Source organism: Antedon mediterranea, chromosome 8, assembly GCF_964355755.1.
Source record: "Antedon mediterranea chromosome 8, ecAntMedi1.1, whole genome shotgun sequence".
NCBI lineage: Eukaryota > Metazoa > Echinodermata > Crinoidea > Comatulida > Antedonidae > Antedon > Antedon mediterranea.
This window is the reverse complement of record NC_092677.1, coordinates 38,295-110,383: the sequence shown is the minus strand read 5'-3', so window position 1 is coordinate 110,383 and position 72,089 is coordinate 38,295. Positions and strand designations below refer to the sequence as shown.

At 33.5% G+C, this 72,089-nt stretch overlaps 3 protein-coding genes across 8 annotated transcripts in view; all 3 read left to right on the top strand.

The window, feature by feature from the left end:
• The window catches only part of LOC140057016 (multiple epidermal growth factor-like domains protein 8), a 37,461-nt gene extending 31,681 nt beyond the window's left edge, over positions 1 to 5,780 (top strand). The window contains exons 34-42 of the mRNA XM_072102549.1: positions 50 to 245; positions 514 to 737; positions 1,535 to 1,941; positions 2,195 to 2,411; positions 2,596 to 2,715; positions 2,880 to 3,104; positions 3,222 to 3,318; positions 3,453 to 4,312; positions 4,477 to 5,780. Of these exons, the coding sequence (XP_071958650.1) occupies positions 50 to 245; positions 514 to 737; positions 1,535 to 1,941; positions 2,195 to 2,411; positions 2,596 to 2,715; positions 2,880 to 3,104; positions 3,222 to 3,318; positions 3,453 to 4,312; positions 4,477 to 4,737 (2,607 nt within the window). The 3' untranslated portion in view covers positions 4,738 to 5,780. The remainder of the gene's footprint in view (positions 1 to 49; positions 246 to 513; positions 738 to 1,534; positions 1,942 to 2,194; positions 2,412 to 2,595; positions 2,716 to 2,879; positions 3,105 to 3,221; positions 3,319 to 3,452; positions 4,313 to 4,476) is intronic.
• A 3,573-nt stretch (positions 5,781 to 9,353) lies between these two features.
• On the top strand, positions 9,354 to 23,311 carry LOC140057262 (protein C-ets-1-like). Of its 2 annotated transcripts, XM_072102846.1 has the most exons (9): positions 9,354 to 9,462; positions 12,481 to 12,576; positions 14,367 to 14,517; positions 17,494 to 17,610; positions 18,168 to 18,368; positions 18,808 to 18,933; positions 20,928 to 21,233; positions 21,461 to 21,655; positions 21,873 to 23,311. In XM_072102846.1, exons 2-9 carry the CDS (start codon positions 12,496 to 12,498, stop codon positions 22,208 to 22,210), a joined length of 1,515 nt encoding a protein of 504 aa, XP_071958947.1. In that variant the 5' UTR covers positions 9,354 to 9,462; positions 12,481 to 12,495; the 3' UTR covers positions 22,211 to 23,311. The 2 variants fall into 2 exon arrangements, with proteins under 2 accessions (XP_071958947.1, XP_071958948.1); XM_072102847.1 differs by lacking the exons at positions 9,354 to 9,462; positions 12,481 to 12,576 and adding an exon at positions 14,172 to 14,255.
• A 9,514-nt stretch (positions 23,312 to 32,825) lies between these two features.
• LOC140057533 (transcriptional regulator Erg-like) lies at positions 32,826 to 66,900 on the top strand. Of its 5 annotated transcripts, none has more exons than XM_072103234.1 (9): positions 32,826 to 32,957; positions 46,898 to 47,276; positions 51,362 to 51,562; positions 51,850 to 52,038; positions 53,009 to 53,077; positions 60,408 to 60,476; positions 60,950 to 61,006; positions 61,975 to 62,022; positions 65,188 to 66,900. In XM_072103234.1, exons 2-9 carry the CDS (start codon positions 46,931 to 46,933, stop codon positions 65,703 to 65,705), a joined length of 1,497 nt encoding a protein of 498 aa, XP_071959335.1. In that variant the 5' UTR covers positions 32,826 to 32,957; positions 46,898 to 46,930; the 3' UTR covers positions 65,706 to 66,900. The 5 variants fall into 5 exon arrangements, with proteins under 5 accessions (XP_071959335.1, XP_071959333.1, XP_071959336.1 ...); XM_072103232.1 differs by lacking the exon at positions 32,826 to 32,957 and adding an exon at positions 33,653 to 33,795; XM_072103235.1 differs by lacking the exon at positions 32,826 to 32,957 and adding an exon at positions 40,197 to 40,297 and having other exon boundaries at positions 51,850 to 51,927.
• Positions 66,901 to 72,089: the final 5,189 nt, after the last annotated feature.

Below are 72,089 nucleotides of genomic sequence, written 5' to 3'. Positions count from 1 at the left end.
TGATGTTTGATGTAAAGTAGTATAAATGTATAATTTTGTTTGTTTGTAGACATGCAAATGGTGCACATATTGCCCTAAGGGGCAGTGCATTAGTATTGATGAGGAATGCGATGATACCATGATGTGTAGAACAGAACATGCTATTCTACGTGATGTTGATTGTCCTGAATCAAAATGTGCTGCCTCAACATGTAGCCAGTGTCATGATCTTAATTGTATATGGACAAACCATGTACTGAGGCTAAGTAAATACTCATTTTTTTTAAGCATTCAGGATGTTTACAGCATGTTTTAATTTAATGATCTAGATTCTAAAAAGTTTCTTTCTTTCTCTACTTCATTAATTCTACTTATCTAAACAGTGTGATCATTTAACTTTTAAGTTTCTTTCTTTCTCTATTTCATTAATTCTACTTATCTAAACAGTGTGATCATTTAACTTTTAAGTTTCTTTCTTTCTCTACTTCATTAATTCTACTTATCTAAACAGTGTGATCATTTAACTTTTATTAGGTGAAAATAGAAATCATATGAATCCGTTGCATTCATATGCATGGAATTGTTATCATGAAAACATTTTCACGAATGCACCAGATGATATTAAAAAGCAACCAAGCCAATATACATCAACGTGCCCTGAACCATGTCTACAAAACGAGTCATGCCGACAGTGTCTACATAAAGCAGGTTCTGATAGTGGTTGGGAGTCTTGCGTTTGGAGCACTAACCTGAATCTGGTAATCTATGTGTTCATAATTTGTTGTACATAATCAAAGCACAGGATCCAATATCTTGGTTAATTCAACATACGTATTCATCTTGTCAACTCTCCCAATACCACACACCCTTATTAGGCTAGCACAGGATCCAATATCTTGGTTAATTCAACATACGTATTCATCTTGTCAACTCTCCCAATACCACACACCCTTATTAGGCTAGCACAGGATCCAATATCTTGGTTATTTCAACATACGTATTCATCTTGTCAACTCTCCCAATACCACACACCCTTATTAGGCTAGCACAGGATCCAATATCTTGGTTATTTCAACATACGTATTCATCTTGTCAACTCTCCCAATACCACACACCCTTATTAGGCTAGCACAGGATCCAATATCTTGGTTATTTCAACATACGTATTCATCTTGTCAACTCTCCCAATACCACACACCCTTATTAGGCTAGCACAGGATCCAATATCTTGGTTATTTCAACATACGTATTCATCTTGTCAACTCTCCCAATACCACACACCCTTATTAGGCTGGCCTAATGAATGTGTTTATAATGGTGAATTTGGAACCTTTTGGACGTTTCAAAAAGTCTAGTTTTGGGTTTCTGGTTTTCACCGAGTCTGATTGGGAGATTTGATTGCATTTGATACTTTACACAATCATATCAAACCATAGAAAAAGCCAGAAAATCAAATATCTGACTTATTTTAACATAACATTCACCTTATAGTACATAAGCAGTGTTAAAATTAAAAGTATACATTTTTAGTTACATGTAAATACTTTTTTTACAGTGCATGTCACCAACATATATCCATCTTCATTGCATTAATGGACTTTGTGGTGATTTTATTGACAATGTTGCATCTTGTCCACCTGAGGCCAGTGATCCTTGTAGTGTTAAGACACGTTGCCGGCATTGTTTACAAGAGTCTGGGTGTGGATGGTGCTCTAAACCAGGTGTCGATGGCGTTGGGGTGTGCTTAAAAGGAGCTGTTTATGGTTCACAGAATGGCAGATGCTTAACTCAACAATCAAATAAGGACACAAGTTCATTAGATGAAGAATGGCATTACTTTAAATGTCCACCAGAAAATGAGTGTCTGAACGGCCATCATGCTTGTTTTTCATGTGAGGATTGTAAGGACACACCTGAACATTATGAGTGTGAATGCCAATCTGGCTACAACTGTACTGGAGAGTAAGTGTGACACAATAGGGAGCTATTGATGTGCGACATTAGAATATGCCATTGTGTGCATGAATGTTTAATGGTTTCTGGGTCCAGACTGATCTTGACACATCGGTTGACCTGACCTAGTTTTTTTTGTCGCAAGCTCTTTAATTGTAGAATCAATTGCTTCAAATGCTTCTAATAAATAGAAATGTATCATCATATGTGTATGTTCATGAGGTAGTGTTTACTAATTTTCAGTTTGTTGTCTTAATTTTAGAATTCATAATGGTTGCGTGCCTCAGTGTGATCCACCGTGCAAGAATGGAGGAGTTTGTACTAAGTGTACATCACCTGGTTGTGAGAAGAATGAATGCAGGTGTGCATTTGGATATCTGGGTGGAGATTGCAACACGAAATGTGCTTGTAATGGACATAGTGATTGTCTAACAGTTAATAAGCTTTCTAAATGTACAGATTGCCAGGACTTTACAATGGTTAGTCAAATGGATTGCTTTTTTTTATTAGATTGGTTTCTTTTTAAAGTTTATAATGTTGGACGTTTTGGAAATTACTAGTTAGTTTGTGATGTGACATTGTATTAGTATATTAGTCTAGTTGTTTTTATTCAATAGATATATAAAGCACATTATTCACTAATACCAATTTGTCTTTCTAAAGGGTCCTCAATGTCAATATTGTATACCTAATTATGTTGGCAACCCAGTAAATGGAGGAGCTTGTAAAAGTTGCAGTTCACATTGTAACGGCAACTCTGATGAATGTATTCATGATAATGAGGTAAGCATAGTATTTAGTTTACATTCAATAAACTCTACAGAAACTGCATGCTTGCAACACCGCCATTGATGGCCACCTTTTCCTGGACCCTATGTGCTTACAGTAGCTTCAACTGTATATATTCACTGTGATAAGTTATAATGCTTTTAAAATGTTGTTATTAGTCGACAGTCTGCATAAATTGTCAAAACAACTCAGAAGGTGAAAAATGTGAGAAATGTAAGGCGGGATATTTCAAGCAAAAAGTGAAAGGTGGAAAGCACAAATGTGTAAAGTGTATTTGTAATGGAAACTGTGATACATGCGATGCAGAATCAGGTGAAGTTGATCGTGAGGCTTGTCGTAATAATACCACAACAGATCCTGAAGAAACTAAACTACATCAGCAGGTTGGTCTAATCGTTTACTCTCAACAAAATATATTCTTACTATATACGAAACATCACTGTGTATTAAGCATGGTACCTTATATGGCAAATTATAATAATAATTTACATTTTTTTAAGTGTGCAAAGTGTATGGTTGGATTTCATGGGTTTCCAAGCCTAGGGCAGCCATGTTATAAACTATTACAGCATGATAAAAAATTCTGTCCTACTGAAGGTAGTAAGTATTTTACTTATTTGTTTATGTATTTTGTTATCGTGTGGCACTATGAAGTAATAAATAATAATGGTTATGATAAAAATATGCTTTTGTTTGACATAAAACATATTGTGATGTTTGTCTTTGTACAGATTATGATATTACAGATTGCAGTCCAGAATCAGCAGAGCTGCCTATAGGAAGGCCTTCTTTTTTTTACATTGATGGTAAATCTGATCAGAATTTGTTCACTGATATCCAAGTGTCACATGGCGAATTTGACATGTTTATAGCCAGCAATGAGTTCCTAATTAAAACACTGACTGAAGACGCGTCAAGACGTGTTATTCACATCAACGACAGTGTCAAGCTACACAACTATGGATTTGAAATTCAAAGACGTCGCTCAACGAAAGTTGTACATTTGAACACCAACGATGCTTCCAAAGTTTACTATAATACATCCTTGGTTGATGTCAAACGGGACATCAGTAACAAAACAGTTTCATATCAAAATGAAGTATTTTATAGGTATTATGAAGTTACAGCAGATGGAATCAACAACTTTGTTTATATAAAATACTCAAAGTTTCTTGTCAGAATTAACAATGTGAGAGATCGACTTGTGATACATTTTCAACCTAGAATTAAACCTCGCTATTTTATAGTATTCTTATCTAAAGGTGATTCTTCATCATATTTGTCTACAAAGGCAGTGCTGAAACTCAGAAAAACAACTAAACCTCATATCGATCTGTTTGTATTCTTTTCTGTATTCTTTTCATCGTTCTTCATTCTATTGTCTTTGTGTGTTGTGGTTTGGAAGATCAAATTATGGCATGATAATCGACGAAGATTTCAAAGACAAACTCTGGAGATGGAAAACAGACGAAGTAGACCTTTTGGTTATGCTTTTGTGATGATCGATCAAAAACGTAATCGTCAGCGTAAATCTAGAAACCATCGGTCGCGTGGCGGAGAAACAAATCAACTTCCACTCCAACCAAATAAGGTTAGTTTTATGCAGAATTTTATTCTTTTGAGCATTCAATCATTACCACAGAATAAACCTTAAAAGATTTGCGACTTGTTTATCCATGCAGTAATTGGCGAGTTGCTCGCTGTTGAATACGTATGACTTCAGATTATGACTCGTAACTCTTTTTTTTTTTTCAGCAACCTCCTTCTTTCATTACCATAGAGCCAACCTTTGATGATCTTGCTACAGTTTGCACTGTAATAATGACTTTACCAGGAGGGGATACTGCTCCCACTAAAGGCTGCCTGGCATCTGCCTTGTTTAGTTTTAGACCACCGCCGCCTAAAATACAGGATAGTCGACAAAAGAATGCAGAGGAAATAAAACCAATGTTGGCTACCTACTATTCTAGAATGAGGCCAACTAGACTAGGTCAGCCAGCACCAGAGTGGTTGTAAAAACTAGACAATGATACTTTAATGTAACAAGAATACTTTATTTATGTGCTGAAAAAGTTGTAAAAATGAATTTTTGTATGGAAGTGAGAGATATTACAGTATGTTCGTATTGTCAAAGTAAGATATTAGTGTGTGGACAGCATTACGAGAAGTGTTTGTGAGACGCAGTGTGTCAAAGTAAGATATTAGTGTGTGGACAGCATTACGAGAAGTGTTGTGAGACGCAGTGTGTCAAGTACAATGCAACTTTTGATTTTGAATTTTGGACAAACAGGTTATTCTCAAAAAAGCAAATAATTATTGAAAATAATTCTGTGTTTCTTATTATGAGAAGAATATCATTATAATATTGTAATGTGTAAATATTTAAAAAGAAAATGAAATGTTTTAAAAAATGAATTTTAAATATAAACATGCAGATGTTCTACCAAGCTTTTATTAAAGAAAATAATATTAAGAGATTTGATTAATTTTAAAGTTTAACGTTGCCCACATTTAAAATATATTTGTAGGTGTCGTTTGTGTATATTGTTTGAAAAAATAAGTTGAATAAGGGAACATCTCTGTTTTTGAAAGAAATAGTAGCAGATTAAATTGATGCTTATTTAATACATTATAGTAGTAGTAACAAATGAATCACACAATTACATACCAATACAGTATTGTGACATTTAGAATTAATTCGTTTAATCTTTTTTAACTCAATTTTAAAATACTTTGTAAGAGTTGAATTATCTTCTTATTTAGTACATTACATGTGTTCCACATATTGGTGATCTTCCAGTGTCCGTACTGTATTTTATATCTATGCCAACCAGCATGCAATCATTGTCAACATCTACCATACGGGGTGCAGACAAAATTAGTAATGTCTCGAACGGCGCCCCGTACTACCAATCATGATAACTATTTATCATTTAGTTATAAATATAGATCATAATGAATTGAGAAAGTATACTTTTTTTTCTGAAAGCTGTTATTTGGTGTTTTATTAAGATAATAATGAAATAAATGGAGAATCTATTAATAATAACTTTGTAATCTTTATTGAAACATATCACATAAAATCTAACTTACTTTGGGACCCCTTTGGAAACAAGCCTTTGTGCTTAAATGGTTATCCCATGCTGCTTTCCATGTTATCCCCTGCTGCTGCTTTCCATGTTATCCCCTGCTGCTGCTTTCCATGTTATCCCCTGCTGCTTTCCATGTTATCCTCTGCATGTTATCCCCTGCTGCTGCTTTCCATGTTATCCCCTGCTGCTGCTTTCCATGTTATCCCCTGCTGCTGCTTTCCATGTTATCCCCTGCTGCTGCTTTCCATGTTATCCCCTGCTGCTGCTTTCCATGTTATCCCCTGCTGCTGCTTTCCATGTTATCCCCTGCTGCTGCTTTCCATGTTATCCCCTGCTGCTGCTTTCCATGTTATCCCCTGCTGCTTTCCATGTTATCCCCTGCTGCTGCTTTCCATGTTATCCCCTGCTGCTTTCCATGTTATCCCCTGCTGCTGCTTTCCATGTTATCCCCTGCTGCTGCTTTCCATGTTATCCCCTGCTGCTTTCCATGTTATCCCCTGCTGCTGCTTTCCATGTTATCCCCTGCTGCTGCTTTCCATGTTATCCCCTGCTGCTGCTTTCCATGTTATCCCCTGCTGCTGCTTTCCATGTTATCCCCTGCTGCTGCTTTCCATGTTATCCCCTGCTGCTGCTTTCCATGTTATCCCCTGCTGCTGCTTTCCATGTTATCCCCTGCTGCTGCTTTCCATGTTATCCCCTGCTGCTGCTTTCCATGTTATCCCCTGCTGCTTTCCATGTTATCCCCTGCTGCTGCTTTCCATGTTATCCCCTGCTGCTGCTTTCCATGTTATCCCCTGCTGCTTTCCATGTTATCCCCTGCTGCTGCTTTCCATGTTATCCCCTGCTGCTTTCCATGTTATCCCCTGCTGCTTTCCATGTTATCCCCTGCTGCTGCTTTCCATGTTATCCCCTGCTGCTTTCCATGTTATCCCCTGCTGCTGCTTTCCATGTTATCCCCTGCTGCTGCTTTCCATGTTATCCCCTGCTGCTTTCCATGTTATTCCCTGCTGCTTTCCATGTTATCCCCTGCTGCTGCTTTCCATGTTATCCCCTGCTGCTTTCCATGTTATCCCCTGCTGCTTTCCATGTTATCCCCTGCTGCTGCTTTCCATGTTATCCTCTGCTGCTTTCCATGTTATCCCCTGCTGCTTTCCATGTTATCCCCTGCTGCTTTCCATGTTATCCCCTGCTGCTTTCCATGTTATCCCCTGCTGCTTTCCATGTTATCCCCTGCTGCTGCTTTCCATGTTATCCCCTGCTGCTGCTTTCCATGTTATCCCCTGCTGCTGCTTTCCATGTTATCCCCTGCTGCTTTCCATGTTATCCCCTGCTGCTGCTTTCCATGTTATCCCCTGCTGCTGCTTTCCATGTTATCCCCTGCTGCTGCTTTCCATGTTATCCCCTGCTGCTGCTTTCCATGTTATCCCCTGCTGCTGCTTTCCATGTTATCCCCTGCTGCTGCTTTCCATGTTATCCCCTGCTGCTGCTTTCCATGTTATCCCCTGCTGCTGCTTTCCATGTTATCCCCTGCTGCTGCTTTCCATGTTATCCCCTGCTGCTTTCCATGTTATCCCCTGCTGCTGCTTTCCATGTTATCCCCTGCTGCTGCTTTCCATGTTATCCCCTGCTGCTGCTTTCCATGTTTTCTCAAGCCTTTGTTTGTATTGTTCTATGTATTTATTTTCCTTCATATTTTATCTGTTTCATAAATTGTGATGTCTGTGGAAAGCAATGAATATTACTTACTTACTAACCCACATCACATGCCGATGATACACGTGACACTGGCTTACGGGGAATTCCCCTATATGATACTGGGGAAATATTGTCGTATGTGGAGAGAAACAACATCGAGTAACAAAATACACAATATTTGCACGTTAAAATTCGGCTTATAGAATTAAATATTCACAAAGAAAGAATTTACTACCGTCATACAAGCTGTTTCATAAGGTGTACCTCAAGAAAGGAGTTCCATTCATGAATAAATGTTTTTAAGTCGAACGCTAAAATCTGGGCAAACAGTTTTCACGGTAAATAAGCATATAACATAATTTATTTGCTATACAATTTATGTTCACGTATACTTCATTATCTTTATGAACAATTCTTGCATGTCAAGACTAGACAAATAATGATAATACGTACGTATGTATACGTACGTACGTATACGTTACTTGTTCCAACCGCGCAAGTTCTAATTTATCAGTTAGAGATAACATCTTCAAGGTAAAATAATCCTAAATGGTTTTTTTAAATCCCCCAAAAAATAAATAAGGTCAAAATAAAAGAAGGAATCTTTTATTGATTTGATGTGAAATATAGATAATCAGATCAATCAGAGGCAATCCGCAAAAAAATGATCTTTTTGGTTGTTGATGACAAAAGAGGGTGCTTTGTTCCCGAATTATGACAATTATTGTTCAAGGGTTACTTTATTACACTTGCCTTTGTCCTTTTTATAATTTCAATTTATGCCTCCGTCCGGTCGACGCGACTGTTTATCCTACTATCCACTATCAAGGTTGAAATTGTTCTAAAAATATCACCGACTGACGTCATCGTATCCACACGTCGTTGAGAATGTATGTCACAGTAATATTTTATAGTCTTCATCGTTTGTGCCAAAACCCATCTCACCAAAAAGAATCCCATGGTTAATTTTTCACATAATGAAGCGGTATTTAAAAACATAATTGGTGTGCAGCACGTCCAACCTGATAAAGAACCGCTTGACTTTCCAGTACGTACGTCAATCTAAATCACTCTGACACTGGAGGAGGCGATAAAAAAAGACAATGAAGCTAGACAAGATTAGATTTCAGGTAGAGAACACATACACATAAACAACATGCAATACAATAATAATTAAATACAAATTTATTTATTTTATTAATTTCGCACACATTTATACAAACATACAAAAATAGCTTGATTGCGCCAAGGAGTGGCAAAAGATCTAAGAAGACTAGATTTTGCGTGAATATAACCAGTGGCGCATCAGGACCAATGCCTAACAAGTTTCACCAATTTTTATTGTGTTTCTTCTGAATTAGGCGTGCCACTCCAACAAAAAGCTAAAACGTTCAGAAATGAATATAGATTTAAAATAACATTATTTGGTTCTGAAATCATTTTTTTTAAATATCTTTTAGTATCGAAAAAAAAAAGGATTTAGTAATTATAAATTTACCCATCAATCAAATTTTATTCCATATTCGTGGACCTACGTATAACTGTAAAATAATAAAGCACTGTCTATATTTGTGGCAATTGACATTTAAATATATATTTTTTTATTAAAACTATAAAGACGAAGTAATGGTAAACAAATCAGAAAAATGTAATATTAATTAAGTATACACATGACGTCTAACTTTATTCCCGATCAGTTTATTGGCTAAAACACCTTGAATAACTTATGAATATGCATAATTTATTTTTATATGTCTGGCGATACCCAATCACCACCACGTATCCTCTTGTTATCGTTTACCTTTAACCTTTGATCTGTCTCGCTTGCTCTCTCCAGTGTTGCATCAATAAATCTTACGAAATCAGGCAGGCATCACATTGATGGAGAAGGAAGGCATTATTTAGTCGGAAACTCAAATCACATTTATTTACCTAAAACACTATTGTCAGGAAGGTATGGCCTTTCATGAATTCTATGTATTTAGTTATATTTGAGGTTGTGTTAGTATATACGTTTGATATATGATAGTTAATGAGTTGGGATGTAAAATTGTTAACTCACGTCTCTCTCGGTTGTGTTCGCATCAGTCAGGTTTTTTAGGCCTAACTAGGCCTAGGACTATATAAACCCATCTCCCTGGCCTAACCAAGTACTAAGTAGCCTACCTAGGAGGATAGCCTATAGTAGTAACTGGAGACCGGAGACATCCATAGCTATCCGCTAAAAATGGACCCCTCCTCCTTACGGAAGCCGACCTGGGTTATGCAATCAGTCAGGATGTATAGATACATTTTCGCAGAGCAGGAGAGGCAACGTCAAAGAATAATAAATAGATTTTTATCAATGAGCTGTTCTTTAAAAGTTAGGATTGTTTGCGAATTCATTTAGCAATAAAGTATTTAACCATGATTCTATTTTTTAAAGTCTGCTTTCCTGAAGGTGATTATCGATTTCTCTGTTTAAAAACTGTTAGAATCATTGATTGGGTCCTACTAAACACCACTCGCAACCACGTCCTACCACTCGCTTCAACGCGCAACCACTCGCAACCGAAATTCTTATTAATTAAAGTACATTTGGCTTATTTATTGTCTTATTAGGGAGGTTTCGCAACCTGACGAATACGATAACGGAACACATTCTGAAACTTTTGAGCTGATCCTCATTTCATATTCGTAAAGCGTTTTCGTGTTGACGAATATCACCAGTCATATTCGTAACTACAAAACGAGTATAGTTTTTGCTCTATTTTGCACATTTTGCATTTGAATTAGGAATGATTCATGATTATAATATAATTATAGATTTATTGAAAGTAATTTACTAAAGTAATTTACTAAAATGCCAGGTCAATTTAGATAAATAGCAGTTTTTAAAGTCCTTACTCGCTTTGATGTTACGCTAGGCCTAGGCAGGCCATGCGAAACAGATTTTTACTGGCTTACGAAAACGAATACGTGTGCGTGACATATCCGTTTTCGTTATCGTATTCGTAAGATTGCGAAACCTCTCTATTATTATCAATAAAAACCTATTTTTTACACAAAATGGTGCTTTTATACACAAAAAATCTTGTTAAACCGTCGTACTATATAACATCGATAGAAACTGCGTCGTTGTGCTTGAATTGTTGAATGCGTCAACAATGGGACTATTGCCACTATTTCCACTTTGAATGTTTATATAAAAATTAATATTGGAAAGTTAAATACCTATTTTAATACTTGTTTGGCCTATCATAATAATATAATTTAATTAATAATAATAATTAATTAAATTGTGCCTTTTTTGTATTTGTATTATTATGGACATGTATCCAAAATAAAGTTGATTTGATTTGAATATATTTCATGAAGACCTTATACTATTTTAATATATAATTTAATCTATTCAGATCCGAGAGAGAAAAAAAATCCTTGTATTTTCGTTGTGTCATTATTACATAATGGTTAAATTACATATTAAACGTTATGAAAAACATTGGAATAACTAAAGGCTGGCACCTTGACAATGACACAAGCCCTCTATATTCTGAGTTGTTATTTCTTGCGTGAGTTGACGCGTTGATTGACGATTGTTTTTCCGTAGTTTTATGACTAATTTGACGTTTACAGTATGTGTATAAAAATAGGTTTTTATTGATAATAAGACAATAAATAAGCCAAATGTACTTTAATTAATATGAATTTCGGTTGCGAGTGGTTGCGCGTTGTAGCGAGTGCTTGCGAGTGGTAGGACGTGGTTGCGAGTGGTACTGTACGATGTGGTTGCGAGTGGTGTTTAGTAGGACCTCATTGATTGACCTACATAGTTTGATTTTCTATCGTCTAATTTAGGCTATATTTGGACAAGACTTAAATAATGTATTTTATCATAATATAATTTATCATTTTTATGTATTTTATTAGAATTTAAGAGGTCCCCTGAATATCAACTGGCATTAATTTGTCCAGTTAAAATGGTTACCCTCAATAAATAAAGTTAAAAATAAAAATAAATTGTACTATTTTAAAATTTTAAAGCCTTTGAATGTTTGATTTTTGCACAAAATCTTACCAAGCACTGATATTAGCAAAGACCTATTTTATTTTTTTTTTAAAAGCCTGAGCTTTTGCCAAATCCCCTTCAACTTAATGTACCTTCATAAATTCCATCCTTTTATGTGTTCATAATTTTCATATCACTTCAAAAATTAAAAATGCAACTCAAAATTGGTATCAATTGAAAGTTTGAATGAAGCATCATTATTCATTGAAAAGATTGGGCAAAAATGTGGTTGAGTGGGACAAGCATTTCATGAACGGTTTTACATTCTGTCCCCCAACTCCAAGTGTCCAGGGTTGTTATTTAGGGAGCTTGCGATTTACAATTACCAATCTAGGTCAATTCAATTGATGTGTCGTCTGGACCTAGAAATCATCAAACCTGTGTCGAGGACACGATCTCCACATGCGCACATGAGAAATCATCAAACCTGTGTCGAGGACACGATCTCCACATGCGCACATGAAACATGGCATAGTTTGGTCCTCCTCACAAACTGAAATATCCCTCTTAACTCCTTGGTTTATGGTTGAAAATATAATTTCCTTGCCAGCAATTAAAAAAAAAATTGTTGGATTACCATAATTATGCACTTTACTTTATGTTTTGCTATAATGTGTAGTATGAACAGTATATCTGTAATCCACTTTTGTAATTAGTACTGTCATGCTGAAAATGTTATCACATTAAAGACAGAAATTAGTAAATACTCAATAAATTATAATTGCTACACTTTACAGGTTTGCTACATATTATTTAAAATGTTATTCATGTTTTCATAATTTGATTTGCTCACATTTTTCTTGGTTGTTTTACCTGTAAGTGTAAACTGAACAGAATAACTGATTAGTGTACCATTAGAATGAGTTATTGTTTTTTTTTTTTATTAAATTGCAATTTAATTTTGATTTTTGTTTTCATTGACAGACACTTATACTTGCTATGACTTTGGTTTATAGTGACAGTGATGATGCCTGTGTTCCCGATTCAAATCAAAATAAGCATGTTGATATGATAGTTAAGGTACAGTACCCTATTCTAATGCAGTTTTCAGATATTCTTATATAGTATATTTTATAGTCCTTTAAAATGTCAACAGTTTTTTAAGCCCAGATTAAATATTAACAGTGAAAAACTACTTGACTACTACAAATTTAATTTGGTTTTTGGTGGAAAGCTGTAATTTAATAAATGGAATAAATGGGTGGGGATTATTAAAATGGTTGATTATCCTTAAGGTGGAGGATGATGATGGGTGGAGTATAATAAAGAATGTTGTTTATTTTGGCTATCATTGTGATATAGGTGTGGTAATTATAAAGCATATTGTAATGAAATAACATTTATTCACAGTTTTTAGTCTCAGCTTTGGATCAAATACCTTTGATGTTACCTATACTACAATGTGTATTCAAAATTCACCCAATTTAAAACAAAGCTAATTTTTTAGCTTTTCAATTAATTTGACCTTTAGTATACAATAGAAGTAAATACTTACCAATGGCAGGCTAGCAAATGGTAGACAACACCTACCAAGAGAGTAATATAATATTTAAGAGAGTATGTCTGTGCATTGAATATTCATTAAGTTTGTGCAAGGTGTTCTATCAGCAAAGTAATCATTAAAGTGTCAAATCAAGTTTCTCTGTCATTAAGTAAGTTAAGCACTTTATTTTAATATTTATTTTAACCATATTTAATGAGGGTGATCCATCCAACAGTTGCTGATCATTTGGGACCCTCCGAACAGATACGATACACAAAATACAACAAAAACAGAAAAATTAAAGAAAAACAAAACCAAAAAATAAAATAAATTACATAAGAATAAAAATCTGAATAAGAAAATTTGGAATATAACTGTTAAAAAAATATATAATATATATAATAATAAATATTTAGATCTAATATTTGACAATTTAAAATCTAGAAATGTATTCTAGTATACATTTAAACTAATAATTTCTAGAAAGTGCTGTAAACAAATTTATCTTAGTAAATTAATTATTTTTGTTTTCTTTAAATTAAATTAAAGTAGGTAAACCTGACCTAAAACATGATTAAAATAAATTTATTCATAAGTTTGATGTTATTTTTTACTTGCGTCCATTGATAAGCAAAATAGTTTAATTTGTCTGTTTAATTGTCAAAAAGTTAATTTCCTGTTTCTTAATTATTGTGGTTAATTCTATGAAACTTCATGCATGGAAAAATGACTCCTGTAGTAACTTAATAATTATTATTATTTGTTGGTTAGCAAAACAAGTAAAATTTTTGTTATTTTTATATCAAATTGTTGATGATGATTACTGGCTACAGTGATCATCTCAATTATTAAATAATATCATAAATAAGTAATATTATTCTGTTTTTCATATTTTAAAAAGTTAAAAGTCAAATCAACTGATTCACGAACATGTGTAAGCTTCTTATTTAGTATGTAAATTGGCTATTAGTTTTTAACCAATAAGATAGTGTGATTTGTGAGTCATTTGGCAAAATAGGACAGGTTTTATTAGTTATTGATTGATGTTGTACTGATAAATGCAAGACTTGTGCTAACTTCTAAACTAGGTGGTTGTTTGGGAACAATTAAGGCAGCAGGCCTGCTTATTCTATTGTTGTCAACATTATTATAATTATATAATTTATTATTACACTAGTAGTTTGGAACCGTCAACATGAGTGAACTAGTTATAAAGGTTTGTTATACTGTAAATTGTGCCAGTTATCGTTATTATTGCTATTTTGGTCAAATATTATCAAGATTTTTTCTTTTATTTTTTGTTAATTATTATTACTTTTTTTTGCAGAAAGAATTTACAGGTAAATGTGGAGAGATGGACGGTTCATGTAAACGCTGGAATCGTTCAATTCCAACAATTAAAATCAAGCAAGAACCAAAAGCACAAGAGGTACCAACCGGCTTTGACTTACCCGATGATTTGAATTCAAGTCCAGTTGGTAAGTTTTTATTTTAAGCAATAGTACAAATGTGTACACACAGTGACAATATGTTACATATTCTTTTTTATGTTTAATCATCTTTTGTATTTTTTCTACAAAGGGATATAATAATATTTAGCAATGGGGGGTTTAATCTGGCAAATCAAAGTGAGTCCAAAATCTGTTTGGCTTCAGTATTATTCTTACTCTTGGTAGTTTTTTTTTGGTGAGCGAAAAAATATTATTTATATTAATGACGATGTCATTTCTATGATAACAACAATAAATTATTTACTGTCTCCCTCAACAAATTCTAAAATTATTACTTGGGAAAATGTTTTTTCATATTTTGATCAATATCCAGCAACATAATAGTTAAAGTTTAAATCATCTTTTTTTTCCTCACTCTTTCCCTTTCTAATGACAATATTATCCGCCCAATTTTTATTATTTTTTTGGGATAGTCAGTTTTTAATGTACAGTATTTGGATGAAGCACACATTTAAACTAATTAAACTTGAAAATGATACTTCTATTCTCTGTATATTTTAAAGTTAAATTTTTAAAGTTGTCATCTTTTCATAGACAAGTTTTTATTAGAGATATTTTGCTAACAAGTATTAAAAGATATTTTTTAATTTTCAAATTTTCTTATATTTTTTATTATAATTCAAGTTAAATCTTATATATCTTATATCAAATTAAAAGCTAAATATTGTTACCAAAATTAAAATTAATAGCCAAAAAAAGTACATGTGTATTTATAAGCGAAATAAATATTTCAAAATGTAGCTGGGTTAAGGTCAAAATTAATTGAATAATTCCACTTGATAATCATATTAGCACCACCGAAGATTTGTTAATATTTCAGATCTGATTGGCTGGAAATAATTTATTGACAGAAAAACAGTTTAATTTAGTTTTGATGTGAAGGATTAGAAACAAACAAATTGAATTGCCTACAACATTCATTCATTGAATCAGTGCAAAAACAATGTTTGCTGCATTTTGATTGGTTAATTTATTAAGATATGTTGTTTACAGTGAGCGCTTGTATGGTGTCATTCAGTGATAAGCTTAAATAGGAAGGAAATCTTGGCTATCTACACGCACCAGCTGTTTCCTAAGGTTCTTTTACTGTAAGCTTCTCACCTCCTATGTTCACAAAATGAAACTATTAACCACTCCTAAATATTCCAATAAACAACTCATAAAAAGTCAAGTCATTACTTCTTTGACATTTTGGGTTTTCCATTTTCTTAAAAGATTGTTATTATTTTTTTTAAAGATTATTATTACATAAACATGCATGTAATTATTTGTACTGCCTAAGAGGATCATATTTACACTTACTCTTACAATTACTTTAACTATAAAAATGGGTGTGGGTTTATTTCTCTTTATAATGGTGACACTCCAGACATTATTTTTATGAAGAGACAGACAATAAGCAAGCGAGTTGGCTGAACAGTAATCAATTGATATGCTTGCTCAATTTCATCTTTGCCTCTAATTTCCTGTTATCCAAATTTGTCAGTACTTTCATCCATTCTGTACCAATGACACACCCGTTAATAATAACCTTATGTTTTTCCATGCTATAACTGTCAAATTGTTTTCCCGTCTGACTGATGCCTCCAACAAAATGCTATCGTTTTAATACATTTTCCTTTCTCTATTAAATCTTTTTGTTTTAAAATTTGGGAAAATTACATATTGTTAAACATTTATTCAGTTACAATCTTTCTATAAATCTCATGTATCTTCCATCTACTTTCTTATTTTAGATTTTCTAATTGTCGTGATTAACTCAAGTAAAATAATAATTAATAGAATATTAAAAGTAGATATTTAATTTTTTTTTAGTTACAATCTTTATTATAATCTCTTCTCTACTGCTGGTATTTATTTGTCTAATTTTTAGATCTTCTCATGATCTATTGTTAGTTCTCTTTGTTAAACCCCAATTTGTTCATTGTCTACACTTCCTAATGTATAATCTGTAAGTAATATGATTTTGTTGTTATGACATTTGACCCTATCAAATGACCTTAAATCTTTCAAAAAGGAAATTAATAATAATTATTCAATTAAAACAATTTGCCTCACCCATTTGTTTACTCCTAATGCAAATCATGTTGCAACAGTTAAAAACAAGTTTATAGTTTAGTTAGTGAGTTAATTAATTGTGTAAATATGACTTAATTCATTTCAACAAGTCACATAAGTTTTATTCCAAACTACAACAGTTAAAAAACAAGTTAAATAGTTTAGTTAGGGAGTTAATTAATTGTTTAACAAATATGACTTACATATTCATTTTAAGTTAGTTGAGTTAATTAATTGTGTAAAATATGGCTTAATTCATTTCAAGTAACATAAGTTTTATTCCAAATTGCAACAGTTAAAAAACAAATTAAATAGTTTAGTTAGGGAGTTAATTAATTGTGTAACAAATATGGTTTAATTCATTTCAAGTCACTTAAGTTTTATTTTGCTGCATGTTGTGATACTTTTAAATTATATTAAACAATGCAATCCATTGTTTCTGTACAATACATGTTTATTCTCTTTAATCATTTTGAATATTTTAAATTAGTAATTGTTTCATTCTTTCTTCAGTAATTTAATTTCTAAAATATAAAAGTATAATTTTTTACAAAATATCCAACCATTCTTCAGGTATGGTAAATAAAATGATGTCATGTGTTATGTTGTTCTTAATTCAGTTTTTGAGGACTGGTACTTTAGTAGTAATGTGTTATGTTGATATTATTAATTCAGTTTTTGAGGACTAGTACTTTAGTAGTAAGAATATCTAACTAATTATCTGGAGTTAAAAGCAGAGTAAAAAAGTTACTACATTACACTACATGGTACCATCCCTAGCCATGACATATTTAAAGAAATAATATTATTTATGATTAATACTATTTCTTTATAATTATATTCTGTGTAAGTTTGTAAAATTAAATAATGTACATTATTTTTCAGATTTACATCCAACTATGCCCCCACCCACACCTGGTACAAATGCTTTGATGAATGCATGGTTGAAAGAAAGTTTCAGTAGTTTTAAAAAGGAGCAGCAAAGATTGAGCATACCATCAGGTAAACCTGTCGTCCCACTTTGTTTAGTATTTCCAGGAAATTTATGCATAGGATTTATAAGTAAAAAATGAGAATAATGATAATGCACCTTTCAGGAAACTTTCAATTGCTTGCTAGATGACAGATAATACACAAACTGAGTTGAGTTCCTGTTTTATATGTCAGTGTACAGTACATGTATTTAATTGTTAAGTTCCTGTCTAACACTTTATAATATCACCTATAGATTACAGGTACTGTAGTTCTATGAACATGCCAATTTATATATAAACACATCAGGCAATGAACATTAATTCTAAACCGCCCGGTGATATACTGAAATTGAATTAATCTGTGAGAATGAGAAAAAGTCGTCCCAACCGAGACTCGAACTCGGACCGCCTGCTTGATATGCAGATTTCCTAACCATTAGACCACTGGGGCTTTCATGGTATTGTTCAAACTCGATTGGATAGCGACTCTTTAACATTCTCGGCGTGGTACGGTGGAACAGAACTAGTCCTCAGTTGTACGCACGCGCACAAGCCAATTTATATATATATATATTTTTTTTACAGATCCTATCCATTGGAATGAGTGTCAAGTAGTTGCTTGGTTGTTGTGGGCAATCAAAGAATTTTGTCTTGAAGGGGTAGTGGTCGAGAATTTTAGTATTAGTGGGCACAAACTTACTAGCCTTTCAAAAGAAGAATTCTTGTCGATGGCACCACCGTTCATGGGAGACATTCTTTGGGAACATCTTGATCAACTCAAAAAAGGTTTAACAAATTATGTTATTCTATCCATTTTCTGTATTGTGTTAAAAAATCTGTCATAAAAATGTATAAAATGAAAATTTAAATAGTATAGTATTAAATACAGTTAGTTACAGTTTATTAGGTTATTATATAATTTTTGTTTACAACATTCAATTTTTGGTCAAAGTTATTACTTACAGATGTGATATTAAAATGGCCTGTAGTGTAGACTACCTTACATGTTATATGTACAATCATGGAAGAGTTAACTTCCCTGGTACAATAGACCAAGTATAAAATAAAAAGCATGGTAGTATGATTTGACATGATTGACATTATTTGTTTATTTTTGAATAAACAATGAAATGTTCTTTATAAATGTCTATTGTTAACATTGACTGCTGCAGAAGTACTGGTACTGTTTGATTGACAAATGTTGAATTCTTCCTTTCTTTTATAGGAAGCATTGATTCCCATACTGTACCTTTTACTGCTGAAAACACCATTTTACCAAACCAGACATCACTTGGAAACCAGTCACAATTCTTTCAGTCTATCAAACTTGACACTTTTTTACCATCCTCTGGTAAGTTCATTAATTATGTTTAATCAAATTTTCTAGAATATTAGTTTAAAAAAAAAAAATACTCTACAAAACTATATTATTATTAAAATCAAATTAATAAATAAATTTATTAACATGACATGTTTCGGGCATAGCCCATCATCAGGTGAAGCGAATTGTAACAAAGGATAACATAATATATCAATCAGGTACCAGAGTTAAAAAACTGTATAATGTTGCCATTCATATTCATGATTTTAAAAATTAAGAAAAAATATTAAAAGTATTATACTGTAGTAAATAAAGTCTTATTTAATTTAAAATATACTTTTTTTAGCAAGTGCTTTAAATTGTGTTGCTGTCACTCTCAATTAAAAGATAGTTATTTTGAGTGCTTTGTGTAACAAGTGTCTTATCATAACAAGAGATCATGTGCATTGTTTTGCCAACTTAACTTGTTTGTTCAGAAAGCTGAAATAGCTTTACATGATGATTAGTAATTAATGAGCAGAAACAATAGAACAGCACCAGACCAAATAATCACTGTCCTTGCTTGTCAGTACCAGATAAGACAAGAGTAATTGTTTTGGATAAACCAATAAACTCCAGATGGTAAATCCATTTTGGTTGTGTGTCTTGATTTGAGGGATTTATAGTGTGTTGTTAACCTAATCCACCTCATGTAACTTATCTTTCTTTACACAGGAAATCAATAAGAATTAAATTGGAAGAGTGTGTTAATGGTCATAAATTAATTAATAGCAGACAAAGGTTTAGCTTATTGGCTGTTTCCTATATGTTTATTCATATATGATAGTATTTATTTAAAGGAATCACCTTTTATATCATTGGCATATTTTAGTTATAAAGTATGTATTTAGTGCTTCTTTTGGTTTGTGCCACTGTTCAAAAAGCGTTATTCCATCCAAAAAAAAAAATGTTACTAATTTTATTAACATTAAAAATAATAAAAATTATTTTATTCTATATATCCAATAAATAACTGGCTAGTATTAAAATTACAATATTAAAAATGATAACGCTATAAAATTTTTACAATTTAAAAAACGTAAAATGTTTTAAAATGATATATAAATTAAAACAGGAATAATATTAATATTCTAAATAATAATATTATTATATCACGATACAAAAAAAAAATACTGTATCAAAACACATTTACTACATAAAAATTTAAAATAGTAAATAAAAATGTTAAGCTACATGAAATAATAAAAAATATAATGAGTATCAAAATAGTGTATAATATTTAAAAGATTATTATAGTACATCATATAGTACTGTATCTTGTTTTTGATTAATAAATGACATGTTGAGAGAGTAGGGTTGTAGATCTGTATGTAAATGAATGCCTTTTAATGAATATTCATAAGGCTTGGTGTGACTTGTTGGTATTTTGTTTCCAGGTTTGTCATTGGTTGCTATTGTTTATTTTTGAAGGTTCCTATTGGTTGTTAACTTTACTGTCATTCAGTTTCTCAAACTACTTGTTTTGTTTATCTTTCATTTTTGAATATTCAATTTTGGAACAAAGCCAATAATTAGAGAACAATGGATTGTGGGTTAACATGCATGGGAGGTCATGACCCCTTATGTAGTATGTTCATATGGTAATCTTATCTAGTGTTCAGGTCTGTCCTTTAAAGGATGTACGGTAGGCTAATCAGTGACATAAGTTCCTGTACGTCACAGTTATAACTCCTCATATTCATTTTAGAGAAGGTGGTATAAGACTCAAGTTGGTCATCAGACAGTCAGACACTCTTCTTCTGTCACTTGTTGTTGTATTAAGTCTTCAAGAGGATATTGCCTGTTGCTGTCTACATTTTATTCATATATTCATCTACCAACAAATCATGCTCATTTAACTTATTGAAATTCAGAAGACTTAAATAACTTTTTTTTTCCAATTACTACCGTGTTCAAGATTGATAATATTAGAATGGGAGAGACTTGTCTTTTAAATACTTTGGATCATCTTACTTCTTACATAGGTTTTCCAGATCAAACACCTCAAGCAGTTCCAGTTTCACTTCCGTCGATGACACCATTCAGTGATTGTGGAATGTATCAAGTCTCTGAATCATTACAAACATTAAATGATTTTAATGCCGAAGATTTGTTGAACATTAAACAAGAGGACAACACATCTGATTATTATAGTGTTAGCTCGTCACCGTGTTCATATTTAGAAAACACAACACCAACTACTCCCCCAGAAATGTACAACAATGCCACACACAACTTGTTTGAACACACTCGACCGCAGCAGCAGTTCTATCCAAACAATTATGCTAGAGGTAAGTTTAGTCAATAGTTTATCCTTAATTCTAATCATTTTTAATTGTGGTTGTAATGTAATTTTTATGGAAAACAAACTACAACAAATTGTTGTTTAAATTTAAAATATTTTATAATATTTTACTTTAAAAAAAAACAGTGCCTTTAGTAAACCCAAGCACTCTTTTTGGAAAAATGTGTATAAGCAAGTATGTATAACATATTTTATCTATATTTTATTTTTCAGTTTATGGTTATGATATGTTTGACCCATCAATGTTGGGGTACCATACAGTTCATGTGTCAAAGGTCATGACAGATCCAGTACATCGTAATGATATGAATCTTATGAACACTTTAGCTAGTAGGACACCATCACAACAGTACCTTGAACAACCTTCTAACCCAGTTATACCAGCTGCAGTTCTTGCTGGTTATTCAGGTAAGAACACCCAGCAAAATGTTCAACATTGTTTATTTCAGTTAGGATACACCCATTATTATCATGAACAAACTATTGTTATTCTCCCTTGTATGCTCAGTTACTACTTATTGTTCTTTTCATTATTCATTTCTACTCCACCCTCCCAACATATTAGTAATTCATGTCAGGAAACCAACATAATAATAATATTATTTGTGTTTTTGTTGAAATTCAGGAAGTGGACCAATACAGTTGTGGCAATTTCTTCTAGAACTTTTAACAGACAAAACATGTCAACACATTATTAGTTGGACTGGTGATGGATGGGAATTCAAACTCTCTGATCCTGATGAGGTAGCACGTCGATGGGGCAAACGAAAAAATAAACCCAAGATGAACTATGAAAAACTAAGTCGTGGTCTTCGTTATTACTATGATAAGAACATTATACATAAGACTGCTGGTAAGCGTTACGTGTACAGATTTGTGTGTGATTTGCAGAGTCTCTTGGGGTATTCACCAGAAGAACTACATGACATGGTTGGTGTCAATCCAGCTCGTGATGATGACTGAATATCTTACTTACTTTCAATCATAATTGTCTTTCAGATTTTAACCAAATTATTCAATGTACCCATTTATTATGTTGTGTGCCCAATCCCATTGTTATTCATATCACTTAACCACCTCATTGGCTATTGGAGCATTTTTACTGTTGCCCTGCTGATGCCAATACTACATTATGATAAGTAGGGCTACTCCACTCCAATATGTATGATGTCTGGTGATTGTCAAGACATTCCAAAATTGGCCTCCTAAATTTCCTTAATGAAGTTTTCCAAATGGAAAAACATGAGATATTATCTACTTACTGCCCTTGATATTTTGTTTTGGTCAATTCCAATAGGTAAATTGAGTTCCATTTTTTAAACAGCCAAAGTCTTTGTAGCATGTACTGTGGAGACAAGATTTTTGTACGTGGATCATTTGTCTTAATTTTGTAGTAATTTTTCCAATTTTCTGTAAAAAGAAAAGGATGTCGAGTTTAAAAAATACATTGCATAGTTAGCATTAATTTTGCTGGCAAAATTGAAAAAAATAGAAAGGAATTTGCACAGCTTAAGGAACCATTTTGAAAGTGTTTAATATTTAGGTACAAATAAAATATGCAGTGTTTAATGGATTTATTATTTGTTGTTTACAAATTCAATATCATTAAGCTTTGCTATACATACTGGTGACGATGCTGTTTGTATCAGCTGTGTCGTCACATCAGCTGATTGACAGAATACCTTGTAGTTATTAATAAGGTATTATTGTGATATTCCACTTTATACTAAAGTGAAAGAAAACATGATGCGGGCATCATACTTTGTAGTAAAAGTTTATTGTTGGAGAAGAAATCTTGTAAAATACTATTGGATTCATTTGAGTGCATGATATATATAGATATATACAATTAAGATGCTATTTTTTTTATATTTTTTTCCAACTTGTTTTTGTATAACATGCCTTATACCATTTTACCGTTGGTGCTGTTTATGTACATACATCTTTTACTTTCATTTTAAACAGTACATTCAAATGTGTCAACTTTTATTTAATGTTATTGCATAAGATTGCAAGTGCCTTTGATATATTTTGTCATACAAATAAAAAGTATTGTTGGAAAAAGTTGTATAGAGTCTGTCTTTGAGAATTAAATGTTTTTTGTTTCTTATCTTTAATGAGGGTAGCCTATCCAGTTCCAGTGATCCTTATAGAAAACAATATGGTGTCCAACAAATCTGAGTAAAGTATGACCCAAGGACTGACTATTTAGTATTCAATATATTAAACATTTTAAAAAAATGACCGACTTTTCTTCAATTGCTTTTGCTGTTCAGTTTATCGCAACTTTTGGGATGTGATAATGTTTGACATGCGAGTTTGGATAAATCTTGAAGTATGAAAACAATTGTTTTTTTGGTATTTTTAAACCGGGTCGGTCATAAGCCAAATGTCTATACTTGAAATGTGTTAATTTTGGCATGTCTATAGCATTACTGTGTAGAGACCTATTTCATGTTTAAAACCTCTAACCAAAATCACAGTTACCTTCAGTACTTCCTTTACACTGTTTAACAGGAAACATTAAGTCACTTGGTTTTGTGTTGCCTCTGTCTTGTGGTATATGTCAACATGTACCAACTATGACTATAATAATAATAATAATATGGAATTTGACTTTCAGGAAATGTAGGGATATTAGTTGTAGGCACTATATAGGTGTGTTCGTAGAATAGAGTCTGTTCATTTACCTATTTTGTTATATATCCTTAATATTATTAAGGCCTTCACGTACGAAAATGATCAATAGAATATCATAAAATTAAAATAAAAAAGCAGAGGAAGCATTTATAACCGCTCCGTTCTTCAGCAAATTATTATATTTGAGACTAAGCAAAGACAACCAGACACAACTGGTAATAAAAATTGGGAAAATGTAATTGTCATTCTGCCAACCCCGGACTAGTGACGAGCGGCATAGTTTGAATGACAACAGCATCATGTGCAGGAATACAGGCCTATGTACAATGCAGGTAACGAACTCTCATTACGTATGCGTAATCTCGTGACAACAGTACTAGAGTACGTCTAAGTGAGACTAATAATATAACAGATTTCATTACTATATTTTAACTTTTATTTTAACGTAAGTATTTTTCAAATTTATCACATTTGGCCTTTTTATAGGCTAGGGCCTATACCAAAGAATATCATTGACGGTCTAGTCTAGTTTATAGTATAGTACTGTATAGTAGCTAGTCTATATACATTTGTTATGGTTAAACATTTTAAATTACTTAGGCCAATTAACTTAAAATATAGAAGTAAACGAACTCTTCTGACTGAAGCACGACACACATCGGTACAACAATTAATAAATACGAATATTCTTTATGTAGTAGGTAATATGACTTTGTTTTCCGCCGAGTTTCTTTCAGTTATTAATCACCACATGTAATTTGCATAGTAGTACCAACACGTGTACTTAAACATAAGTTGATGGAAATATTTTATTACATTTGTTTTAAAAAAGAGTAAACATTAAATCCCACTTCAAAATTCACAAAATGAAATAAATATAAGATGCGAAATACTAAATATGCATAATAATTATAATGTATGTTATATGTCGAATGCAAAATCTTTTATTGCGACCTGTTTTGTAGTTCTGATTGATATCGCATTTTTAGAGGGGGCTGTTCATGTTTTGCTACTTCGTCCTATTTTTTGCTACCTCGTAACAAAAAATGAAATAATATTTAGACCTACTTCTTCGCTGGACTTTCAAATATAATCATTAAATATTTAAACAAAATCGATTTCTTTCGTTAAATGCACAAAAAATTATATTTAAAAAAAAAACATATTTTCTATTAAAGCTATAACAAGATAAAAAGAAGAAAAGTGTATCGTCCCCTCCCTAAATATGAAATTGGCCCGACATAATTTATTTCTTATAACAAGATAAAAAGAATAAAAGTGTATCGTCCCTAAATATGAAATTGGCCCGACATAATTTATTTCTTATAACAAGATAAAAAGAATAAAAGTGTATCGTCCCCTCCCTAAATATGAAATTGGCCCGACATAATTTATTTCTTATTCCATTTTTGTTAGGAGCTTTGTCGTACCAAATTAATATCAGACCTGACAATGAATAAATACAATGAACCATGATACTGTTGCATTACAGCAATAAATAAAGTTGGTTGATCCTAATAATAAAAGATTTGTGTATTGCGTACGATAATGTTAGGCTGTGTTGGTATATTCCAACGTAAATACTGGGTTACTGACAACTTTTGAGAAAGTTGGACGATAAATTATTTTGTTTGTAGGGCTAAAGTAAATAATAAATATTAATGAACTTATTTATGATGTTTTCTATTTGTTAGTCAATAGATAATGATGAGTTTCATACACTCAATTTGCGGTGATTTTTTAGCCAGAATTAATTACTGTGCCGCGATGGTACGGTGATACTTCCAACTAAACTCTCTTGCAACTTTATAAAAAATAGTATTCATACCCATAAAACTAGATCATCCTGTAACCTCCACCCTCCTCATACCAAACTAACATTAATGCAACAGAATATCCGTTATAGTGGCACCAAATTATTTAATGATCTCCCCGACGAAATTAAAATGGCACCTTAAAAAAATATTTTCCTTTAAACTTAAACAAATTCTACTCCATACATAATTGGTAATAATAATTAATAAAAGAACATATTTATTCTGGTTTTTCTGTGCTTCCATAGTATTTTATTATTATTAACTTGTCGTTATCCTGATTTACTTTGTTTGTTTATCTTTTGGAAGGAGACCTCCAGATGTTATTACTGCCTCTTAATTATTTATATTTAAATTGTTATTTTGTTTACTTTGAAAGATAAGACGGTACGGTGATAGAATACCAGTCTTACTGTGCCGTGACGGTACGGTGATAGTATACCAGTCTTACTGTGCCGTGACGGTACGCTGATAGTATTCCAGTCTCACTGTGCCGTGACGGTACGGTGATAGTACACCAGTCTTACTGTGCCGTGACGGTACGGTGATAGTATACCAGTCTCACTGTGCCGTGACGGTACGGTGATAGTATACCAGTCTCACTGTGCCGTGACGGTACGGTGATAGTATAACAGTCTCACTGTGCCGTGACGGTATCAGGACCGTAGCCAGGATCTGTCAAGGGGGGGGTTCGCACACTAAGTATTTTGGTCACCCCCACCCCCATACCTCCCCCCCCCCCCTGGGGTGGGGCCTGAGGCGAAGCAAATTTTGTTAAATGACACCCCTAGATGGCCGGAAAAGACACTCTCATGCAGCATGCTACCAATGAGCAAAACGATCGTACTTGGACTCATGGACTATTTAAACGATAACATTTGTTGCCGTATTATGTATTATATGTTAGATGCGCGTGCTCTGTGCGGAACCGCCGATTGTTTGATCATTTACTCGATATTTTGTTTTGCGTTCAAGTTCAATGCGAACGTACGTCTAGGAGAAGCCCCGAAAAAAGCACACTGGGTGAAGGCAAATGCAATTCTTATTATAGCTCTATCTATAATATTTATTTACAGCAATTTGTTGAGGAAATTAAATATGCCAATGTAAATAGGTGATATTGATACATTTGAGTACGTATCGGCTGGTGGTCTAGAAAAAAAATAATCGGATGCCATAATGTGAACTACAGTACATGATACCATAGATATTATAGTGTAAAATATTAATATTCACTATAATCCTCTATGATACATTATACTTCATAGCCACACATAAATACTGATGTATGTCGGAAGGCTATATACTTTATGCATGCTGCCTGACTGCCAGTGATCTAAACAATTGGTACGCAGTTGTCTGGCGGTGTCCTTTGTACGAATCGTTCGTCCCCCAGCTCGCTGTGAGACGCGTCAATATCATGTTACATGCAGGGACCAAACATTTATTTTTCAGGTTAAAATCGGCAATTCATTTGCAACTCTTTACAGACTATATCGCTCGAAGTACGCTCATACAGGGAAGAAGGTACTGTATGAGTTATTCCGAACGAGTTTACGAATTTTTTAATTTACGAACAACTTTTTGTACTGTGGGGCACGTATTTTCGGAGATGAGGGTGAAGTATTGGGCATGTCGGGGATGGGGGTTCGCAGTCGGTTAAGGGGGGTTCGCTGTAAAGGGGGAGGGGGGGGGGGTTTCGCCCGAACCATAAAACCCCCCTGGCTACGGGTCTGGGTATTGTGATAGTATACCAGTCTTACTGTGCCGTGACGGTACGGTGATAGTATACCAGTCTTACTGTACCGTGACGGTACGGTGATAGGATACCAGTCTTACTGTACCGTGACGGTACGGTGATAGTATACCAGTCTTACTGTGCCGTGACGGTACGGTGATAGAATACCAGTCTTACTGTACCGTGACGGTACGGTGATAGTATACCAGTCTCACTGTGCCGTGACGGTACGGTGATAGTATACCAGTCTTACTGTACCGTGACGGTACGGTGATGGTATAACAGTCTTACTGTGCCGTGACGGTACGGTGATAGTATACCAGTCTTACTGTACCGTGACGGTACGGTGATAGTATACCAGTCTCACTGTGCCGTGACGGTACGGTGATAGTATAACAGTCTTACTGTGCCGTGACGGTACGGTGATAGTATACCAGTCTTACTGTGCCGTGACGGTACGGTGATAGAATACCAGTCTTACTGTGCCGTGACGGTACGGTGATAGTATACCAGTCTTACTGTGCCGTGACGGTACGGTGATAGAATACCAGTCTTACTGTGCCGTGACGGTACGGTGATAGTATACCAGTCTTACTGTACCGTGACGGTACGGTGATGGTATAACAGTCTTACTGTGCCGTGACGGTACGGTGATAGTATACCAGTCTTACTGTACCGTGACGGTACGGTGATAGGATACCAGTCTTACTGTACCGTGACGGTACGGTGATAGTATAACAGTCTTACTGTGCCGTGACGGTACGGTGATAGTATACCAGTCTTACTGTACCGTGACGGTACGGTGATAGTATAACAGTCTTACTGTGCCGTGACGGTACGGTGATAGTATACCAGTCTTACTGTGCCGTGACGGTACGGTGATAGTATACCAGTCTTACTCTGTGCCGTGACGGTACGGTGATAGTATACCAGTCTCACTGTGCCGTGACGGTACGGTGATAGTATACCAGTCTGACTGTGCCGTGACGGTACGGTGATAGTATACCAGTCTTACTGTGCCGTGACGGTACGGTGATAGAATACCAGTCTTACTGTGCCGTGACGGTACGGTGATAGAATACCAGTCTTACTGGTAATAAAATAAATAATGACTCATCGCGTCGTGATTGGTCAAATTATTTGCGGCGCGCTTACGTCCCCGAGTTGCGTCCAAGTGGGAACCAAACTTATACATACTGCAGCACTGAATATAAATAATAATAATATTAAAAAACAAATGCATTCCGACACATCTTAAACAATACAATACAATACAATACATCTGTAAGTGCCAGTCATAATAATACAGTACAATACAATAGGCCTACAATACATCTGTAAGTGCCAGTCATAGAACTTGCCTGTTATATCATAGAATTTGTAGTTTCAAAAATAAAGATTTTAATTCAGTTTTGTCAGTAATATTAAATAACCGTGTCGATACAATATATTTGTAATTTCTGGAGCCTTCAAAAGAAAAGTTGCGATAATGCAGTACTTCTGTAAGCCTACTTACTCATACAAGTCGGACGTCATTATTACTACTGCATTTTAAAGTTGTTGAAGGGAGACCTCTATTGATTCGTGTCTAAAAGGAAATACTGCACAATTAGTATTTTTGTAACATTTTAGTTTTATTTATAAAATGTTTTGATTTTGATATATTTTATTTATATTTGTCTACCACGACCAAACAAATTATTGTGGGATAATAAAGTCACATATACCCGTTTTAAAAGTATTCTCATTACAATAATCATTTTTAATTTAACTCATTCATTTTTAGCTGCCAATGAAATTAACAAAATGAAACAGTACAGTATTGTCGATTTGCAACATTGTCTACAAAAGGACTGTAATGGGTAAATTGAACAATCACCCACTAAAAGTTAGTCTTTGTCTTAAGGGCCAGGTGCCGAAAAAAAAAATTCCTATTGATCTTACATTCCAATAATTATCGATCTATAATTTCCCCTTATGTTTCATAATTTATTTTATTTGTGTTACACGAGCTTGTTGAAAATAAGCACTTTCTTATCAGTGGAGGATAGTTCAAATTACACAGTAAAATCTCTATTCTTTTGTACACACATTTTGTAAATAGAGAGGCATTTTAAAAAGCTATGAAAAATAAACGGTATGGTAAAAAAGGTAATCAGATGACTAAATATAGGTAATATAAATTGAATTTGACATTTCTGGTATTTTTATTCAACTTCAGATTTTTATTTTCATGCTATAGCAAAAATTATCCACCGTATATCCACCATGTTTTTTCACCTTCTAGGGAGTCACCAGACATGTTATTACATTAGGTTAACTACCTAACTACTGAAAAAAAGTCTTCCTGGTTTTTATGAATTTTGCCAAATTTTGTATTTGACCATATTAAGGGAAATTCATGTTTGTTCGTCTTGTTTTCTGTTACAAATATTTAATTTATGTACAGTTAACAAGATATTATATTTAAAATTCATGCCTGTATCTGAGCTTTAAAATCGTGTAACACATAAGTTAAGAAGGAGAGACACACATCGACAATTTTTTGGAATTTAGGAGCAATATTTTTTTTTTCCTCCATCATGGTCTTTAATAATATGTATTTTATTCATTTAGGTGGTGGCTTTACATCCGATACATGACAAGTATCCAGCCTATGCAAATGACACCTCTCCATTTTATGTTCAACGGATCAACACTGATGCTATCAAATGAGACTATTTCACCTTCCACCAGGTAATTCACAATCCTATACCTATTATATTTATGCCATGACTATTTAAATTTCCTATGGTAAACATTGTTAAAATATTGAAATGAAAAGCAACGACGACGACGACCTAAATGGCCTTTATACATTACTGGGACAAACTTCCTTTAACCAATTCACAGATTATGTGCGGGCATGCCCCGTATTTGAACCATTTAATTTCTACATCCTCACAAATCGAAAGCAACTATAAGAGTTGATGATAAACGTCCCAGCACCATTAGGCATTATAAAACATTTTTGTGATATAATTATTATTATCATTAGGACATTTATATTACAATATATACAATGTTTTCATTCAAAGCTAGATAGATTATTTCCACAAAATTAAATATTTGTCCCCGATTTATTTTGTATATAAGACAAGACCACAATACAAAACAGAGTTTCTTTTACCTAATTGTGTAATAAATAACCGATATTTTGACAAAACCGTTAAAAACCGTTAAACGTCACCAATTGTTCGTTTTACATTATAATCATTATTTGCATAATAATCAGGTGTTTTCGTCAATGTCAGAGATACTTCAAACTATATTGCCAAAAAAAACAAACAAAAAAAACTTAGATATATTATAGGCAATTGTATTGTAAAACAAAACAAACTTAGATATATTATAGGCAATTGTATTGTAAAAACAAAATACTGCAACAATTGTAGGTTCAAGTCATCTAGTTGTTGTATGTCTGCTTCTATAAATTTTAAGTTGAATTTTTTAATTAAATTTAAATGTGATTTCCTTTCAAAACAATTTCCTGTATTTATAACTATTTAAATTACCGGAAATATCTAGAGAAAAACAACTTAAAATGTACCGATTTAGACAAATTCAGGCAACAAATACTGCTTACATAGGCCGAAGTCACATTTTGACTCTCTTTTAAAAACATTTAAATACATTACGGTACATGAGATACAGATCATGTGGTGCTTGAGAGAAAAATATTTGCATTTTATTGGGGGTCTATAAAAGATCACTGCACCCCACCACTATCACAAAACATATTGGGGGTCTATAAAAGATTACTGCACCCCACCACTATCACAAAACATATTGGGGGTCTATAAAAGATCACTGCACCCCACCACTATCCCAAAACATATTGGGGGTCCATACAAGATCACTGCACCCCACCACTATCCCAAAACATATTTGGGGTCTATAAAAGATCACTGCACCCCACCACTATCACAAAACATATTGGGGGTCTGTAAAAGATCACTCCACCCCACCACTCTCACAAATATATTGGGGTCTATACAAGATCACTGCACCCCACCACTATCCCAAAACATATTGGGGGTCTATAAAAGATCACTGCACCCCACCACTATCACAAAACATATTGGGGGTCTATAAAAGATCACTGCACCCCACCACTATCCCAAAACATATTGTGATCTCACAAAACATATTGGGGGTCTATACAAGATCACTGCACCCCACCACTATCACAAAACATATTGGGGGTCTATAAAAGATCACTGCACCCCACCACTATCACAAAACATATTGGGGGTCTATAAAAGATCACTGCACCCCACCACTCTCACAAAACATATTGGGGGTCTATAAAAGATCACTGCACCCCCACCACTCTCACAAAACATAACATTGTGAAGGTATATGCAAGAAGAGAATTCATTAATCACTGCACCCCCACCACTCTCACAAAACATAACATTGAGGGTATATACAAGAAGAGAATTCATTAATCACTGCACCCTCACGACTCTCACAAAACATAACATTTATTTAATTTTAGGTCGAAGTGAATAACTATATTATTGTTCAACTATATATATATATGTATTTCATAGGCCCTACATTATATTGTGTACATAATGAGTGCCCTCATATTAATTGTAAAATAATGTGAACAATTTAGTAAATAAACATAAAAATGAAGTATATTGAAATGAAATAATAATGACGATAATGATTGAATGAAGAATTAAAATAAATCATTTGTTTGTACTTGAATTGACATCAGTAACAGTTTACCCGACTAGTAGGGGGGGGGGGGGGGGTATGATGAATAACTTTTCACCGAAGATTTGCCTTCGATTTGTACTAAAAATTTGTAACTAAACGGGTCTCCGAAGAGAGGAATTATGTAATGAGAACGACTTATTCTGTATAACGGTAATTTGAGGTCAACAAAACAATTGATGATACATTATGGATTTCGTTCGTTCCGTTCAAGGAATAATTGGAAGATATACATTAATTGATTAAGGCCTATTGACTAATATACATTATTTTAATAACGTAAAATTACTATGAGCGATAGTATTATCTTTAACACACAAAATAATTTAATTATTGTGGCCAACACTTTTACCAGGAGATAACACCATAAACATAACAGTTTATACATGTTAGCACATCATGCACCATTCGAAAATATTAAAACAATCATTGATACCAAAATATATGAAATATTCAGCAATTAAAATTACAATTGACAGTTTGAAGATAATGAGAGTAATTATTAGGTCGAAAGCAAAAGCAGCGTTAACCACGTCAAACAATTACACGGAAATTCATGTGACAAACGGCGTGAATTTTGTATTATTGTTGGCATACCAACTGGGATTTTGACCGATATATTGCACCTGTACGCTATGAAACGTGCATTCCTAAATGCTAAAAGTAACGTGTTTTGTTGTAAGAGTACTATTCACTGATTTGCAAACATAAGTAGTATTTGCGGAATAAAATGGTAGCCATCATCAGATAGGTTAGTATAATACACTTGTTTATCACCAAGCTTTATCAGTATGTATTAATAATTGCTAATTCTAACTTTATATAAGTGTCGTCCATAGATTATTGCATTATAGCTAGAGGTTTCATATTATAGGTGTGTAAAATGTTTAAAATGTCTAAAATGGTAGCCATTATCAGATAGGTTAGTATAATACACTTGTTTATCACCAAGCTTTTTTATCAGTATGTATTAATAATTGCTAATTCTAACTTTATATTAGTGTCGTCCATAGATTATTGTATTATAGCTAGAGGTTTCATATTATAGGTGTGTAAAATGTTTGGTTTCTTTTAGTTCACAAAACAATACTGTGAAACGTAAAAAAAAAGAAAAACAAAATTACTGCGATGGGATAAATATAAAGAAGGTTTAGTAATATTGACGATTTAGTTGGTTGTTTATTTATAATTGAAAACAAGGTTGTTGAAAGTTGATCATTTAATAAATTTATTTTTAATATTAATTATTTGATAAATATAGGCCTATATATATTTGTTTATTGGTGTAATTATAATATTACTTTATCGCATGCCTATTAAAAGAATGCCATTATGTTGGATGATAACAGTGATGTACAAAGTAAGGCTGGAAGTGGGTGTTTCCACTCCCCAAATCTACTATTACAAGATAAATCTACTATTAATACATTAGTGAACCAAGTATTTTTGAAGGAAGTCAAACGACCGTTATCAAGACACACCGTATGTTTTAATAAAATACGGTCGGTGGCGATTAGTAAGACAAGAAGAAATCGTTTCCAAGTCTTTACATCTTAGTCCTAATTACAGTCATGGATTGTATTTTTAAGGTAAATAGATAAATCTACTACATATTAAAGTATAAAGATAGTTAGAAAATGGCAAAGGCGAGTTTTAACCTGCAGTATCCCAGAGACTATTTAAGCTCAAGAGAATCAGCGTTTAAATACTACGGGCCTAAGACTTTTGTTTATGATTTATGTAAATAACGTAAAGAGAAAGTTTTAATTAGAATAGTTTATAAACAAAATAAAGGAATGGCGTTAGGTTTCAATTTGGTATTAACGACGTCGGTATTTAAGTATTAGCAGCCTCTTAACAGGCTGCCTGGTATTTAAGTATTAGCAGCCTCTTAACAGGCTGCCTGGTGTATCATGCTAAGGATATCCCCTTCCGTACTGTACTACTTTCCTTCCTCTTCAAACTATTATTAATTTGTACAGCACAAACCTTTATAGCTTAGTTTGCAGACACTGGTCATATCATAATTATTAAATATATTATTCAACAATTAGCAGAATCTGTTGACCGAATGACATCGTTCATTTCAACTGTTTTATTGTCTTTGTCACATTGCCGGATCTATATTTTTAACCAGAATTTGGAATAATTTTTATTTTAGTGTTATAGGCCTACAGTCAGCTTTGATTCCCGTTCAAATCTATTGAATATAATAATGTATACGTATTTTACTTAATAAATAAATAGCGTTATAATGTAGTTGGTCATATTTTAGACTGGCTTTTGTTGTTGTTTGTATACTTAACATTAAACATACGGTTTAATACTATATACTTTGTATCGCCAATACTTAACATTAAACATACTGTTTAATACTATACTTTGTATCGCCAATACTTAACATTAAACATACTGTTTAATACTATACTTTGTATCGCCAATACTTAACATTAAACATACTGTTTAATACTATACTTTGTATCGCCAATACGAAACATTAAACATACTGTTTAATACTATACTTTGTATCGCCAATACTTAACATTAAACATACTGTTTAATACTATATACTTCGTATCGCCAATACTTAACATTAAACATACTGTTTAATACTATACTTCGTATCGCCAATACTTAACATTAAACATACTGTTTAATACTAAGCTTTGTATCGCCAATACGTAACATTTAACATACTTTTTAATAATACTTTGAACAGAAATGATTTGTTTGTTGACGCCAATAATACAGTAGTAGGTAGAATATGAAATGTTATCCTTTTCATTAATAACTAATCTCTGTGATTTAAAATTAATACTATATCATAATCGGTAGTGTAAGCTTAAACTAAATACATCTTCATTTACATCTTAACCGCCTGGTTTTAACTTATGCGTTATTTCGTTATAATTAGTAAGTAAGCCTTTAAAGACGAATTAAAGACTTTAAATAGGCCATTTTACAGTTTTAATAAAGTTATTAATTTTGCCCAAAAAACAACAATAAAAATGATTTCGCTTATTAAAAAAATAAACAGTTATATTTAACCAAAACCTGGTGACTTCCAGACAATGGGCTTCCGGTTGATTATTTTTCCTTTTGAATGACGCGTTTTTTTCGTCGAATTGAATAACTAGTGACATTCAAATGGCCTATCGGTATTCATTGAATAACTAGTATAATGTGACATTCAAATGGTCTATCGGTATTCATAATTATATTTTGAAGGGGAGAATAGATCTTTAAACCTCATTGTTGTAAAATGCACTATTTGGTTATTTAATAAATTAGCTTTTAAACATAACCCTTGATTTAAACATTAATTCACTAGGCCTATTTCGTTATTCAATAAATTAGCTTTTACACGTAACTCATGATTAAAACTTGATACTCATTATTTGGTTACTCAAGAAAGCTTTGAACTAACCCATGATTTAAACTTTGATGTAATATTTCAATAAGCAAGTTTCTAAGCCCAAACCCGCGACTCAAACTTTGTAATTCACTACAGTATTTCGTTATTCTATAACTAAAAATCTGACACCCGTGACTTAAAATGTGTAATTCGTTATTTCGTTATTTAATAAGTAAAAACTAAACAACCGTGACTGAAAATTGTAATTCACTATTTCGTTATTTAATAAGTAAAACTAAACACCCGTGATTTAAACTTTGTAATTTACTATTTCGTTATAAATCGATAAGTATTCTCGTGACTAAATATTCATTCAAAAAACTATTCCCGAAATATCGTACAGTATCCTGTATTCTCTTATATTGTTTGTACGTATTACCTTGTTAATAGATAAGTACATCTTTCTATTGAGTAAGTACGGTAAGCCCCGACACATATCTGATCGATATTGAATTAACCGGTAGAAGCTATTTACTTTGTCAAAATGAAAGCTATGTAACTCATTACGTAAAGCTATAGGCCTATGATACTCTTTGTAAATGTACTAATATCTCGTTATTGATCCAGTAAACTTTTGTACTCTTGGACATTGGTTGTAGGTAACTCGTATAGGTATTAGGCCCACTGATAACGATATCTCGTTATAGATCCAGTAAACGTTTTGCTCTTTTGGACATTGGTTGTAGGTAACTCGTATAGGTATTATGCCCACTGATAACGATATCTCGTTATAGATCCAGTAAACTTTTGTACTCTTTCGGAAATTGGTTGTAGGTAACTCGTATAGGTATTAGGCCCACTGATAACGATATCTCGTTATAGATCCAGTAAACTTTTGTACTCTTTCGGAAATTGGTTGTAGGTAACTCGTATAGGTAGGCATTAGGCCCACTGATAACGATATCTCGTTATAGATCCATAAACTGTTGTACTCTTTCGGACATTGGTTGTAGGTAACTCGTATAGGTATTATGCCCACTGATAACGATATCTCGTTATAGATCCAGTAAACTTTTGTACTCTTTCGGAAATTGGTTGAAGGTAACTCGTATAGGTATTAGGCCCACTGATAGATCCAGTAAACTTTTGTACTCTTTCGGAAATTGGTTGTAGGTAACTCGTATAGGTATTAGGCCCACTGATAACGATATCTCGTTATAGATCCAGTAAACGTTTTACTCTTTTGGACATTGGTTGTAGGTAACTCGTATAGGTATTAGGCCCACTGATAACGATATCTCGTTATAGATCCAGTAAACTTTTGTACTCTTTTGGACATTGGTTGTAGATAACTCTTATAGGTATTCGGCCCACTGATAACAATATCTTGTTATAGTTCCAGTAAACTTTGTATTCTTTTGTATAGGTATTAGGCCCATGCCAGAATTCTGGTTATTATCACTTCATTGAATAGTTTACCGGGCGGTTGTTACGTTTTTTACACTTGCTTGATACGTTTCAAACCTCCTATTTCATTTTTTAGGCATATAATGTTGTTTTCTTGCAATAATTCTAATATATCTTAATTGAATGTAAATATATAGAAAGTATGTGGCTTATAGTTTTATTGTGAATAAGTAGGTTCTGTTAATTTAATATTTAATTATTTCTGTGTTTGTGATAAAGGATATTTTTTTATTGGTTTATTGAAATACGGTGTTTGAAAGTAGGTAAAACTTCACTGAATGGCATATATTAATTGCATATAGTATTTTTATTATGCCCTAATTACAATACAGTATTTAAAAATAGCTGAATCTGCATTAATAACTAAATAATAAAATCGAGAGTTGAACATGCGCACGTGGACTTGGTATTCCAGCCGTTTAGGAATAATGTCTTCCATACCTTCTCTCTAAGGAGGCCTAAGAACTAGAGGTGGGAGCTGATTTTAAGTTTTCATTAATATCATAATTTATTGAAATCATTTAGTCTAAAAAACATTTCATAACTTTCAAATCTTTTTTAAATTACTATTTAAAATTAAAAAATGTGCTATATTTTGATATTTTATTATGACTTTACTTGTTTGGACCTATACGCAAGTGTGCGACTAACGGGCGAATACGCAAGTGTGCGACTAACGGACGAATACGCAAGTGTGCGACTAAAGCTTGGTTCCCACTAGAACGTAACGCAAGGACGTAAACGCAACGCAAGCGTTTTAACCAATGACAAGCGAAGTTATAGACAGTTAGCAATCACAAGCGAATAAGCCATCGCTTGTGATTGGTCAATTCAGTTGCGTTGCGTTACGTCCTTGTGTTGCGTCGCTAGTGGGAACCACGCTTAACGGGCGAATACGCAAGTGTACGACTAACGGGCGAATACGCAAGTGTGCGACTAACGGACGAATACGCAAGTGTGCGACTAACGGGCGAATACGCAAGTGTGCGACTAACGGACGAATCTCCAATAAATAAAATAAATTATTGGCCTAATGCTATTGACCTCGGTAGGACAATGTTACTACGAATTTAAAATGTAAGTTCTTTGAAAAATATCCAAACGTTGTTTGAATATTATATTATTGATAACATTATTGTTTTAGTGTTCTCAAGCGTGAATGAAAGAAGTTCTTATTAAGGTTCACCTAAGCACTTTGTACCGGAAAGCGTTGTAATCTATGCATCCTTGTGGTTATCGAGGTACTCATTTAGCGGAAATGGCCCTGCCTGCGCTGCAAAGATGATCTAGATAACAAGTCCTTTAAACCATCATTCCACCAATATTCACAACACAAAAACAATAACTCTATGTAACAAACCACTCCTTTTTAAGCTCAATCATAGTGAACTTAGCTGTACTCGTCAAATTAACAGGAAGTTTTTAATAATTGTCTTCCCATAAGTTTTCCCATGTTACTGTTTATATTGTTTAAAACGTAAGTTCCTGCTGAAGAGTTTGTTTTTCCATAACCAAGAATCTGTATATTTAATGTCACATTTTATACAGCGCATTATTCCGATATCTCAATGCGTTATTCATCTATATATAAATTATTATTATTAATTTATAACTTTAAAATCAATCATAGAAATTTCAAAAGTTAAGGTAAATTTGGAAATTTGATTCTGTCTAAAGAAATAAACCATGGGAGCGTGATTCACTTATCCCTGGTTTAAATACTATGGTACTGAAATGGAGGTTGATGGGTTAATTAAGAATTTAAGAGTTTATTTAAATGGACAATAATATGGAAATTAATATTGAAATATTTTTCTATTTGAAAAATAACTGTTATGTTATCTCTTCAGATTTCTTTTATTAAATAACATCATTTCGAATTAGGTGTAGTCAATTTGCAAAACAAAATTATTTCAAATCAGTTAGGCAAAGAATAAACTTAACAAGCTTTACTTATAATATTAAAGATCAAGATGTTATAACACAATGTTGAAATTGTGTCTTAAAAAAAAACAATAATGAAAAAATGTTTTAAAAGCTTTACAGATTTTTATAACAATGTTATTAAAAAAAAGTTAAGACATTGTTGTTGTTCACCCACAAAGAAAATTGATAACGAGTCTTTGTGACGCCTACATCGTGACTTTCTGTTAATGTTGCAATCACAATTATAATACAAAATGCCTATTCTGCACACACCACACACCTGAGTGTTTCACAATAATAACAAACATGGTTTCAATCATATTCATTTTCTTCTTAGGACCTAGACAGTTGTATGATTGAAACACACATTATAAAGCTATTTTAGTAGAATGTTTAATAAATTAATGTAAAATCAAATAAAGGGTTTAAAAGAAAAAAAACCAAAATTATGGAAAATGTCTGAATGGTTTGTAATTTGAATGTCACGATGAAGAACACAGTTTTATATTGTTTATATTATTAGGAAACGAAATATATTGTTGAATATATAAATATATGATTTTACTTAATTTTACCATTTTTTGTTTGTAAAGATCAGCTTGGAAAAACCATCCTAAAATATTTATGAAATAAAATTTGTACGGTATACAGCTACTACATTTGAAAATAACCCACAAACATAATATCTTTCACTATAGCCTTAATTAACATGTCAAAACAAGTGCAAGAAATATAATATTGTGTTGTTTATAACTAACAATATGTCGTGGGGAAATACTGGATAGTAGAAGCCGGGGTCTTAAAAAACAAGTGCAAGAAATATAATATTGTGTTGTTTATAAATAACAATATGTCGTGGGGAAATACTATAATATTGTGTTGTTTATAACTAACAATATGTCGTGGGGAAATACTGGATAGTAAAAGCCGGGGTCTTAAACCTCATCAATGATTTATGTGTAAAATACTATAGGAAACGTTTGTCTATAGATAAGAGCGGGGACTGTGTTGCAGGCCGATAGGTTGCCGTTTTATTCGCTTAATTGTCAACTTCCTTATTATCTATGCTTCTAATTAAACGCAATTTGTTGGATTCAAATCTTGAAAATGGGATAAGTTTTGGCAAAACCTTACCTGGAAACACCCTGTTCATTCACTAATCACGTTTGAATGCGATTATTGCCAGATTTGCTTTCTTTTCGTTGAATTACATAAAGGTTATAATTTAAGAGCGTGATCATTGAGTATTCAAAAACAGAATAGTGAACATGTCGGATGATAATAATACTGAGTTTAAGGAGACAGTGACATCAAATGCTGCGACAATTCAGTACCAAGTAAAGGTAAATTAACCTCAGATATTCTTTTTTTTAAACAATTGTAAAGTAGGAATATTATATTATAAATTCTTTATCGTTTTCTATTGTGCTGTTTTTTTGATATCGGTGAAGTGTAGTGGGCCTATGCGGCGATAAATAATAATAATATTAAGTGTTATCCAATACAACGGTTATACGCTCATGAAACAGAATAAAACGCCTGTATTCTTGTCCCTTATTCAGACACAAAATAGCCCCATAAATGTAAACATTACTTTAATAAAAAACAAAGGTTATAATTTCAGTCAGTCCTAATTTAGTATTAACATGTACTCAACAGTAATTATACAAAACATGAATAAATTTAGTTATATCTTTAGTATTTGTAATAACTCATTCTGCTTCAGCTCGCTTGTTTTATTCCCATTTCCAGTATGTATAGATATTGCCTTTCCTGGAGGTATGTTTGGAAAAAACTTATATCATCGGATATAAAAGATTGTCAATATTTAAGGAAAACATTTAATCCAATTGTAAGCTAAACAGTCAAAATATTAATTATAAATATTTTATGCAATGATGTTTAAATAGGAAAGGTCGTTGCTATAGGCACACGTTTATCATGTTTTTAAACACTATATTTTCATCGACAAAAGCTTTGCATAATCGTAATGTATTGAATAGGACATTTGTATATACCTTCAAAGGACAGGTGTTTTATTTAGAGGCAAAGTAACGCACCATTGATGTAACTTTCAGTAAGTATTGTTACATTTCCTGTATAAAATATTAGTAATTCATTGCGAGAACATACAGCAGTAAGTAGGCCTTATGTGTAATAGTAAAGTGACGTACCTTTTATTTTATTACAAAAATAATAATTATTAGTTTTTATCGCCTTTAATTTAGAATTTTAAATTTTCAAATATTGAAATCAGTTTCGATTTCTTCAAAAACAAAATCAAATGCATTATTTTAATAGTAGAGAGGATGTGCTAAGAAATTCAAATTAATTTAAAGTGAGGAAATACACGATTCGAAAAAAAATTTCGTTTTTTTACAGTCGTATTTTTGCAATTATTCTAGTAATATTTATTATATATCAACGTGATTTGAACTCTATACCTAACCTTTACTAGGCGAATCTTAGACCTACTAGGAGTTGATATATCCGCCTTTTTTAACGTTTATCGTATGCATTCTTGCTGATCATAGGGTTCTCGCGAGTTGTACTTTGATAATTGGCTGGAAGTACCTATTGACAATTAAAATGTGTACGCTCACTTTCAGAATCGTTAAAACTATACTTGAGCCTACTCATAAGGACCGTTATTTGAGATGTACCACATCATCCTTGTACCACACCGTTCACAGGCCTCGCAATATCATATAAAGAATGCATATAGGCTCATCTTTCAGCTCTCCTGGTTAAATTTTAGTAACTTGTATACTAACAATTGTTAGGGTACTCATCGCGTGTAAAAACAATATGGCGAAAGTTCGCCTGTGACGAGAGACGTAACCAACGTAACGTGATCAATTAACTCCCTAGCATTATGTGAAATGTCATGCAAACTACACAAAATGTGGTTAGATATAATAATACATTAGAAAGCCTTTTTCCTACAATTTTTGGAAAAGCATTCTCCCCACAAATTTTAAAAACAGCGCAAACTTTCTATAATAGGATTTAACATAAAACAAAATATTCCTTTGCTCCATCCCCACCGTATGTATAATAAACGTCTTGGGATACTTTTCCCATACCTCGTTAATTGGTTACTCAAATACTAATAGTTTCTAAACAAAATAGTTTTAACATTATGCTCTGGTAAACTTATCAGGGATATGATTAATGTGCATGTGCATTATTCTTTAATTGCAGGGTCAAGCTTACAAAGTTCTCATAATCCCTTCAAATTTGTAAAATTCTATTCTGAAGTATAGAGAAATAAAGTTGATTGTAATGTATTATGAAGTATTTAAATTCGATAGTCTATGTTGGCATTCTAACCTGAAGTACAACGGAACGTTAGGAGGCGAACTGCTGGTATTTTTATCTTAATTCAATAGTCTTGTTGCCATTCTGACCGTAAGTACAGTAGAATGGTAGGAAACAAACTGCTGGTGTTGTCATCTTAATTCGATTGTCTTGTTGCCATTCTAAGCTTAAGTCAATAGAATGGTAGGAGGGAAACTGCTGGTGTTGTCATCTTAATTCGATAGTCTATGTTGCCATTCTAAGATTAAGTCAGTAGAATGGTAGGAGGCGAACTGCTGGTGTTGTCAACTTAATTCGATAGTCTTGTTGCCATTCTAAGCGTAAGTCAGTAGAATGGTAGAAGGCAAACTGCTGGTGTTGTCATCTTAATTCGATAGTCTTGTTGCCATTCTAAGCGTAAGTCAGTAGAATGGTAGGAGGCAAACTGCTGGTGTTGTCATCTTAAATTGATAGTCTTGTTGCCATTCTAAGCTTAAGTCAATAGAATGGTAGGAGGGAAACTGCTGGTGTTGTCATCTTAATTCGATAATCTATGTTGCCATTCTAAGATTAAGTCAGTAGAATGGTAGGAGGCGAACTGCTGGTGTTGTCAACTTAATTCGATAGTCTTGTTGCCATTCTAAGCGTAAGTCAGTAGAATGGTAGAAGGCAAACTGCTGGTGTTGTCATCTTAATTCGATAGTCTTGTTGCCATTCTAAGCGTAAGTCAGTAGAATGGTAGGAGGCAAACTGCTGGTGTTGTCATCTTAAATTGATAGTCTTGTTGCCATTCTAAGCGTAAGTCAGTAGAATGGTAGGAGGCAAACTGTTGGTGTTGTCATCTTAAATTGATTGTCTTGTTGCCATTCTAAGCGTAAGTCAGTAGAATGGTAGGAGGCAAACTGTTGGTGTTGTCATCTTAATTTGATAGTCTTGTTGCCATTCTAAGCGTAAGTCAGTAGAATGGTAGGAGGCAAACTGCTGGTGTTGTCATCTTAAATTGATTGTCTTGTTGCCATTCTAAGCGTAAGTCAGTAGAATGGTAGGAGGCAAACTGTTGGTGTTGTCATCTTAATTTGATAGTCTTGTTGCCATTCTAAGCGTAAGTCAGTAGAATGGTAGAAGGCAAACTGCTGGTGTTGTCATCTTAATTCGATAGTCTTGTTGCCATTCTAAGCGTAAGTCAGTAGAATGGTAGAAGGCAAACTGCTGGTGTTGTCATCTTATTTCGATAGTCTTGTTGCCATTCTAAGCGTAAGTCAGTAGAATGGTAGAAGGCAAACTGCTGGTGTTGTCATCTTAATTCGATAGTCCTGTTGCCATTCTAAGCGTAAGTCAGTAGAATGGTAGGAGGCAAACTGTTGGTGTTGTCATCTTAATTTGATAGTCTTGTTGCCATTCTAAGCTTAAGTCAGTAGAATGGTAGGAGGCAAACTGTTGGTGTTGTCATCTTAATTTGATAGTCTTGTTGCCATTCTAAGCGTAAGTCAGTAGAATGGTAGAAGGCAAGCTGCTGGTGTTGTCATCTTAATTCGATAGTCTTGTTGCCATTCTAAGCGTAAGTCAGTAGAATGGTAGAAGGCAAACTGCTGGTGTTGTCATCTTAATTTGATAGTCTTGTTGCCATTCTAAGCTTAAGTCAGTAGAATGGTAGGAGGCAAACTGTTGGTGTTGTCATCTTAATTTGATAGTCTTGTTGCCATTCTAAGCTTAAGTCAGTAGAATGGTAGGAGGCAAACTGTTGGTGTTGTCATCTTAATTTGATAGTCTTGTTGCCATTCTAAGCGTAAGTCAGTAGAATGGTAGAAGGCAAACTGCTGGTGTTGTCATCTTAATTCGATAGTCTTGTTGCCATTCTAAGCGTAAGTCAGTAGAATGGTAGAAGGCAAACTGCTGGTGTTGTCATCTTAATTCGATAGTCTTGTTGTCATTCTAAGCGTAAGTCAGTAGAATGGTAGAAGGCAAACTGCTGGTGTTGTCATCTTATTTCGATAGTCTTGTTGCCATTCTAAGCGTAAGTCAGTAGAATGGTAGAAGGCAAACTGCTGGTGTTGTCATCTTAATTCGATAGTCCTGTTGCCATTCTAAGCGTAAGTCAGTAGAATGGTAGGAGGCAAACTGTTGGTGTTGTCATCTTAATTTGATAGTCTTGTTGCCATTCTAAGCGTAAGTCAGTAGAATGGTAGGAGGCAAACTGTTGGTGTTGTCATCTTAATTTGATAGTCTTGTTGCCATTCTAAGCGTAAGTCAGTAGAATGGTAGGAGGCAAACTGCTGGAGTTGTCATCTTATTTCGATAGTCTTGTTGCCATTCTAAGTCTAAGTCAGTAGAATGGTAGGAGGCGAACTGTTGGTGTTGTCATCTTAATTTGATAGTCTATGTTGCCATTCTAACCTGAAGTACAGCGGAACGTTAGGAGGAGAACTGCTGGTGTTGTCATCTTAATTTGATAGTCTTGTTGGCATTCTGATATGAACTACAGTAAAACGTTATTATTAGTATTTATTTTGTTTAATGATTTCTTAGTATCAATATATTTCTTGTATATTTTATTTTGATTAAAGATTTATTAGCTGTATACTATCGCCGATTTTCAATTATTGACAATAAAAAAAGGAACAACGTAAACTATTTATTGACTTCTTTTAGGCTGTGAAAGATGGGATACGTATAAGATGGGGTATTTGACATGGCCACGTAAAAGATGGGATATTTGACATGGCCACGTAAAATATGGGATATTTGACATGGCCACGTAAAAGATGGGACATGGCCACGTAAAAGATGGGATACTTTATATGACCACGTAAAAGATGGAATATTTGACATGGCCACGTAAAATATGAGATATTAGACATGGCCACGTAAAATATCGGATATTTGACATGACCACGTAAAAGATGGGATATTTGACATGACCACGTAAAAGATAGGATATTTGACATGGGCACGTAAAAGATGGGGTATTTGAAAGGCCACGTAAAAGATGGGATATTTGACATGGTCACGTAAAAGATGGGATATTTGACATGGCCACGTAAAATATGGATTTCTTTTACCATTGAGCGATGTAAATTATGGATTTCTTTGGCAATCTTGTATTAGGCTACGTACAAGATAGGATTCTTTTGATATTGAATAGGAAACCATACGCATTTCATAGTTTTCGTTTAGTGCTTTTTGAGCCGGAATGGTTCGTTGTTTTCCTGACGCTCTTTTAAATGTCGTTCTCAATACTTCCCGAGTGTAATTGATAGATAAGCCATGCAGTAATTGCTGTTTCCACCGTGACATAATTTGGCCCGTGCTTCAATTGAAACATAGGCCTATTTTGAACACTAAACGTAAACACTGGGCATACACAATGTAACTCTAAAGACAGGGCATTTTTTGTAGTAGATTTTGCTCCTTTATTTTATTTAGTTTATCGCTATTTCCATATTTAGATCAATCGAATTTTTTTCCAGAAATTTAAATTCATTTGAATACCTTATAGGTTCTAATCATCAATAGTAAAAAATATAATAACTTTAAAACAAATTTTATAAAAATACTAAAAGAAGGAAAAAATAAACTTTGCGAAAACTAAGGTAATTGTTTGCAATAGAGAGGTTTGGTAGAAGGAAGTGTAGAGGAACTTAACTGGTTAAGCAGAAATGACGATTTCCTGTGTGTTTCCTGTATAGTCGAGTCATTGTTAGCGTCATGTGGACTTGAGTTTTCCTGTCCAAACGATCGCTTCTTCTTCTTTTGGCTGCTACGTTCAAGGGTTTCCGATACAAAATGGAAGGGCAAACGGTAAGAATCACGTAATTGGGACTATGAAATGTTTTATTATTATTATCGAAGTATCAATTTTGATTCGTTATAATGTCTATATACAATGCCGTAAACCGCGTACTCAATTTGTATTAGTGTTATCTTACTTATACTCATGTATAGGTTAGTCGAATTTATATATTAGCCAATGTATGCAATGTAATCTTACTTGATGTAATTATCTTCGTCATTTTCCGCATGCCAGTTTTATTAATACCGTACTTTTATTTCATACAATTATTTAAAGTTTTGTTATGTTTGTTTGGTTGATGGCAGTTTTATTGTTATGAGTTTGTTCGACTCACTGGACAGTAATCAGCCGTAGTCTAAAATAATTATTTATCTAATACTATATCATATTACAACCGATGGATGTTCTACAGTAGGAATAAACGTCTTTTTTGATAGAAAAGTTTATAATTTATTACAGGGACTTCAATATAACAAAAACAATGCATATTACAATGTAACTTAGTCACATTGAAGGTTTTGTCAACTTTAGAAACTATACCTAAGTAACAGACATTTACATTTTGGGTCATTATGATTTGAAAAACAAGTTTTAGTATGAAGTTTCATAAATGTAATATTATGCTTAGCACGTGTAGAGTTACCCTTATTGATTATCCGATGTCAAATTATTCAATTTCCTGGTTTTTCATGAATTTCCTCCTATTTTGTCACTGTTTCATAAACAGGAGGTTTCTGAAGCGGTTTGTCCATGTACACAACAACCGACAAACAACAGGACATAATATTAACGAATTGTTTCCATTCAATTAACATTTCATTTTGAAACAGATTTTATGCCTTGTTTCTCACAGGAGGCACTCTGTGTTGTTGGTGAAGACCAGTCTATGTTTGAAGCAAGTTATCAACAGCAAGAAACCAAACCAACTATTTCATCAATTGAAGCATTACAAGCAGCAAAGACCAAAGCGTCGCCCCTTACACCAGTCCAGGAGTCTTGGAATTCTTGTGTATCAAGTATGAAACAAGAAGTTGACACTGATGGCGTGGCAGGAGCTAGGGTAGATTCAGAGAGTCCATTAGATTGTAGTGTTGGCAAGCGTCAGGGTATGAGTGAACCACAACCAGCACCACCATATCCATGTCCACCTTTTACAGCAACTACAGAAGAAAGACCTCGATCTCCTCCTCCAAATGTAACAACTACTGAAAAAAGAGTCATTGTGCCAGCAGGTATGTAGGAAACCAGTTTGTTACTTGCTTAAGTTAATTTTGTGTACAGAGGGTTAACCAAAACTAATGTATTATCATTTATCGATAGCCAACGTAATTTATAATTATTTAAAATTATGTTTGAAAACGCTAAATTTGCATTACATTTATGTACTGCGAATACCTTGAAAATTGTACCACAATATACTATGCATGAAATGAAGCCGCAACTGTCAAAATTTGACTGGAAAATGGATAAACCTAAGACGGTTAACCGTACCGTATGGTACGATACAGCTATAATTGGACTGGACATGATATTAAATGGCTACCATAACACTATGAAGGAAACAACAACTGTAAAGGAATATTTTACCAAATTTCATGTTCTACAATAACTGTGAAAAGAGGAAACATTTGGTACGGTACCAACAAATAAAACTGACCATTTGGAATAGACAACAATCAGTATAAAAGTTTAAAAAAACGGAAATTGAGCTATTTAACCTTACATCATAAAACTGCAGTTATAATAATCCAATGGCTAATCGAGTTTGTAATCCAGTCAACAGTGGTTCGGGAGGCTATATTGATAAATACTTTGACCATTATATGATAGGGATGCTATATTGTAATCCAGTCAACAGTGGTTTGGGAGGCTATATTGATAAATACTTTGACCATTATATGATAGGGAGGCTATATTGTAATCCAGTCAACAGTGGTTCGGGAGGCTATATTGATAAATACTTTGACCAATATAGGTACTTTAGGCCTACATTTTGTTTAGTATGTTATACAACATCAGTAACAACATTACATTAATTATCTAATATCCATAATCATCGATTGTGATTTGATTTTGTACGAATAATATTTTAAAGATAAATAAACTAAATTATTTTTTTTGTAAATAAAAAACTAGTAGGCCTACTAACGGATCAAAACGTTCTGTATACACTCCTTTTCCGTTATGAACTGAGCCAATGCGAAGCGCACCTAGTCCTTTCCGGTTTTCTCTCCGTAATCTTTCTTAATCTTTGTCTATTGTTCATAACAAGAATCTGTTATTATTGTTGTTATGGTATAAACCAGTGTTATAACCTTACTTTTGTGTTACTATGATATATGCTATCATTTTAATTTGTTAGAATATTCAATTTAACAAATTCAAAACAAATTAGTTAATACAAAGAAGCAGTAGACAAATACATGAAGTAAATAAGGATTCTTTATTTAAAAAAAGAGAAATGCCTGTTTTAGAAGGTGATGCCAAGGTCACAGAAGAATAGTTTATCTGCCAAAATTCCATAACGATATAGATCGTGAGTAAAACACCTGCAACTTACACTCAAATAAGCAGCATTTTATTCTCATGCTGTTATCAGCATATTCCTTCGCTTTCAAATCGATTTAGTAATCACATCTACTTTAATATTCTCTTCAAGTATATTGTGTTCTCTTTTTTAATATTCTACGGAGCATTGTTCCAACTTATCAATCAGGCTTGTTCATTTACAAACAGGTGTTCAAATCTTTTGTATAACTTCCAAGCCCTCGAATGAAAACCATTTCCAATAAGCTAAATTAGAGAAAATACACAACGAAGAAAGTTGAACATATTTTACTGAAGTAAAATATCGTTGTTCAACCCTGAATATGCCTATAATATATATAGGCATATATAATATAATATATATAGGCATATATATAATGAAATACCTTTATGATAACATTTGTTTCGTTGCATAGTAGTTTTATGCATTGGCGTGTTGAAAAATTAAAAATATTAGAATTGGAATTGATAACTAAGTAAGTTTAATAGCATGAGGCCTATAACATTTGTTATTTACGTTGTTATGAAATCAGCAGAATGGATCTAACCTGTTGGGTCATCTTATCGTCATCTGCACCCGAGACGGATATCATTGTCTAGCGAAATAAATAGCCATCATGTTTTTTAACAGCAACTTTCGTCCCATATTCTGGCGGCGTCTCCTGACACTATACTACAGAACCTCCTTTTTTATGTACGACCATTGAGGAATTACTTTCTCTCATGTTACAGCTGTTCATCACCTTGTGATAATTAATATATATTTTGGATTTTTATAAATAATTTATCAATAACAAACCATAATTAAAATTTTTGTTTATTTTCCACAAAACCTTTTACAATAGATATAATAGACTATAAACATTAACGAAATAGTTTGTACGATAATATGAATTGTCAATAATAAATAGTGATTTCACCTATAAACAGCAAAGTAAATAAAATATTAATTTAGAAACGTTAGATGAACTCACACAAGACAAAAAAAAATAATATTAATTTAGTATTGTGCATATTAATAATAATTGACTCGTTTGGAGATAGCTATTGTACAGACAAAATGCTGTGGGTTTATGGATTGGGCCTAAACTCAGTTTCATTATAATCGTTTTTATGGTTTATCGTATATTAATTTAGAGAATATTATTAAAATAACCGCTTGTTGTGTGTATTCTCTTATACACATGGATATTCATTTACAAAGAGAATATACCTGCTTCTCAACTCAAATGCTTTCCTGCCTGCCTCACAACTTAAACAATGATAAGTTAGATTTACTAAATTTATTATAGGCCCCTTTTCACAGGTTAAGCCATACACTTTGTTGTCGTTATAAAATCAAATTTGAAGAATAGCACGAAAGCCCCTGGTCTAATGGTTCGTACATCTGCATATCAAGCAGAATGTTCCGGGTTCAAATCTCATATATTTCCTCATCTTTATCGTTTCAAATAAATAGATACATTATCAGTATATATCAGCAGGCTGTTTCGTGTGTGTTTGTTATAATAGGCGGTTTATAGTATAGTGCACAAAATAAGTGGTTTGCTAGCACTGTTACTGCAGTAAATAAGACAAAGTGGTTTGCTAGCACTGTTACTGCAGTAAATTGTGTAGACTGAGCGTAAAGAAGTGACAAACCGGATGCCGAGTCACATCAACCTTGCAATACAGGAAGAAAATGTAAATCGCAAGCGGCATTAAAACAATCAATTTATTAAGTATAACAATATGATATACATTAAGTTAACAGTTATCAAAATGTACAGCACCGAGTAAGATATTGTTGTAGCTTAAAATAAATTGTAATATTACTGATAAAATCACGGTTTTCATATTGTTCTGAAGTAGAAGAAGTACAGTTTGAAAATAACTTTGATTATTCATTCAAACGATTTTTAAAATACTATACATACACGTAGGCCTACATCATTCTGAAATTAAATACAATTATTTATTGATAAATGGTTAAAAATGATATGTGATTGGTTTTTTGTTTCTGTGTCTTCAACATTAAATGATATGTGATTGGTTTTTTGTTTGTGTGTCTTCAACATTTATGATATGTGATTGGTTTTTTGTTTGTGTGTCTTCAACATTAGATCATAATGTTGATTACTGGTGTAATAATGAAAAGTGTCATAATGTAGTTATTAATTATTTTAAAATAAGTAAGTCGAATTGGACAAATCGGAAGTATACAAACGTATTGGCACGTACAAGTTTTATTTGTATGGAGGTCAGTGGCCGGGGTACATTTTGTCACAGACGATGTACCCAAGGAAGAAGCAATTACTGGCGGGAAATATCCAATTTGCTCAAACGAGAGCGTGTTATCGCGTGTTAGGTGAATGCTTGACACTACACAAGTTCAACCAGTTAAACCAGTAAACATAATATAAAGCACTTCTAACAAGGTCATGGGAAATAATAAAGACAAAAATATACGTAATTACTAGAAAAATGTTTTATTTGACATAAAAAAAGAAACAAAAACTGAACTCCGGGTAACAGATATTAATTATTAGCTGCAATTGGTGTGGTAACACAGCGTTTGATCTCATTTGGCCGTCTGATTATCATGTTTCTTGTAATACATTATGAGGAAAGAAATTACATTATATGTAATATAGAGATCTATGTAGCATTTTGATATTTTGTTATCTTCTTTTATTTTCTTATCTATTTTGGAAGTTTAGGCCTAAACATAGGCCTAAATGCGAATTAATAATAATTTTGACTAAATAAGTGAATATAAATTTGTTTTTAGATCCCAATATGTGGAGCACTGAACATGTCCAACAGTGGGTTGAGTGGGCTGTTCGAGAATATTCTCTACAGGATGTACAAGTAACAAGATTCAGCATGGATGGAAAACAATTATGTAAAATGAACAGAGACGATTTCATCCGGATTACAAGTGCATATAATGCTGAGGTCCTTATGTCACATTTGAATTTTTTGAAACAAAGTAAGTGGACAAAAAAACCCCACAAAAGGTCTTTTTTGGATTTTTTGACAGTTCGTCGAATAAAATGGTATAGCCACACTTATAAAGTTGTCGATGAACAACTGAGGGCGTTGTTTTGAATTTGTTATAAGCTGCATTTTTGCCGAATAGATCTTCGTCCGTTTACTACAGAACTATTGGTCTACTGATCCTTTGGAAATATTGTAATTTACAAACATCTTAGAACTAAATAATAGCAAACATTGAGTAATTCTTACATTTTAAAAGTCTTAATTTCATAATAACAGCTCCGTTGCCTAATTTGACGTCAGAAGACGTAGATAAAGCGTTGCAACCCTCTCCAAGAGGTCCCGTGCCAACACAAGGTAAAATGATGGACTTTAATGGACTGCCTGTAAATCGTCACGAGCCTGACCGATACAACAACAACAACAACAACACCACTAGCAAGCAGCATGTTACTCCTTCGTTTCCTGGTAACCAAAACTAATGATTTCTAACTAATGCTAATTTATTCTGTAATATGAATGTTGGATGATACTCTGAATGCGTTATGAATTGTGAATGATATTTGGTAACAAATGCATTGTGAACTCCACTAGGCCATATCTGGTATAAGGGCCTCTGTAATATTATGTAAGGTGTTAACATTTTTATACTGTTTCTTTACATCTGCATGTTGTAAAGCCTGTGCAGTCTTCATGTTATAATGACACTAGTCCTACCACATTTTCAGACTACTTTTATGTAAATATATTGCATTTTCTTTACGCTTCATTTGTATAAATTCCCTTTGTGTTATAAACCTAAACAGCGCCCTCTTTCAAACAATGTTCAACTTTATAGCATCCGATCGTGCATAATTACAATGAATTATCATTAAAAATCATAAAATTATCACCACCATTAGTACCAACAAGGTCAATCATAACTGTTATCATTGGCAACATTTCAAATTGCATCAAGTGACGTAGTGGTAAGGGGGGGAATTAGCCATAAATCTGAGGCGGGATGTTGGCTCGTCCACGATTCAGCCTAGTTAGGCTGCATACGTTATTTCAATTCATTATTTTTTCTACCTACTCATTTTGTTTATCTACCTATACCTTATTTCTTTTCGTCCATCCAAAATAGCTGATCTATCTTTGTTGTATGCCTTTAATCCACTACCTATATTCCGTCGGTTCAATAAACTTGATCAAGCACAACTTTTATTCCTTCCACCCTATTATACTTTATGTCCGCACACCACCCATTTCTTCATTCACATGATCGTTTCCTACAAAGCAATATTACCTCTATTAAATTTTCCCATATTCATTTTCCAAAATTCTTTAATTCATTGGTGTTTATCCACCCGATAGTTAGGTCCACGTCTGTACAAAGCCCCCAGTTTCTACGTCACACCACACAATCTTACTAAACAACAAACATGTTTTATTGCAGGAAGCACAGCTTTTCCATACCCAAATTCTACGACTCCAGTGGATACATCATCACGCATGCCCAGGAACGGTAAGATTTATACACTTGCTTCTGTGTCCCAATTAAAAACTTAACAGTGAAAATTCCGTCATTTTGATATGCATGCAATAACAAACATGAGTGTATAAGAAACAAACGCCGCCACTCTATTAGTATTATACATTCAGCCGACAGATACATTCTAAACCGTCCAGTGATATACTATGAATTGATTTATAAACGGCGAAGATGAGGAAATATGTGAGAATGATAAAAAGCCGTCCCAACTGAGATTCGAACCCAGAATCGGCTTGATATCTACCATTAGTTTAAACCACCAGTGAGATAAAAACTCTTAAATGCATTCTCAACGTGGTTCTACTTTATAATTTTGATCCGGTCACTGATACCCACAGCGTTTTTTGCTTTTTGATTCACAAAATATCATTTAGGCCTACAGGTTAGAAGAAATTCTAAACCACACAGTTATATACTGAAAAATAACTAATTTTGAAACGATAAAGTTGAGGATGTGAGAATAAGGAAAACAAAATAATAAATATAATTACACTTAAGATAGTACTTTCAATATCCAACAGTAACATAGTTTGAATCTGAGATGACATTATCAGTCATGAATTTCAAAACCATTAACCATTATTTAGTTGTTTTGACCAAAGTAAATCCAGTGCGATGCGGCAACACCCCGTAGTCACCATAACCTTCCGTATCACCGTATAACCATAACTAAACCTAGTACCTGCCGGATAAATGTATTGTGATACCTTCCGTATCACCGTATAACCATAACTAAACATAGTACCTGCCGGATAAATGTATTGTGATAATCTCGACAAAAAATCCCTGGTACTATGTTGTATTTCATCAATTGTATCTGTAATTATATCTGTCCTGTTTATGTGTTTGTAATAATTATATCATTATTTCAATTATTGTAACGTATCGTATACTAATTTGGGTTTTAAGACAATTGTGGTTGCTACTCGCCTACAGCAGGCCTATATCTTATAGTTGTTATGATTTGTTTCATGGTTTGGTTCATACTTGTTGTATCCTAAATACGTTCCTGTCTTGAACTTAATTACACAATTAAGACGCTCGATTTGTAAGATATTACTTTACGCGTGATCACTTGCAATGTTATTAACTTTCTTTGTTAACGTTCTTTAGTCTAGGTTCGTGTGCTGTTGTGCATTGTTATTGTGAAAGCATTGAAGAACCTACTTAATAAAAAGTGATTAAAGCTCCTTTACATGCACAGGGAAGGACTTGACATTACTTGAAGAATAATACCAAACGTTTAGATTTATCCTGTTTTATTGCTTACCGAAATAAGTTATAATCCAGTCACTATTTAGTCACGTGATTTATTGATTTAGAAAGTGAAATTAAAAAAAATGTAATTATGAAGAAAGTAAACCAAAATCTTCAAAAAATCAACCAAAAGTAACAATAGGACCTTTAATGTAGTTATCTATATATAAATATATTGCAGTATTGGAATATAGGACCTACATCGTGTCTATAATGATACAATGCATTCATAAACCAGCTCGAACTTCCATTTGAGGGCATTATGAAGTCATTTAATTTGAATAGGCCTACATTACGCGATGAATTCCAGTTAACCTATTGTATAGTTATATTAGTTACTGGTTTTAATAGAACAGAAGACATATTTCTCATCCTATTAATTTCGTGCGTAATATCGATATTTAATTTTGTCTTATTGTGGTGTTGTTTTCATTATACCAATCATGTCACTTACAATATTACTTGCTAGGTTCTCTTTTTAGTTGGTTGCCTCTTGTCAGATTATTTTTTCAGAGCACATTAAGATTTATAATGCGATATATCAAATTTTAATACATTTTTTAAAGGAAGTAAGCAACCTTTATTAAATCTTGTAATTCTGTGCTTTCCATAATTTTGGCTGATGATATCATAATGTGAATATTTAATGATTCTCACGTTCATATTTTATGCTCTTAAGTATAAAAGTATTTTCGGAAGAGTTTCAATCGATTGACTTGCAATTGTTTCCCCTTAACTTCCGTCATACTTCGTATTTTGCTATTATGTTGATTGTTAAACTAAAGTTCGACAAGGATTGAGCATCCGTTGATTGTAGTTTCCCTTTCCGCTTCATGTCGTTTTAAAAATGAAAGGCCACTTGATGTACTGTAAACTGATCATCATTTACTCAATAAACGACAGTAGAATTGCATCACGTACTAACTTGGCATAAACCAACTCTGAATTAACCTTAGTAGGCATACTAATAAAGAACGTGCCTTTGATTAAATTTAAGGCGATCAATTATTATTGATTCCTTTTCAACATACTCTATAGCATTAATTAAAGTGAGGCTAACAGTCTATTATTATCATCTCGGCTACTTGTTGATTCTTTATTAGTATTATTATTTTATATGAAATTCTTAATCTTTAATTTTCGAATTTTTACTATGATTTGAATAAACTTAAAATAGCTTCTTAAAATAAGTCTTGTAGAGATTACGGCAAGCAAACATTTTGCTCATACAAGTAAACCATTATCTGAACACTAGCTTCAAGTCTCTTTGCACATTTTGCTCATACAAGTAAACCATTATCTGAACACTAGCTTCAAGTCTCTTTGCACATTTTGCTCATACAAGTAAACCATTATCTGAACACTAGCTTCAAGTTTCTTTGCACATTTTCCTCATACAAGTAAACCATTATCTGAACACTAGCTTCAAGTCTCTTTGCACATTTTGCTCATACAAGTAAACCATTATCTGAACACTAGCTTCAAGTCTCTTTGCACATTTTGCTCATACAAGTAAACCATTATCTGAACACTAGCTTCAAGTCTCTTTGCACATTTTCATCATACAAGTAAACCATTATCTGAACACTAGCTTCAAGTCTCTTTGCACATAATAGTAAATACCACCGTTTCCACATTGTTTCAAAGTTAAATTAATTTGTAATAAAATGTGCATCCTCAATGTAAAAAATAAAACCAATTTGAATTTAAGTGAATCAACAATTACATTACACAACCATCGTACAGTGTTATAAATGAACATATAGCTTTATAAAAGTAATGTTAATCGCCAGTTCTATGTAGAGTAGCTATGATATAAATAAAAGGTGCTGTAATAATGATATACATACATTTTAACACCATTTAATAAATACGGAAAATATTTGTTAAAAAAAGGTATTATTTTTGTTGTCAGTAGATATTTTAGTAATTATTAAAAAGCACCTGCTTGTTACCTATAATCATGGTCTTAGATATTATAAGGAACAAAACCTCTAGAAATCTCATTATTTTGACCTAGAGCTTTTAATAAATTATGTTTGTAAGAATCGTTCTTCGTTCATCATTGTGCAAACATAAAGCCAAGAACACCATGGGCGATTTAGTACGCACGTGCCTGTTCTGTTATTTCTTTTGAGAATAGGTGTTTCTTATTTTCTGGTGCATGAAGTGTTTTCAGAAGATTTTGCTCATATTCAGTGGCGCATGCTGATTTTTTTTTGTTTTACTGCTTTCATAATCTTTAGCCAATATTTACTAGTTAACTATAACAAAAGATTTTGGATGACTTAATTCAACGACACGCGACCAACAACAGCCTCTTTTAAAATATCGACCACTGCTTCTGTATAGCCAGGCATCATCGCTTAGGTGTATAATAAATTACTTCATACATTATTCATTAACGCTGTGTTTGATTGGTCCATATTAGAAGATATCAAACTCTTTCTACAAGCTTAGCCTATAGCACTGAATGAATAAAAGGCAATCAGAATCTTGGTTTATTTTCTGATTTGAGGTGACATGGTATCTTCCGTTGGACGGCGGCTCACCAACATTTTTAGAATAGTCAGTACTCGAATAATATAAATTATATACACATTTTTTCAAAAGTTACTTTTATTTGTCATCGTGAACAAAAACATGCGATAGTTTTTTTTTATTTGCTGAGATTATCTTCAATACGGATCGCAAACAAGAATTTGCGACGGGGGCTTGTCTGTACGCCCGCTCGACGCGCCGCCGGTATCTAGTTTATCCACCGTTTCTACCAAGAAACTACACAGGAAAGGACAACATGTACATAACTGGTAGGATTACTCTTTTTATTCAATTATTCTTATCAATTACGGTATTTTACAAATTCTCTTTTTTTTATACTAATAATTGTATATTAGTAAATATTTAAATTTAGTTGGTAATTTTAGCGTTTCGTACTGCAGGTGCCTTCTAACATGGCGATCAATAGTAAACTTTCTTATGATTTCCGTTGACAGATGGTAATCAACAAACAGGAAATATTAGCCAATGTTCATGAATTCTACGTATCTCGCTTTGTAAAACAATTGCATTGAAATTTAAATTCAGGGTATAATATTTGTATATAAAATATACAGTATTTATCAAGTATGTAGTTATTATTTTTCCCCAACTTTGTAAAAACATACAGATAAATAAAACATATAGATAATACAAAATAATTCGTAAATAAATTCTTAAGAAAATTATGATGGTTAAGCCTAAATAATTTATTGGTGCAGTTTTTTAGATCGTCCTATACCAAATAAACTAATCAGTGATTGTACAGAAATGTAATTACTAAAAAATACAAGTATTTAAATGATTAGATGTGCAATCCGTTATTAAGGCGTGTAATGAGTAGATCGCCGCCGCCACATTACCGTACTTGATAACGAGTAATATTGTTTGGCTGCCTTGCGTTTCCTTCCAGATTATTCTCTATTTCCTTACTTAATAACATTTCCCCTTGCGGTAACAAGTCAACTTTGCTCATCACTGACAATAGTTATGCACTAGAGCATTTTAACGGACAACCATTCGGCTTATGCTGTCAACTTCTATTTAAAAAACGTTCATTTCTAGTATACTGTATAGCGTGATTCATATAATAATCACGTACTTAAAAACAGTAATCAAAACTACCACGACAAAACCATATAAACGCTAGCAACAAAATTCAAAACTCACAACATATCACTTACCACTACTACTATAATAACTAACTGATATAAAACATAAACCGTTGACGATAATTTTGGATTACATTTATTGTGATGAAATCAAAGATTCAGACTGGTTTAATATTAAATGAAGCAATAGTTTTGAAATAATGAGAAAACCTCCCCCGCAGCTCAAAGTTGTTCTGTATATAAACCGTTTCTTTTTTTTGTTATGGATGCTCTATTCACCGCCAGTATTATCATGAATTTACCAAATCAGGGATAGACTGAATCATGAACAAACGTTTGTTTAAATTAAATAAGCTCAGATTCAAAATCTAGTGATATTTATCAAATTTATCTCAGTAAATGCATATGAATGTACTATGCTGGCGTTAATCATTGACAAAAAACAGACGATTTGATAATATCCTATAATGGAATGCTATAAGATATATGCCGTGATGGTAAAACCAGGGAGTTTACAACTCCCTGGTAAAACCTCCCTGGTATATGCCGTGATGGTAAAACTGTAACGTATAAGATATATGCCGTGATGGTAAAACTGTAACGTATAAGATATATGCCGTGATGGTAAAACTGTAACGTATAAGATATATGCCGTGATGGTAAAACTGTAACGTATAAGATATATGCCGTGATGGTAAAACTGTAACGTATAAGATATATGCCGTGATGGTAAAACTGTAACGTATAAGATATATGCCGTGATGGTAAAACTGTAACGTATAAGATATATGCCGTGATGGTAAAACTGTAACGTTTTAACTAAATTATATTCTATTGTAATATTGTTTTAGTGCTTTTCTACCTTTTTTCTTGTTCATCGTCATGTTTTAAATCGCCCCCTTTTTCTTGTTCATCGTCATGTTTTAAATCGTCCCTTTTTCCTTGTTCATAGTCATGTTTTAAATCGTCCCTTTTCCTTGTTCATCGTCATATTTTAAATCGTCCCTTTTTTCTTGTTCATAGTCATGTTTTAAATCGTCCCTTTTTCCTTGTTCATCGTCATGTTTTAAATCGTCCCTTTTTCCTTGTTCATAGTCATGTTTTAAATCGTCTCTTTTTCCTTATTCATCGTCATGTTTTAAATCGTCCCTTTTCCCTTGTTCATCGTCATGTTTTAAATCGTCCCTTTTTCCTTATTCGTCGTCATGTTTTAAATCGTCCCTTTTCCCTTGTTCATCGTCATGCTTTAAATCGTCCCCTTTTTCTTGTTCATCGTCATGTTTTAAATCGCCCCCTTTTTCTTGTTCATCGTCATGTTTTAAATCGTCCCTTTTTTCTTGTTCATAGTCATGTTTTAAATCGTCCCTTTTTCTTTGTTCATCGTCATGTTTTAAATCGTCCCTTTTTCCTTGTTCATCGTCATGTTTTAAATCGTCCCTTTTTCCTGTTCATCGTCATGTTTTAAATCGTCCCTTTTTCCTTGTTCATCGTCATGTTTTAAATCGCCCCCCTTTTCTTGTTCATCGTCATGTTTTAAATCGTCCCTTTTTTCTTGTTCATAGTCATGTTTTAAATCGTTCCTTTTTTCTTGTTCATAGTCATTTTTTAAATCGTCCCTTTTTTCATGTTCATCGTCATGTTTTAAATCGTCACTTTTTCTTTTTCATCGTCATGTTTTAAATCGTCCCTTTTTCCTTGTTCATCGTCATGTTTTAAATCGTCTCTTTTTCCTGGTTCATCGTCATGTTTTAAATCGTCCCTTTTCTTTGTTCATCGTCATGTTTTAAATCGTCCCTTTTTCCTTGTTCATCGTCATGTTTTAAATCGTTCCTTTTTTCTTGTTCATCGTCATGTTTTAAATCGTTCCTTTTCTTTGTTCATCGTCATGTTTTAAATCGTCCCTTTTCTTTGTTCATCGTCATGTTTTAAATCGTCCCTTTTTCCTTGTTCATCGTCATGTTTTAAATCGTCCCTTTTTCCTTGTTCATCGTCATGTTTTAAATCGTTCCTTTTTTCTTGTTCATCGTCATGTTTTAAGTTGTAATGTTCAGTAGACCTGTGAATATTTGTACTATTTTTTTACGTAACCTAAATAAAATTCATGGCTTAATTTCACTAGCGACACACACAATCACTTACGTGGTCTTTGTTTTTGTTGTAGAAAATGTGAGTTTAAATAAACTAAAAATAACTGTACTTATGTATTTGTTATTTGCTTCGTCGTGATCCAGAAGCCTGTGTATGCAACTTTCTAATTCAAGTCCAGTTTATTAACAAAAGAAGAATTTGTATTGCTTATTGTGAATAAAAAAGCTGAAAATGTAAATGTACTAATTTAATAGGTAAAATATGTGATGGTTATGAATAAAATATGCATGTTAAACATTATTTCTCAGAAGCGACTTGTGAATCAGTGGTAAGAGGAAGGACGCCAGTCTGGAGCGGTAGTACATCAATTGCAAAAGGTAATATTTTAAGGGTTTTAATATTAATGTTGGATTTAAATATCTAATAACTATGGTTGCCAACATTAAAACATGTTATAGCAAAAATTAACGAATGGATTATTTTGACTCTTTGAAAATCATTTAACATTATACCGTGAGCTAAAGGTTGGGTTAACCCTAACCATATCATTATAGTAAATATAGGAACTACACTGATATAAATGTAAGTGGATTTACTCACGACGAATTGAATTAGACAAAATAAAGTTTAACCGTGCTAGACTACTGTCCACAATAAGTATATAGTGCAATAAACGATAATAAACGCTTATTCGAAAGTCGTAAGCGAATATAAAATAATGTGTATTTAACTTCTTGGGACATATTCGACTGATCACCATCTCAAAATGGAGCCACGTATTTCAATAAAATAATATTTTCTGTATTCATAGCTCGGAATCTTTAATTTAAGTTTAATATTTTTTATACAGGAAGTTACACACAAACAGCAACAAATATTAAACATGAACCGACACAGGTTCAACCAGGTGAGAATAGTGTTTAAGTTTACTCTTTAGCGCTGTCATGCATTTTAACGTTAGTTATTGATGAGAACAGCGTTTAAGTTTACTCTTTAGCGCTGTCATGCGTTTTAACGTTAGTTATTGGTGAGAACAGCGTTTAAGTTTACTCTTTAGCGCCGTCATTCGTTTTAACGTTAGTTATTGGTGAGAACAGTGGTTAAGTTTACTCTTTAGCACTGTCATGCGTTTTAACGTTAGTTATTGGTGAGAACAGCGTTTAAGTTTACTCTTTAGCGCCGTCATTCGTTTTAACGTTAGATATTGTTGAGAACAGCGCTTAAGTTTACTCTTTAGCACTGTCATGCGTTTTAACGTTAGTTATTGATGAGAACAGCGTTTAAGTTTACTCTTTAGCGCTGTCATGCGTTTTAACGTTAGTTATTGGTGAGAACAGCGTTTAAGTTTACTCTTTAGCGCCGTCATTCGTTTTAACGTTAGTTATTGGTGAGAACAGCGCTTAAGTTTACTCTTTAGCACTGTCATGCGTTTTAACGTTAGGTATTGGTGAGAACAGCGTTTAAGTTTACTCTTTAGCGCCGTCATTCGTTTTAACATTAGTTATTGGTGAGAACAGCGCTTAAGTTTACTCTTTAGCACTGTCATGCGTTTTAACGTTAGGTATTGGTGAGAACAGCGTTTAAGTTTACTCTTTAGCGCTGTCATGCGTTATAACGTTAGGTATTGGTGAGAACAGCGTTTAAGTTTACTCTTTAGCACTGTCATGCGTTTTAACGTTAGTTATTGCCGCCAGAAATATACCTTGTTACACATAGTACCTGAGAAATATCTGTAAAATAATAAAGGAATATAACATTTTTAGAATACACAGACACTATCCGATTAATGTTACGCTCAGTTTGGAAAGGCTTTATTATTCACATGGTCCCTGTTCTAAATTATTATATGAAAGTATAAAATTGTTTATTTTGTAGATCCTTACAAGATGTTTGGACCTACTAGTAGGACGCTTAGTAACCCAGGTAAGTAACCTATTTTAAATATACGATAATTATTATCTAGAAATTCGGGTCAATTCTAAATAATTTGTTGATAATTTGAAGTCACTCTTAGGAAATGAGATTGTTTGTCTGATGTTTTTTACTTAAACTATTAAGAATAAAAATATCTTTTTTTAAAAGAAGGATGAAAATTAGGAATATAATATATCACCGTCGTGTGTAGATTTATGTGTAGATATATGACATGTCTTTCGTTTGACTTAAGTGTAGCCTGAAGTATAAACTGAGTATCAGATAATTAACCCAATCGTTTTACTCAATCAATGTCTTGATACGTTTACTGGATCGATCTATTGTTAGCAATCAACCTCACTCATCTTATACTAGTCATCTTTAACTCATTTATTCTGACGTCTTACTTAAAATAATTTGTATTTTACAAAATACCATTAAATACATTGGGGTTTTTTTTGGTAATAAAAATAATATTAACAAAATCAATTTTAAATCAAAATGCTTGAGAATAAGCAAGCATACAATAATAATAATAGCATTGGTGTGCATCATTTGCAATGAATATAAAAAAATAATAACAGAATTAAATATTTTGTCAAAACAGCCAATTCAATTGCTACTTTCTGTAATAATACATCGATTCAATAACAAATACCCGCGTGGATACAAGAGGTAGTGTGTTCTCATCATAATAACAAAATAACGTACATAAATATATATAAATACATCAATATAGAACAAATAGATTGTAAAGATTGATATAGGTTGGTTATGGGTGTTCAGATTACTGATGAAATCATCAAGATCTTTGTTTTATCGTTAGAAGCTTTAATACTTTGTCCCGTCCATCTTGTATCACCAAATTTGTTTCTCAGTGACAAATAAATCATTGTTATCTTAGACTTATGATGGATGCATCTTAGTTGCATCCTCTCTTTTGTACGAACTCCCACCTATGACAGGCGATTCATTGTGAAACACCTGTGATGCTGTATTACTTGAGAAATCTAGATATACCATACCGATTGGGTGACCACTAAACTTGATTATTAATTTTACGTATAGCCTACAATACATTACGTAACAACTTCAGCAACTTATATGGTCTACGTTTTCGTGTAACGTACTGTAATTTAGACGTGGTTTTAAACGGAGTTATCGTGTGCCATCTTTATGAATGAATTAATGATCATTATCATCAATTAGTTTTTAGTATGTAAACATAGTTGAGATGAGTTGTATTTGTTTGTTGTATTAAACTTGTTGTCTTCGTTTCTGTTAGCATACTTATTAACGTACTCGACATTGTTCGGTGGTATGGCTTGGCGTAGTTGTTCCCATTAAACACTTCAGGCAAAATGGTACTTGAAGTACGTTTATGATTATTATTTGAACGACTAAAAGGCACTGAATAACGATTCGATTTTATTGACTCGGCGGATACCACGAGATGAATGCATTTCCGACGTACGGATATTTGTCCTTTTCTTTCAGAGTTTGTAAAATATAGGCTTCTGATTTTTGTGTTTTTTACTCTTCCTTGATCTAATAATTTTGAAATGTAAATAAACAGTAAAACTTGTCTAGCTTGGTTTTGTTTAGACCACACTTGTTATACAAAAACATATCTCAATATTATGATGTGTTTTTTCCAAGAAAGGTCAATTAGTTCATTAGCAAATTATTAAAATAATAAAGTACCGTAAGGAAAAATACAATCAGTTCTTCAGTTCTCATACAGTTACATTTTTGGATTTGATAACATAATTAATGTGTTGAATTGTTATGCTTGTGCTGCAGGCCTATGTTTGAATGATTTGATAAATCTTACAATAAATTTCATTTGTTATAACATAACACAAGCACGTTGTAATTTATTCTCTTATTTTGTTTATAATTTCATATAATTTAAATTGATATTTACACCCTACGCCTCACGAGGGCGCAAATAAATGACTGAGTAATCAGTTATCTATATAAATTGAGATACCTGAGACAATTTTGAAGGGTACATTTGACAACATATTTAATATTTCGTGCACATTTTGAAGGATACGTTTGGCTCCATTTTTAATATTACATAGCAAACCGTTAGAATTTGTTCCACTCTATGGTCAGTAGCCTAAATCAAGCGCTACCCAAACCGTTAGAATTTGTTTCACTTTATGGTCATTAGCCTAAATCAAGCGCTACCCAAACCGTTAGAATTTGTTCCACTCTATGGTCAGTAGCCTAAATCAATCGCTACCCAAACCGTTAGAATTTGTTCCACTCTATGGTCAGTAGCCTAAATCAATCGCTACCCAAACCGTTAGAATTTGTTCCACTCTATGGTCAGTAGCCTAAATCAATCGCTACCCAAACCCTTAGAATTTGTTCCACTCTATGGTCAGTAGCCTAAGTCAATCGCTACCCAAATCGTTAGAATTTGTTCCAATCTATGGTCAGTATAGCCTAAATCAAGCGCTACCCAAACCGTTAGAGTTCCTCTATCAGTAAAAAGATTAGACTACACTATTCTAAACTGTTATTTCTATGTTAAGTAAATACAAAAAATAACAATCAGTTGACGGCACAAGTAAACTAATCGTACCACGTAGAACATCCACTAACCGTAACAGTGGTGGCGCTCGGAAGCTCCGGCGATTTCATATATAGTATCAGTCGCTTTTTAAAGATGAAAATCCTTGATTGGACACACTCTGAGAATTTTGTTTTATATGAGGTTTCTCTGGATGGATGGAAACATGAATACGCATGCGTATAACATGACGCTTTCGATTCGCGCGAACAAATTCGCCTAGTGGAAAATCGGCTTTAAGCCGATTTTCCACTAGGCGAATTTGTTCGCGCGAATCGAAGGCGTCAGCTAATACGCATGCGTAGAGAAGGATTTGGAAGACGTAAACATGAATACACATGCGTACAAGCTGGCGCGTTCGATTCGCGCGAACAAATTCGCCTAGTGGAAAATCGGCTTTAGTCTTTATAGGCCTATAGAAAATAATAATTATGATTTTAACCAACCAACATTACATTTTAAACTTTTATTAGTTTAATGAATGTTACCATACAATTGAATAATTTAAAATTAAATTTAAAATTGTGATTTATCGTTATTATTATTATTATTACTATTTATTTTTGAAACAATCTTTTTTATCATGACAGGTAGTGGGCAGATTCAATTATGGCAGTTTTTATTGGAACTTCTCTCAGACAGCTCAAATTCAAATTGCATTACATGGGAAGGTACAAACGGAGAATTCAAAATGACAGATCCAGATGAAGTAGCTAGGCGATGGGGGGAAAGAAAAAGTAAACCAAATATGAATTACGACAAGCTTAGCAGAGCACTACGATATTATTATGATAAAAATATAATGACCAAAGTGCATGGTAAACGATACGCTTACAAATTTGACTTTGCTGGGTTGGCTCAAGCAATGCAACCAGTTCAAACAGATCCAAGTATGTATCGATATCAGTCCGATTTATCATATCTTCAAGGATATCACCCTGCAGGAAAATTCAACTTAGTTGGTGCGCCAATTCCCTCAACCAATGCTAGTTTATTTGGATCGCATACGTCATATTGGTCATCACCAAGTGCTGCTAATATTTATCCAGGAAGTCATGTGACTCATCCACATAGCCATGTGTCATCGCACATAGGTACATACTACTAGTCATGTGACTCATCCACATAGCCACGTGTCATCGCACATAGGTACATACTACTAGTCATGTGACTCATCCACATAGCCATGTGTCATCGCATATAGGTACATACTACTAGTCATGTGACCCATCCATATAGCCATGTGTCATCGCACACATACTACTATAGTCATGTGACTCATCCACATAGCCATGTGTCATCGCACACATACTACTAGTCATGTGACTCATCCACATAGCCATGCGTCATCGCACACATACTACTAGCCATGTGACTCATCCACATAGCCATGTGTCATCGCACATAGCTACTAGTTCTGTTAATTTACTTGACTACAGTAAATTAAAGAGCGTTCTGAATAAAAGAAAAATAAGTATTCTTACGAATAATAGTAATAATTCATATGTAAATAAACTGTTTCGTAACAGAAATGTGTAGTCAATTTCGCTACTCAAAATCTCTGTTTTGTATATGATTGCGGGAATGCTGGACCATTCCCTTGAAGTATCTTTTGATATCAACAATTGGTTTCTTCAAATGCGGTTTTTATGTGAAAATTGTTCATGTTGCATGTTTTTTGTGAGGGTACAATAGAAACGTATAGATGGAGAGTAATGCACTCATCCGAATCAATACGGACGACGACGTCGCTAATTTTGATAAAATCTATATTGTAGATTTTCCATATTTTCAGTTGAGATGTAAATTAGGCCTAATCTGTTAATACACACTTCATCTTATAAAAATGTTAATTAATCTATTATAAAACAACTATAAACCATTTCTGTGAGACTTACTTTGATATACCTACTATTTGTAAAGTATTGATCCATTTATTTGTAAAACACAATAATTATAACATATAGGGGCTAAACAAGTCATTTACACACGCAAAAATGGTTCATAGAAAGTTAATGTTGGATACATTTTAAAAAACAATTCTTGTATTTTACAGTAAAATACCAGTGTTATTGTGATTGAAAGGTTTCTAGTCTAAATTATGTAAAAAGAGATTTAAACATGAGAATAATAGTTACAAAATATTATAGCTTTTATACTATAAATAATATAAATTACGATATTTCGTTGTTCATAGTGTACCACATACATGTATTTTTGTGTATCCATATCACTATGATATTGATACAATGGTGCAATAACGAAATAAACGAAATTTGACAAGAGCAATTTTACAGTTCTCAATTCATCAGTTTTCCATTGTACATGTTTTTACCAAATAAACCATATGCCTGTCACTGCGCTCTGTGAGTGGATGCCAACGTCGTATACTGCTGTCACTGCGCTCTGTGAGTGTATGCCAACGTCGTCTACTGCTGCTGCCTGCGCTCTGTGAATGTATACCAACGTCGTCTACTGCTGTCACTGCGCCGCTGTGAGTGAATGCCACATCGTCGTCTACTTCTGTCACTGCGCTCTGTGAGTGTATACCAACGTCGTCTACTGCTGTCACTGCACTCTGTGAGTGTATGCCACAACGTCGTCTACTGCTGTCACTGCGCTCTGTGAGTGTATGCCACAACGTCGTCTACTGCTGTCACTGCGCTCTGTGAGTGTATACCAACGTCGTCTACTGCTGTCACTGCGCTGCTGTGAGTGGATGCCACAACGTCGTCTACTGCTGTCACCGCGCCGCTGTGAGTGAATGCTACATCGTCGTCTACTTCTGTCACTGCGCTCTGTAAGTGGATGCCAACGTCGTCTACTGCTGTCACTGCCCTCTGTGAGTGAATGCCACAACGTCGTATACTGCTGTCACTGCGCCGCTGTGAGTGAATGCCACAACGTCGTCGCATACTGCTGTCACTGCACTCTGTGAGTGTATGCCAACGTCGTCAACTGCTGTCACTGCGCTCTGTGAGTGTATGCCACAACGTCGTATACTGCTTTCACTGCGCTCTGTGAGTGAATGCCAACGTCGTTTACAGCTGTCACTGCGCTCTGTGAGTGTATGCCACAACGTCGTCTACTGCTGTCACTGCGCTCTGTGAGTGTATGCCACAACGTCGTCTACTTCTGTCACTGCGCTCTGTGAGTAAGTGTATACCAACGTCGTCTACTGCTGTCACTGCGCCGCTGTGAGTGAATGCCACATCGTCGTCTACTTCTGTCACTGCGCTCTGTGAGTGAATGCCACATCGTCGTCTACTTCTGTCACTGCGCTCTGTGAGTGTATGCCAACGTCGTCTATTGTTGTCACTGCGCTCTGTGAGCGTATGCCACAACACCGTCTACTGCTGTCACTGCGCTCTGTGAGTGGATGCCAACGTCGTCTACTGCTGTCACTGCGCGCTCTGTGAGCGTTTCATTTAATTTAATTTATTCCACATTTATTTAGTCATCAATTACAGTACATCGTAATTACAGTACAACTGAAAACAGGGATCCTGCATAAAAAAGCTGTAGCTTCGTTTTTTTGTAGGACCCTTTTACATAAGAACAAGTATATAGAACTTAAATAAAACAAAGGTGTATGCCACAACGTCGTCTACTTCTGTCACTACGCTCTGTGAGTGGATGCCAACGTCGTCTACTGCTGTAACTGCGCTCTGTGAGCGTATGCCAACGTCGTCTACTGCTGTCACTGCGCTCTGTCATGGATACGCAGCCGTAGATAAGGTACGTATGAACATCATTTGTGTTCAAGTCCACCACCAACTAAAACATTATGGTTGGATATAACATTTTAGTCAGGAACCGCCCCCACCACGCTTTTTTGTAAATGTGCCACGTTTACGTATTTTTTTATATATAAAAATAAGGAATAATTAACTTAAAACTTCTATCATTCCATTGAAATTATTTATTACAATAATGCATATGTATTTAAACAAATAGAGAGAATACACTAGCCAGGCTAGGCATCGGCATCTTTGTGACATTTCTATTTATTTGTTTCTAATTTTCTGACATAACTCAGGTGGTCTTAAAATTGAGGGCGCCAAACATAAAATTTACGAGATCGAAGGGGGCGGGAAGCCACAGAATAAAAAAAAATGTGAAATGTGTGCCTCCTTGCCTCTAGCACGGTTATGCTCTCGATCTCTCAAGCCTCCTTGGGGAATCACAATATCAGATGCTTTGATGTTATCGCTTCATGATGTGTGGTGGAAAGGGGGATGTTTAAATCTGTGAACCCCAAACACAGAAGCTCGCATAGCTTTAACTCTTTTCCACCGACCAACGGATCGATTCGATCCCATGCATTCGTGTCATCAACACGGCGCTCTGCCGACTGAGCTATTCGGTCCTCTGGTTTAGAGCGAGGTTAAAACTAGATTCGTTTCCTCATAATTACGTTATGAATATGCAAATTTATGACGTAACAATTAGAATGACGTAATGTGAAGCGCGTATAACAATCTATCTATCTATGCGACATTTATAGCGCTTTTGAGTGTTTGTTGATTAAACTTATCTAGACTCTGAACTGCATTTTTAGGCGCAATGCAGTATACTACTATCACCCTTTATTACTCGTGTGCATAACGGGAGACTATAATGAAAGATATCAAAGATAGGGGAATTTATTACGATACACTATTATTATTATTATTATCACACAAGGGCCATACGAGACTATAATGAAAGATATCAAAAGATAGGGGAATGTATTACGATACACTATTATTATTATTATCACACAAGGGCCATACGAGACTATAATGAAAGATATCAAAAGATAGGGGAATTTATTACGATACACTATTGTTATTATTTTTATCACACTTATGTATTATGCCTATAATTTCTCTTTTAATTACGGCATTTTTTTTTTTAAACCATAGTAGTACATACATTTATTCAATATTCAACAGTTTACATAGTTTATGGGTTAAGATACACAGAAGCCAAAGTGGCTTGTCTTTGTAGTCCTAAGCATAAACATAAAACATACGGACGCATTACATTAACAAAAAATGACATTTTGAGACAGAAAAAGAAAAAAAACAAAGTGAGATTAAGAAAAATAGTTACAACCCCAATTTTGCAGTAGCAATAGTAGCTAGCAATATGTTTCAAATATCATTTTTTTTAATATTGTACTTTAGCATAGGGAGCGAGGTCATGTGATTTTGTTATTGACAGCAACACAATTTCCCAAGTTGAGATAAATAAAGTTTCCTTGTACCCTTGGGTAGTGCTCTAGTAACTATCGTTTGAATTCTCAGCTGTACTAGCTGGGGTTCAAATCTCTACGAATTTTTATTTTTTGTTTATAAATAAAAATGTTTTTCTTTATGATAGGCAGGAGCTGGTCCTGTGGTGGCGCCACCACTGAGCTGGTCCTGGAGACATTCTTTCCATATTTGGAAGTCAAATTTCCTAGCAACTCTACTTTTCAAAATTATTAGGATATGCTAGGATATGCAACGCAGGATCACATAACTTATAAGCCGCAACGCAATTGAAGCCGCAAGCAAGTTGAATAAACTAAAATAGGCCTACTAAATAATTAGAAAGAGGACATTTTTACCCTGGGTTTGATTTTAATCAAACTTTGGTTATTAGTAAAATTCATGCAATGTTGAAAGCAGCGGCTGAAAGGTCACAAATTTCACATGACTGACGTGGGTTCATTCTGAACATAGTATCTCTATTGTTTTAATCATACAGTGATAAATGGCTCTGCTGTACGTGTGGAGGTATATTCAGAGCGTCATTTCGACGATCGAGCATTCTCTAATATAAAAAATAGTTTCAAGCCATATCAGTGATTTTAATAACTTGCGTTCGCTTAAGATAATACTTATGAAAAACATTCAATTACAACATATTCTGTTAAACTCTGATGTGGCTTGAAACTATTTTTTCTTTTGGTTTACGGATGGAGTAACCGATATTGAACAAATATACCAAGTTTAAAATATTTTTAAATTCCAGAAGTATTTTTTCTCGATGTTTTTGTATGTGACTATTTCCCTGTGCTCCCATTGGTGCCAAATTGGGTCCACTTGAGCACAGTGTATTAAAATACGAAAAGATATTAAAATTTAGTGACTTTTTTCTATTTTATATCACTGTGCTCACTGGCGCGCACGCCAAATTGGGTCCACGTGAGCACAGTGTATTAACATACGAAAAGATATTAAAATTCAATGACTTATTTCTATTTTATATCACTGTGCTCCACTGGCGCCAAATTAGGTCCACTTGAGCACAGTGTATTAACATACGAAAAGATAACATTCAGTGACTTATTTCTATTTTATATCACTGTGCTCCACTGGCTCCAAATTGGGTCCACTTGAGCACAGTGTATTAACATACGAAAAGATATTAAAATTCAGTGACTTTTTTCTATTTTATATCACTGTGCTCCCCTGGCTCCAAATTGGGTCCACTTGAGCACAGTGTATTAACATGCGAAAAGATATTAAAATTGAGTGACTTTTTTCTATTTTATATCACTGTGCTCCCCTGGCTCCAAATTGGTTCCACTTGAGCACAGTGTATTAACATACGAAAATATATTAAAATTCAGTGACTTATTTCTATTTTATATCACTCTTCCTGTGCTCCCCTGGCTCCAAATTGGGTCCACTTGAGCACAGTGTATTAACATACGAAAAGATACTAAAAATCAGTGACTTATTTCTATTTTATATCACTGTGCTCTCCTGGCTCCAAATTGGGTCCACTTGAGCACAGTGTATTAACATACGAAAAGATATTAAATTTCAGTGATTTATTTCTATTTTATATCACTGTGCTCCACTGGCTCCAAATTGGGTCCACTTGAGCACAGTGTATTAACATACGAAAAGATATTAAAATTCAGTGACTTTTTTCTATTTTATATCACTGTGCTCCCCTGGCTCCAAATTGGGTCCACTTGAGCACAGTGTATTAACATACGAAAAGATATTAAAATTCAGTGACTTATTTCTATTTTATATCACTGTGCTCCCCTGGCTCCAAATTGGGTCCACTTGAGCACAGTGTATTAACATACGAAAAGATACTAAAAATCAGTGACTTATTTCTATTTTATATCACTGTGCTCTCCTGGCTCCAAATTGGGTCCACTTGAGCACAGTGTATTAACATACGAAAAGATATTAAAATTCAGTGATTTATTTCTATTTTATATCACTGTGCTCCCCTGGCTCCAAATTGGTTCCACTTGAGCACAGTGTATTAACATACGAAAATATATTAAAATTCAATGACTTATTTCTATTTTATATCACTCTTCCTGTGCTCCCCTGGCTCCAAATTGGGTCCACTTGAGCACAGTGTATTAACATACGAAAAGATACTAAAAATCAGTGACTTATTTCTATTTTATATCACTGTGCTCTCCTGTCTCCAAATTGGGTCCACTTGAGCACAGTGTATTAACATACGAAAAGATATTAAAATTCAGTGA

Coding starts and splice junctions, on each gene's coding strand:
- LOC140057533 (XM_072103231.1), top strand. CDS start 40,223: ATGTCGGATGATAATAATACTGAGTTTAAGGAGACAGTGACATCAAAT. Junction 53,078..60,407: donor ATCACGCATGCCCAGGAACG/GTAAGATTTATA, acceptor ATTATTTCTCAG/AAGCGACTTGTGAATCAGTG. Junction 60,477..60,949: donor TAGTACATCAATTGCAAAAG/GTAATATTTTAA, acceptor TTTTTTATACAG/GAAGTTACACACAAACAGCA.
- LOC140057262 (XM_072102846.1), top strand. CDS start 12,496: ATGACTTTGGTTTATAGTGACAGTGATGATGCCTGTGTTCCCGATTCA. Junction 14,518..17,493: donor TTTGAATTCAAGTCCAGTTG/GTAAGTTTTTAT, acceptor ATTATTTTTCAG/ATTTACATCCAACTATGCCC. Junction 21,656..21,872: donor AGTTCTTGCTGGTTATTCAG/GTAAGAACACCC, acceptor GTTGAAATTCAG/GAAGTGGACCAATACAGTTG.